Below are 72,089 nucleotides of genomic sequence, written 5' to 3'. Positions count from 1 at the left end.
GGGGGGGTGGGCAGATGTCATTGTGTGGTGTGTGTGTGTGTGGGTGGGCAGATGTCATTGTGTGATGTCTATGTGTGTGTGTGTGTGTGTGGGCAGATGTCATTGTGTGATGTCTGTTTGTGTGTGTATGTGTGTGTGTGTGTGTGGGCAGATGTCATTGTGTGATGTCTGTGTGTGTGTGTGTGGGGCAGATGTCACTGTGTGATGTCTGTGTGTGTGTGTGTGGGGGGGCAGATGTCATTGTGTGATGTCTGTGTGTGTAGGCAGATGTCATTGTGCGTGCGTGTGTGTTTGGGCAGATGTCATTGTGTGATGTCTGTGTGTGTGTGTGTATGGGTGGGCAGATGTCATTGTGTGATGTCTGTTTGTGTGTGTGTGTGCGTGTGTGTGTGGGGGGGCAGATGTCATTGTGTGATGTCTGTGTGTGTGTGTGGGCAGATGTCATTGTGTGTGTGTGTGGGGGGGGGGCAGATGTCATTGTGTGATGTCTGTGTGTGTGTGGGCAGATGTCATTGTGTGATGTCTGTGTGTGTGTGTGTGTTCAGATGTCATTGTGTGATGTCTGTGTGTGTGTGATGTATTTGTGTGTGTGTGTGTATATGTTTGTGTGTGTGGGTGGGTGGGCAGATGTCATTGTGTGATGTCTGTTTGTGTGTGTGTGTGTGTGTGTGGGCAGATGTCATTGTGTGTGCGTGTGGGCAGATGTCATTGTGTGATGTCTGTGTGTGTGTGGGCAGGTGTCTGTGTGTGTGTGTGTGTGTAGATGTCATTGTGTGATGTGTGTGTGTGTGTGTGTGTGGGTGGGCAGATGTCATTGTGTGATGTCTGTTTGTGTGTGTGTGGGGGGGCAGATGTCATTGTGTGATGTCTGTGTGTGATGTCTGTGTGTGTGTGTGTGTGTGGGCAGATGTCATTGTGTGATGTCTGTTTGTTTGTGTATGTGTGTGTGGGCAAATGTCATTGTGTGTGTGTGTGGGGGGGGGTGGCAGATGTCACTGTGTGATGTCTGTGTGTGTGGGGGGGGTGGGCAGATGTCATTGTGTGGTGTGTTTGTGTGTGTGTGTGTGGGTGGGTGGGTGGGCAGATGTCATTGTGTGATGTCTGTGTGTGTGTGTGTGTGGGCAGATGTCATTGTGTGATGTCTGTTTGTGTGTGTATGTGTGTGTGTGTGTGTGGGCAGATGTCATTGTGTGATGTCTGTGTGTGTGTGTGGGGGGGCAGATGTCACAGTGTGATGTCTGCGTGTGTGTGGGGGGGGCAGATGTCATTGTGTGTGTGTGTGTGTGTGGGCAGATGTCATTGTGTGATGTCTGTGTGTGTGGGGGCAGATGTCATTGTGTGATGTCTGTGTGTGTGTGTGCAGATGTCATTGTGTGATGTCTGTGTGTGTGTGTGGGGGGGGGTGGGCAGATGTCATTGTGTGGTGTGTGTGTGTGTGTGTGGGTGGGCAGATGTCATTGTGTGATGTCTGTGTGTGTGTGGGCAGATGTCATTGTGTGATGTCTGTTTGTGTGTGTATGTGTGTGTGTGTGTGGGCAGATGTCATTGTGTGATGTCTGTGTGTATGTGTGTGGGGGCAGATGTCACTGTGTGATTTCTGTGTGTGTGTGTGGGGGGGAAGATGTCATTGTGTGATGTCTGTGTGTGTAGGCAGATGTCATTGTGCGTGCGTGTGTGGGCAGATGTCATTGTGTGATGTCTGTGTGTGTGTGGGCAGATGTCTGTGTGTGTGTGTGTGTAGATGTCATTGTGTGATGTCTGTGTGTGTGTGTGTGTATGGGTGGGCAGATGTCATTGTGTGATGTCTGTGTGTGTGTGTGTGCGTGTGTGTGTGTGGGGGCAGATGTCATTGTGTGATGTCTGTGTGTGTGTGTGGGCAGATGTCATTGTGTGTGTGTGTGTGTGGGGGCAGATGGCACTGTGTGATATCTGTGTGTGTGCAGATGTCATTGTGTGTGTGTGGGCAGATGTCATTGTGTGATGTCTGTGTGTGTGTGGGCAGATGTCATTGTGTGATGTCTGTGTGTGTGTGTGCAGATGTCATTGTGTGATCTCTGTGTGTGTGTGATGTCTTTGTGTGTGTGTGTATATGTGTGTGTGTGTGGGGGTGGGTGGGCAGATGTCATTGTGTGATGTCTGTTTGTGTGTGTGTATGTGGGCAGATGTCATTGTGTGTGCGTGTGTGTGTGTGGGCAGATGTCATTGTGTGATGTCTGTGTGTGTGTGGGCAGGTGTCTGTGTGTGTGTGTAGATGTCATTGTGTGGTGTCTGTTTGTGTGTGTGTGGGGGGGGCAGATGTCATTGTGTGATGTCTGTGTGTGTGTGGGCAGATGTCATTGTGTGTGTGGGTGTGTGGGTGTGTGTGTGAGGGGGGTGTGTGGGCAGATGTCACTGTGTGATGTCTGTGTGTGTGTGGGCAGATGTCACTGTGTGTGTGTGTGTGTGGGCAGATGTCATTGTGTGTGTGTGGGGGGGGGCAGATGTCATTGTGTGATGTCTGTGTGTGTGTGGGCAGATGTCATTGTGTGATGTCTGTGTGTGTGTGTGCAGATGTCATTGTGTGATGTCTGTGTGTGTGTGTGTGTGTGTGTGGGCAGATGTCATTGTGTGATGTCTGTTTGTGTGTTTGTGTGTGTTTGTGTGTGGGCAGATGTCATTGTGTGATGTCTGTGTGTGTGTGTGTGGGCAGATGTCATTGTGTGATGTCTGTTTGTGTGTGTGTGTGTGTGGGCAGATGTCATTGTGTGATGCCTGTGTGTGTGGGCAGATGTCATTGTGTGTGTGTGTGTGTGTGTGTGGGCAGATGTCACATTGTGATGTCTGTGTGTGTGAGCAGATGTGTGTGTGTGTGTGTGGGCAGATGTCATTGTGTGATGTCTGTGTGTGTGTGTGTGGGCAGATGTCCTTGTGTGGGTGTGTGGGTGTGTGGGCAGATGTCACTGTGTGATGTCTGTGTGTGTGTGGGCAGATGTCACTGTGTGTGTGTGTGGGGGGGCAGATGTCATTGTGTGTGTGTGTGTGTGTGTGTGGGCAGATGTCATTGTGTGATGTCTTTGTGTGTGTGGTCAGATGTCATTGTGTGATGTCTGTTTGTGTGTGTGTGTGTGTGTGAAGATGTCTGTGTGTGTGTGTGTGGGGGGGGCAGATGTCATTGTGTGATGTCTGTGTGTGTGGGCAGATGTCATTGTGTGTGTGTGTGCGCGTGTGTGTATGTGTGTGTGGGCAGATGTCACTGTGTGATGTCTGTGTGTGTGTGGGCAGATGTGTGTGTGTGGGGGGGCAGATGTCATTGTGTGTGTGTGTGGGCAGATGTCATTGTGTGATGTCTGGTTGTGTGTGTATGTGTGTGTGTGTGTGTGTGGGCAGGTGTCATTGTGTGATGTCTGTGTGTGTGTGGGGGGGGCAGATGTCACTGTATGATGTCTGTGTGTGTGTGGGCAGATGTGTGAGTGTGTGTGGGGGGGGCAGATGTCATTGTGTGATGTCTGTGTGTGGGGGCAGATGTCATTGTGTGTGTGTGCGTGTGTGTGTGTGTGGGCAGATGTCATTGCGTGATGTCTGTGTGTGTGTGGGCAGATGTCTGTGTGTGTGTGTGTGGGGGCAGATGTCACTGTGTGATGTCTATGTGTGTGTGTGGGGTGGGCAGATGTCATTGTGTGATGTCTGTGTGTGTGGGCAGATGTCACTGTGTGTGCGTGTGTGTGTGGGCAGATGTCATTGTGTGTTGTCTGTGTGTGTGTGGGCAGATGTCTGTGTGTGTGTGTAGATGTCATTGTGTGATGTCTGTTTGTGTGTGTGTGTGGGGGGGCAGATGTCATTGTGTGATGTCTGTGTGTGTGTGTGTGGGCAGATGTCATTGTGTGTGTGGGGGGGGTGGGCAGATGTCACTGTGTGATGTCTGTGTGTGTGGGCAGATGTGTGTGTGTGTGTGTGGGCAGATGTCATTGTGTGTGTGTGTGTGTGTGTGTGGGCAGATGTCACTGTGTGATGTCTGTGTGTGTGTGGGCAGATGTCACTGTGTGTGTGTGTGTGTGGGCAGATGTCATTGTGTGTGTGTGTGTGTGGGCAGATGTCATTGTGTGATGTCTGTGTGTGTGTGGGCAGATGTCATTGTGTGATGTCTGTGTGTGTGTGTGCAGATGTCATTGTGTGATGTCTGTGTGTGTGTGATGTCTTTGTGTGTGTGTGTGTGTGTGTGGGTGGATGGGTGGGTGGGTGGGCAGATGTCATTGTGTGATGTCTGTTTGTGTGTGTGTGTGTGTGAGCAGATGTCATTGTGTGTGCGTGTGTGTGTGTGGGCAGATGTCATTGTGTGATGTCTGTGTGTGTGTGGGCAGATGTCTGTGTGTGTGTGTGTGTAGATGTCATTGTGTGATGTCTGTGTGTGTGTGTGTGTGTGTGGGTGGGCAGATGTCATTGTGTGATGTCTGTTTGTGTGTGTGTGGGGGGGGGCAGATGTCATTGTGTGATGTCTGTGTGTGTGTGTGGGTAGATGTCATTGTGTGTGTGTGTGTGTGTGGGTGTGTGGGTGTGTGTGTGGGCAGATGTCACTGTGTGATGTCTGTGTGTGTGTGGGCAGATGTCACTGTGTGTGTGTGTGTGGGCAGATGTCATTGTGTGATGTCTGTGTGTGTGTGGGCAGATGTCATTGTGTGATGTCTGTGTGTGTGTGTGTGCAGATGTCATTGTGTGATGTCTGTGTGTGTGTGATGTCTTTGTGTGTGTGTGTGTGTGGGCAGATGTCATTGTGTGATGTCTGTTTGTGTGTGTGTGTGTGTGTGTGTGGGCAGATGTCATTGTTTGATGTCTGTGTGTGTGTGTGTGTGTGTGTGGGCAGATGTCATTGTGTGATGTCTGTGTGTGTGGGCAGATGTCATTGTGTGTGTGTGTGTGTGGGCAGATGTCACTATGTGATGTCTGTGTGTGTGTGGGCAGATGTGTGTGTGTGGGGGGGGGCAGATGTCATTGTGTGTGTGTGTGTGTGTGGGCAGATGTCATTGTGTGATGTCTGTGTGTGTGTGTGTGGGCAGATGTCATTGTGTGTGTGTGGGCAGATGTCACTGTGTGATGTCTGTGTGTGTGTGGGCAGATGTCACTGTGTGTGGGGGGGCAGATGTCATTTTGTGTGTGTGTGTGGGCAGATGTCATTGTGTGATGTCTGTGTGTGGGCAGATGTCATTGTGTGATGTCTGTGTGTGTGTGTAGATGTCATTGTGTGATGTCTGTTTGTGTGTGTGTGTGTGTGTGTGTGCAGATGTCATTGTGTGATGTCTGTGTGTGTGGGCAGATGTCATTGTGTGATGTCTGTGTGTGTGTGTGGGCAGATGTCATTGTGTGTGTGTGGGCAGATGTCATTGTGTGATGTGTGTGTGTGTGTGCAGATGTCATTGTGTGATGTCTCTGTGTGTGGGGGGGGCAGATGTCATTGTATGTGTGTGTGTGTGTGTGGGTGGGTAGATGTCATTGTGTGGTGTGTGTGTGTGTGTGTGTGTGTGGGCATATGTCATTGTGTGATGTCAGTGTGTGTGTGGGCAGATGTCATTGTGTGATCTGTGTGTCTGTGTGCAGATGTCATTGTGTGGTGTGTGTGGGGGGGGTGGGCAGATGTCATTGTGTGTGGGTGTGGGTGGGCAGATGTCATTGTGTGTGTGTGGGCAGATGTCATTGTGTGATGTGTGTGTGTGTGTGGGCAGATGTAATTGTGTGATGTCTGTTTGTGTGTGTATGTGTGTGTGTGTGTGTGTGTGTGGGCAGATCTCATTGTGTGATGTCTGTGTGTGTGTGGGGGGGCAGATGTCACTGTGTGATGTCTGTGTGTGTGTGTGGGGGGGCAGATGTCATTCTGTGTGTGTGTGTGTGTGGGCAGATGTCATTGTGTGATGTCTGTGTGTGTGTGGGCAGATGTCATTGTCTGATGTCTGTGTGTGTGTGTGGGGGGGGCAGATGTGTGTGGGCGTGTGTGTGTGTGTGTGCAGATGTCATTGTGTGATGTGTGTGTGTGTGTGGGGGCAGATGTCATTGTGTGTCTGTGTGTGTGGGCAGATGTGTGTGTGTGGGCAGATGTCATTGTGTGATGTGTGTGTGTGTGTGTGCAGATGCCATTGTGTGATGTCTGTGTGTGTGTGGGGGGGGGGGGTGGGCAGATGTCATTGTGTGTGTGTGTGTGTTTGTGTGTGGGCAGATGTCATTGTGTGGTGTGTGTGTATGTGTGTGTGTGGGTGGGCAGATGTCATTGTGTGTGTGTGTCTGTGGGCAGATGTCATTGTGTGATGTCTGTTTGTGTGTGTATGTGTGTGTGTGTTGGCAGATGTCATTGTGTGATGTGTGTGTGTGTGCAGATGTCATTGTGTGATGTCTGTGTGTGTGTGGGGGGTCAGATGTCATTGAGTGTGTGTGTGTGTGTGGGCAGATGTCATTGTGTGATGTCTGTGTGTGTGTGTGTGTGTGTGCAGATGTCATTGTGTGATGTGTGTTTGTGTGCAGATGTCATTTTGTGATGTCTGTGTGTGTGTGGGGGGGGTGGGCAGATGTCATTGTGTGTGTGTGTATGTGTGTGGGTGGGCAGATGTCATTGTGTGTGTGTGTGTGTGTGGGTGGGCAGATGTCATTGTGTGATGTGTGTGTGTGTGTGTGTGTGTGTGGGTGGGTGGGCAGATGTAATTGTGTGATGTCTGTTTGTGTGTGTATGTGTGTGTGTGTGTGTGGGCAGATGTCATTGTGTGATGTCTGTTTGTGTGTGTGGGGGCAGATGTCACTGTGTGATGTCTGTGTGTGTGTGGGGGGCAGATGTCATTGTGTGTGTGTGTGTGTGTGTGGGCAGATGTCATTGTGTGATGTCTGTGTGTGTGTGGGCAGATGTCATTGTGTGATGTCTGTGTGTGTGTGGGGGGGCAGATGTCATTGTGTGATGTCTGTGTGTGTGTGTGTGTGTGTGTGGGCAGATGTTATTGTGTGATGTCTGTGTGTGAGTGTGGGCAGATGTCATTGTGTGTGTTTGTGTGTGGGCAGATGTCATTGTGTGATGTCTGTGTGTGTGTGGACAGATGTCATTGTGTGATGTGTGTGTGTGTGCGCAGATGTCATTGTGTGATGTCTGTGTGTGTGTGTGTGGGGGGGTGGGCAGATGTCATTGTGTGTGTGTGTGTGTGTGTGTGTGTGGGCAGATGTCATTGTGTGATGTCTGTGTGTGTGTGTGTGGGGGGGTGGGCAGATGTCATTGTGTGTGCGTGTGTGTGTGTGTGGGCAGATGTCATTGTGTGATGTCTGTGTGTGTGTGGGCAGATGTCTGTGTGTGTGTGTGGGGGGGCAGATGTCACTGTGTGATGTCTATGTGTGTGTGGGGGGGGTAGATGTCATTGTGTGATGTCTGTGTGTGTGGGCAGATGTCATTGTGTGTGCGTGTGTGTGTGGGCAGATGTCATTGTGTGATGTCTGTGTGTGTGTGGGCAGATGTCTGTGTGTGTTTGTGTAGATGTCATTGTGTGATGTCTGTGTGTGTGTGTGTGTGTGGGCATATGTCATTGTGTGATGTCTGTTTGTGTGTGGGGGGGGCAGATGTCATTGTGTGATGTCTGTGTGTGTGTGTGTGGGCAGATGTCATTGTGTGTATGTGGGGGGGTGGGCAGATGTCACTGTGTGATGTCTGTGTGTGTGTGGGCAGATGTGTGTGTGTGTGTGGGCAGATGTCATTGTGTGTGGGTGTGTGTGTGTGTGTGTGGGCAGATGTCATTGTGTGATGTCTGTGTGTGTGTGGGCAGATGTCATTGTGTGATGTCTGTGTGTGTGTGTGTGCAGATGTCATTGTGTGATGTCTGTGTGTGTGTGATGTCTTTGTGTGTGTGTGTGTGTGTGTGGGTGGGTGGGCAGATGTCATTGTGTGATGTCTGTTTGTGTGTGTGTGTGGGAAGATGTCATTGTGTGATGTCTGTGTGTGTGTGGGCAGATGTCTGTGTGTGTGTGTGTAGATGTCATTGTGTGATGTCTGTGTGTGTGTGTGTGTGTGTGTGTGGGTGGGTGGGCAGATGTCATTGTGTGATGTCTGTTTGTGTGTGTGTGGGGGGCAGATGTCATTGTGTGATGTCTGTGTGTGTGTGGGCAGATATCATTGTGTGTGTGTGGGTGTGTGTGTGTGTGGGTGTGTGGGTGTGTGGGCAGATGTCACTGTGTGATGTCTGTGTGTGTGTGGGCAGATGTCACTGTGTGTGTGTGGGCAGATGTCATTGTGTGAGTGTGTGGGGGGGCAGATGTCATTGTGTGATCTCTGTGTGTGTGTGGGCAGATGTCATTGTGTGATGTCTGTGTGTGTGTGTGTGTGTGTGCAGATGTCATTGTGTGATGTCTGTGTGTTTGTGATGTCTTTGTGTGTGTGTGTGTGGGCAGATGTCATTGTGTGATGTCTGTTTGTGTGTGTGTGTGTGTGTGTGTGGGCAGATGTCATTGTGTGATGTCTGTGTGTGTGTGTGGGCAGATGTCATTGTGTGATGTCTGTTTGTGTGTGTATGTGTGTGTGTGTGTGTGGGCAGATGTCATTGTGTGATGTCTGTGTGTGTGGGCAGATGTCATTGTGTGTGTGTGTGTGGGCAGATGTCACTCTGTGATGTCTGTGTGTGTGTGGGCAGATGTGTGTGTGTGTGGGGGGCAGATGTCATTGTGTGTGTGTGTGTGTGTGTGTGTCGGCAGATGTCATTGTGTGATGTCTGTGTGTGTGTTTGTGGGCAGATGTCATTGTGTGTGTGTGTGTGTGGGTGTGTGGGCAGATGTCACTGTGTGATGTCTGTGTGTGTGTGGGCAGATGTCACTGTGTGTGTGGGGGGGGGGGCAGATGTCATTTTGTGTGTGTGTGGGTGGGCAGATGTCATTGTGTGATGTCTGTGTGTGTGGGGGCAGATGTCATTGTGTGATGTCTGTGTGTGCATGTGTAGATGTGATTGTGTGATGTCTGTTTGTGTGTGTGTGTGGGCAGATGTCATTGTGTGATGTCTGTGTGTGTGTGGGCAGATGTCATTGTGTGTGTGTGTGCGTGTGTGTGTGGGGGGGCAGATGTCACTGTGTGATGTCTGTGTGTGTGTGGGCAGATGTGTGTGTGTGTGTGAGGTGGGTAGATGTCATTGTGTGTGTGTGTGTGTGGGCAGATGTCATTGTGTGATGTCTGGTTGTGTGTGTATATGTGTGTGTGTGTGTGTGGGCAGATGTCGTTGTGTGATGTCTGTGTGTGTGTGTGGGGGGCAGATGTCACTGTGTGATGTCTGTGTGTGTGTGGGCAGATGTGTGTGTGGGTGGGGGGGCAGATGTCATTGTGTGATGTCTGTGTGTGTGGGCAGATGTCATTGTGTGTGTGTGGGTGCGTGTGTGTGGGTGCGTGTGGGCAGATGTCATTGTGTGATGTCTGTGTGTGTGTGGGCAGATGTCACTGTGTGTGTGTGTGGGCAGATGTCATTGTGTGAGTGTGTGGGGGGGGCAGATGTCATTGTGTGATCTCTGTGTGTGTGTGGGCAGATGTCATTGTGTGATGTCTGTGTGTGTGTGTGTGTGCAGATGTCATTGTGTGATGTCTGTGTGTTTGTGATGTCTTTGTGTGTGTGTGTGTGGGCAGATGTCATTGTGTGATGTCTGTTTGTGTGTGTGTGTGTGTGTGTGTGGGCAGATGTCATTGTGTGATGTCTGTGTGTGTGTGTGGGCAGATGTCATTGTGTGATGTCTGTTTGTGTGTGTATGTGTGTGTGTGTGTGTGGGCAGATGTCATTGTGTGATGTCTGTGTGTGTGGGCAGATGTCATTGTGTGTGTGTGTGTGGGCAGATGTCACTCTGTGATGTCTGTGTGTGTGTGGGCAGATGTGTGTGTGTGTGGGGGACAGATGTCATTGTGTGTGTGTGTGTCTGTGTGTCGGCAGATGTCATTGTGTGATGTCTGTGTGTGTGTTTGTGGGCAGATGTCATTGTGTGTGTGTGTGTGTGGGTGTGTGGGCAGATGTCACTGTGTGATGTCTGTGTGTGTGTGGGCAGATGTCACTGTGTGTGTGTGTGGGGGAGGCAGATGTCATTTTGTGTGTGTGTGGGTGGGCAGATGTCATTGTGTGATGTCTGTGTGTGTGGGGGCAGATGTCATTGTGTGATGTCTGTGTGTGCATGTGTAGATGTCATTGTGTGATGTCTGTTTGTGTGTGTGTGTGGGCAGATGTCATTGTGTGATGTCTGTGTGTGTGTGGGCAGATGTCATTGTGTGTGTGTGTGTGCGTGTGTGTGTGGGGGGGCAGATGTCACTGTGTGATGTCTGTGTGTGTGTGGGCAGATGTGTGTGTGTGTGGGAGGTGGGTAGATGTCATTGTGTGTGTGTGTGTGTGTGTGGGCAGATGTCATTGTGTGATGTCTGGTTGTGTGTGTATGTGTGTGTGTGGGCAGATGTCGTTGTGTGATGTCTGTGTGTGTGTGGGGGGGGGCAGATGTCACTGTGTGATGTCTGTGTGTGTGTGGGCAGATGTGTGTGTGGGTGGGGGGGGGGCAGATGTCATTGTGTGATGTCTGTGTGTGTGGGCAGATGTCATTGTGTGTGTGTGGGTGCGTGTGTGTGGGTGCGTGTGGGCAGATGTCATTGTGTGATGTCTGTGTGTGTGTGGGCAGATGTCTGTGTGTGTGTGTGTAGATGTCATTGTGTGATGTCTGTGTGTGTGTGTGTGTGGGCAGATGTCATTGTGTGATGTCTGATTGTGTGTGTGGGGGGGGGGCAGATGTCATTGTGTGATGTCTGTTTGTGTGTGTGTGTGTGTGGGCAGATGTCATTGTGTGTGTGTGTGTGTGGGCAGATGTCACTGTTTGATGTCTGTGTGTGTGTGGGCAGATGGCACTGTGTGTGTTTGGGGGGGGGCAGATGTCATTGTGTGTGTGTGTGTGGGCAGATGTCATTGTGTGATGTCTGTGTGTGTGTGGGCAGATGTCATTGTGTGATGTCTGTGTGTGTGTGTGTGTGCAGATGTCATTGTGTGATGTCTGTGTGTGTGATGTCTTTGTGTGTGTGTGTGTGTGGGTGGGCAGATGTCATTGTGTGATGTCTGTTTGTGTGTGTGTGTGTGGGCAGATGTCATTGTGTGATGTCTGTGTGTGTGTGTGTGTGGGCAGATGTCATTGTCTGATGTCTGTGTGTGTGGGCAGATGTCATTGTGTGTGTGTGTGTGTGGGGAGATGTCACTGTGTGATGTCTGTGTGTGTGTGGGCAGATGTGTGTGTGTGGGGGGGCAGATTTCATTGTGTGTGTGTGTGTGTGTGAGCAATGTCATTGTGTGATGTCTGTGTGTGTGTGTGGGGGGGCAGATGTCATTGTGTGTGTGGGCAGATGTCACTGTGTGATGTCTGTGTGTGTGTGGGCAGATGTCACTGTGTGTGTGTGGGGGGGGCAGATGTCATTGTGTGTGTGTGTGTGTGTGTGGGCAGATGTCATTGTGTGATGTCTGTGTGTGTGTGGGCAGATGTCATTGTGTGATGTCTGTGTGTGTGTGCGTGTAGATGTCATTGTGTGATGTCTGTGTGTGTGTGATGTCTGTGTGTGTGTGTGGGCAGATGTCATTGTGTGATGTCCGTTTGTGTGTGTGTGTGTGTGTGGGCAGATGTCATTGTGTGATGTCTGTTTGTGTGTGTGTGTGTGTGTGTGTGTGTGGGCAGATGTCTGTGTGTGTGGGGGGGGCAGATGTCATTGTGTGATGTCTGTGTGTGTGGGCAGATATTGTGTGTGTGTGTGTGTGGGCAGATGTCCTGTGTGATGTCTGTGTGTGTGTGGGCAGATGTGTGTGTGGGGGGGGCAGATGTCATTGTGTGTGTGTGTGTGGGCAGATGTCTTTGTGTGTGCGTGTGTGAGGGGGGGCAGATGTCATTGTGTGATGTCTGTGTGTGTGGGCAGATGTAATTGTGTGTGTGTGTGTGTGTCTGTGTGTGGGCAGATGTCACTGTGTGATGTCTGTGTGTGTGTGGGCAGATGTGTGTGTGTGGGGGGGCAGATGTCATTGTGTGTGTGTGTGTGTGGGCAGATGTCATTGTGTGATGTCTGTGTGTGTGTGTGGGCAGATGTCATTGTGTGTGTGTGTGTGGGCAGATGTCACTGTGTGATGTCTGTGTGTGTGGGGGCAGATGTCACTGTGTGTGTGTGGGGGGGAAGATGTCATTGTGTGTGTGTGTGTGGGCAGATGTCATTGTGTGATGTCTGTGTGTGTGTGGGCAGATGTCATTGTGTGATGTCTGTGTGTGTGTGTGTGCAGATGTCATTCTGTGATGTCTGTGTGTGTGTGTGATGTCTGTGTGTGTGTGTGTGGGCAGATGTCATTGTGTGATGTCTGTGTGTGTGTGTGTGGGCACATATCATTGTGTGATGTCTGTGTGTGTGTGTGGGCAGATGTCACTGTGTGATGTCTGTGTGTGTGGGCAGATGTGTGTGTGTGGGGGGGCAGATGTCATTGTGTGTGTGTGTGGGGGCAGATGTCATTGTGTGATGTCTGTGTGTGTGTGGGCAGATGTCATTGTGTGATGTCTGTGTGTGTGTGTGTGTGCAGATGTCATTGTGTGATGTCTGTGTGTGTGATGTCTTTGTGTGTGTGTGTGTGTGTGGGTGGGTGGGCAGATGTGATTTTGTGATGTCTGTTTGTGTGTGTGTGTGGGCAGATGTCATTGTGTGATGTCTGTGTGTGTGTGTGGGCAGATATCATTGTGTGATGTCTGTGTGTGTGGGCAGATGTCATTGTGTGTGTGTGTGTGGGGAGATGTCACTGTGTGATGTCTTTGTGTGTGTGGGCAGATGTGTGTGTGTGGGGGGGGGCAGATTTCATTGTGTGTGTGTGTGTGTGAGCAGATGTCATTGTGTGATGTCTGTGTGTGTGTGTGTGTGGGCAGATGTCATTGTGTGTGTGTGTGTGTGTGTGGGTGTGTGGGCAGATGTCACTGTGTGATGTCTGTGTGTGTTTGGGCAGATGTCACTGTGTGTGTGTGGGGGGGGGCAGATGTCATTGTGTGTGTGTGTGGGCAGATGTCATTGTGTGATGTCTGTGTGTGTGTGGGCAGATGTCATTGTGTGATGTCTGTGTGTGTGTGCGTGTAGATGTCATTGTGTGATGTCTGTGTGTGTGTGATGTCTGTGTGTGTGTGTGGGCAGATGTCATTGTGTGATGTCCGTTTGTGTGTGTGTGTGGGCAGATGTCATTGTGTGATGTCTGTTTGTGTGTGTGTGTGTGTGTGTGGGCAGATGTCTGTGTGTGGGGGGGGGGAGATGCCATTGTGTGATGTCTGTGTGTGTGGGCAGATATTTTGTGTGTGTGTACGTGTGTGTGTGTGTGTATGTGGGCAGATGTCACTGTGTGATGTCTGTGTGTGTGTGGGCAGATGTGTGTGTGTGTGGGGGGGAAGATGTCATTGTGTGTGTGTGTGTGTGTGTGTGTGGGCAGATGTCTGTGTGTGTGCGTGTGTGGGGGGGGCAGATATCATTGTGTGATGTCTGTGTGTGTGGGCAGATGTCATTGTGTGTGTGTGTGCGTGTGTGTGTGTGTGGGCAGATGTCACTGTGTGATGTCTGTGTGTGTGTGGGCAGATGTGTGTGTGTGTGGGGGGGCAGATGTCATTGTGTGTGTGTGTGTGTGTGTGTGTGTGGGCAGATGTCATTGTGTGATGTCTGTGTGTGTGTGTGGGCAGATGTCATTGTGTGTGTGTGTGTGTGTGTGGGTAGATGTCACTGTGTGATGTCTGTGTGTGTGTGGGCAGATGTCACTGTGTGTGTGTGGGGGGGAAGATGTCATTGTGTGTGTGTGCGTGTGTGGGCAGATGTCATTGTGTGATGTCTGTGTGTGTGTGGGCAGATGTCATTGTGTGATGTCTGTGTGTGTGTGCAGATGTCATTGTTTGATGTCTGTGTGTGTGTGTGATGTCTGTGTGTGTGTGTGTGGGCAGATGTCATTGTGTGATGTCTGTGTGTGTGTGGGCAGATGTCATTGTGTGATGTCTGTTTGTGTGTGTGTGTGTGTGTGGGCAGATTTCTGTGTGTGTGTGGGGGGCAGATGTCATTGTGTGATGTCTGTGTGTGTGGGCAGATATTGTGTGTGTGTGTGTGTGGGCAGATGTCACTGTGTGATGTCTGTGTGTGTGTGGGCAGATGTGTGTGTGTGGGGGGGGCAGATGTCATTGTGTGTGTGTGTGTGTGTGGGCAGATGTCTTTGTGTGTGCGTGTGTGAGGGGGGGCAGATGTCATTGTGTGATGTCTGTGTGTGTGGGCAGATGTCATTGTGTGTGTGTGTGTCTGTGTGTGGGCAGATGTCACTGTGTGATGTCTGTGTGTGTGTGGGCAGATGTGTGTGTGTGGGGGGGCAGATGTCATTGTGTGTGTGTGTGTGTGTGTGGGCAGATGTCATTGTGTGATGTCTGTGTGTGTGTGTGGGCAGATGTCATTGTGTGTGTGTGTGGGCAGATGTCACTGTGTGATGTCTGTGTGTGTGTGGGCAGATGTCACTGTGTGTGTGTGGGGGGGGAAGATGTCATTGTGTGTGTGGGCAGATGTCATTGTGTGATGTCTGTGTGTGTGTGGGCAGATGTCATTGTGTGATGTCTGTGTGTGTGTGTGTGCAGATGTCATTGTGTGATGTCTGTGTGTGTGTGTGATGTCTGTGTGTGTGTGTGTGTGTGTGTGGGCAGATGTCATTGTGTGATGTCTGTGTGTGTGTGTGGGCACATATCATTGTGTGATGTCTGTGTGTGTGGGCAGATGTCATTGTGTGATGTCTGTTTGTGTGTGTGTATGTGTGTGTGGGCAGATCTCATTGTGTGATGTCTGTGTGTGTGGGCAGATGTCATTGTGTGTGTGGGCAGATGTCACTGTGTGATGTCTGTGTGTGTGGGCAGATGTGTGTGTGTGGGGGGGCAGATGTCATTGTGTGTGTGTGTGTGGGCAGATGTCATTGTGTGATGTCTGTGTGTGTGTGGGCAGATGTCATTGTGTGATGTCTGTGTGTGTGTGTGCAGATGTCATTGTGTGATGTCTGTGTGTGTGATGTCTTTGTGTGTGTGTGTGTGTGTGTGGGTGGGTGGGCAGATGTCATTGTGTGATGTCTGTTTGTGTGTGTGTGTGTGGGCAGATGTCATTGTGTGATGTCTGTGTGTGTGTGTGGGCAGATATCATTGTGTGATGTCTGTGTGTGTGGGCAGATGTCATTGTGTGTGTGTGTGTGGGGGGAGATGTCACTGTGTGATGTCTGTGTGTGTGTGGGCAGATGTGTGTGTGGGGGGGGGCAGATTTCATTGTGTGTGTGTGTGAGCAGATGTCATTGTGTGATGTCTGTGTGTGTGTGTGTGTGGGCAGATGTCATTGTGTGTGTGTGTGTGTGTGGGTGTGTGGGCAGATGTCACTGTGTGATGTCTGTGTGTGTGTGGGCAGATGTCACTGTGTGTGTGTGGGGGGGGCAGATGTCATTGTGTGTGTGTGTGTGTGTGGGCAGATGTCATTGTGTGATGTCTGTGTGTGTGTGGGCAGATGTCATTGTGTGATGTCTGTGTGTGTGTGCGTGTAGATGTCATTGTGTGATGTCTGTGTGTGTGTGATGTCTGTGTGTGTGTGTGGGCAGATGTCATTGTGTGATGTCCGTTTGTGTGTGTGTGTGTGGGCAGATGTCATTGTGTGATGTCTGTTTGTGTGTGTGTGTGTGTGTGTGTGGGCAGATGTCTGTGTGTGGGGGGGCAGATGTCATTGTGTGATGTCTGTGTGTGTGGCCAGATATTTTGTGTGTGTGTGTACGTGTGTGTATGTGTGTGTGTATGTGGGCAGATGTCACTGTGTGATGTCTGTGTGTGTGTGGGCAGATGTGTGTGTGTGTGTGGGGGGAGATGTCATTGTGTGTGTGTGTGTGTGTGTGTGGGCAGATGTCTGTGTGTGTGCGTGTGTGGGGGGGGGCAGATATCATTGTGTGATGTCTGTGTGTGTGGGCAGATGTCATTGTGTGTGTGTGTGCGTGTGTGTGTGTGTGGGCAGATGTCACTGTGTGATGTCTGTGTGTGTGTGGGCAGATGTGTGTGTGTGGGGGGGGCAGATGTCATTGTGTGTGTGTGTGTGTGGGCAGATGTCATTGTGTGATGTCTGTGTGTGTGTGTGGGCAGATGTCATTGTGTGTGTGTGTGTGTGGGTAGATGTCACTGTGTGATGTCTGTGTGTGTGTGGGCAGATGTCACTGTGTGTGTGGGGGGGGAAGATGTCATTGTGTGTGTGTGCGTGTGTGGGCAGATGTCATTGTGTGATGTCTGTGTGTGTGTGGGCAGATGTCATTGTGTGATGTCTGTGTGTGTGTGCAGATGTCATTGTGTGATGTCTGTGTGTGTGTGTGTGATGTCTGTGTGTGTGTGTGTGTGTGGGCAGATGTCATTGTGTGATGTCTGTGTGTGTGTGTGTGTGGGCAGATGTCATTGTGTGATGTCTGTGTGTGTGTGTGGGCAGATGTCATTGTGTGATGTCTGTTTGTGTGTGTATGTGTGTGTGTGTGTGTGGGCAGATCTCATTGTGTGATGTCTGTGTGTGTGGGCAGATGTCATTGTGTGTGTGTGTGTGTGGGCAGATGTCACTGTGTGATGTCTGTGTGTGTGTGGGCAGATGTGTGTGGGGGGGCAGATGTCATTGTGTGTGTGTGAGTGTGGGCAGATGTCATTGTGTGATGTCTGTGTGTGTGTGGGCAGATGTCATTGTGTGTGTGTGTGTGTGTGTGGGTAGATGTCACTGTGTGATGTCTGTGTGTGTGTGGGCAGATGTCACTGTGTGTGTGTGTGGGGGGGGCAGATGTCATTGTGTGTGTGTGTGTGTGTGGGCAGATGTTATTGTGTGATGTCTGTGTGTGTGTGGGCAGATGTCATTGTGTGATGTCTGTGTGTGTGTGATGTCTGTGTGTGTGTGTGTGTGTGGGCAGTTGTCATTGTGTGATGTCTGTGTGTGTGTGTGGGCAGATGTCATTGTGTGATGTCTGTTTGTGTGTGTATGTGTGTGTGTGTGGGCAGATGTCACTGTGTGATGTCTCTGTGTGTGTGTGGGGGCAGATGTCATTGTGTGATGTCTGTGTGTGTGTGGGCAGATGTCATTGTGTGATGTCTGTGTAGGTGTGGGCAGATGTCATTGTGTGATGTCTCTGTGTGTGTGTGTGTGTGGGCAGATGTCACTGTGTGATGTCTCTGTGTGTGTGTGGGGGGGCAGATGTCATTGTGTGATGTCTGTGTGTGTGTGTGTGTGTGTGGGCAGATGTCATTGTGTGATGTCTGTGTGTGTGTGTGTGTGGGCAAATGTCACTGTGTGATGTCTGTGTGTGTGTGGGCAGATGTGTGTGTGTGTGGGGGGGGCAGATGTCATTGTGTGATGCCTGTGTGTGTGGGCAGATGTCATTGTGTGTGTGGGTGTGGGTGTGTGGGCCGATGTCACTGTGTGATGTCTGTGTGTGTGTGGGCAGATGTCACTGTGTGTGTGTGTGGGGGGGGCAGATGTCATTGTGTGTGTGTGGGGGGGGGCAGATGTCATTGTGTGATGTCTGTGTGTGTGTGGGCAGATGTCATTGTGTGATGTCTGTGTGTGTGTGTGAGCAGATGTCATTGTGTGATGTCTGTGTGTGTGTGATGTATGTGTGTGTGTGGGCAGATGTCATTGTGTGATGTCTGTTTGTGTGTGTGTGTGTGTGTGTGGGCAGATGTCATTGTGTGATGTCTGTGTGTGTGTGGGCAGATGTCATTGTGTGATGTCTGTTTGTGTGTGTGTATGTGTGTGTGTGTGTGGGCAGATGTCATTGTGTGATGTCTCTTTGTGTGTGTGTGTGTGTTTGTGTGGGCAGATGTCACTGTGTGATGTCTGTGTGTGTGTGGGGGGGGCAGATGTCATTGTGTGATGTCTGTGTGTGTGTGTGGGCAGATGCCATTGTGTGATGTCTGAGTGTGTGTGTGGGCAGATGTCTGTGTGATGTCTGTTTATGTGTGTGTATGTGTGTGTGTGTGTGTGGGCAGATGTCATTGTGTGATGTCTATTTGTGTGTGTGTGTGGGCAGATGTCATTGTGTGTGTGTGTGTGTGGTCAGATGTCACTGTGTGATGTCTGTGTGTGTGTGTGGGGGCAGATGTCATTGTGTGATGTCTGTTTCTGTGTGTGTATGTGTGTGTGTGGGCAGATGTCATTGTGTGATGTCTGTGTGTGTGTGTGTGTGTGTGTGTGTGGGCAGATGTCATTGTGTGATGTCTGTTTGTGTGTGTGTGGGCAGATGTCATTGTGTGATGTCTGTGTGTGTGTGTGGGCAGATGTCATTGTGTGATGTCTGTTTGTGTTTGTGTATGTGTGTGTGTGTGTGGGCAGATGTCATTGTGTGATGTCTGTTTGTGTGTGTGTGTGTGGGCAGATGTCATTGTGTGATGTCTGTTTGTGTGTGTGTGTGTGTGGGCAGATGTCATTGTGTGATGTCTGTGTGTGTGTGTGGGCAGATATCATTGTGTGATGTCTGTTTGTGTGTGTATGTGTGTGTGTGTGTGGGCAGATGTCATTGTGTGATGTCTGTTTGTGTCTGTGTGTGTGTGGGCATATGTCATTGTGTGATGTCTGTGTGTGTGTGTGGGCAGATGTCACTGTGTGATGTCTGTGTGTGTGTGGGCAGATGTCATTGCGTGATGTCTGTTTGTGTGTGTGTGTGGGCAGATGTCATTGTGTGATGTCTGTGTGTGTGTGTGGGGGCAGATGTCATTGTGTGATGTGTGTGTGTGTGTGTGTGTGGGCAGATGTCACTGTGTGTGTGGGCAGATGTCATTGTGTGATGTCTGTTTGTGTGTGTGTGTGTGTGGGCAGATGTCATTGTGTGATGTCTGTGTGTGTGTGTGTGTGGGCAGATGTCATTGTGTGATGTCTGTTTGTGTGTGTGTGTGTGTGTGGGCAGATGTCATTGTGTGATGTCTGTGTGTGTGTGGGCAGATGTCATTGTGTGATGTCTGTTTGTGTGTGTGTGTGTGTGTGTGCAGATGTCATTGTGTGATGTCTGTTTGTGTGTGTGTGTGTGTGGGCAGATGTCATTGTGTGTGTGTGTGTGTGTGGGCAGATGTCACTGTGTGATGTCTGTTTGTGTGTGGGCAGATGTCATTGTGTGATGTCTGTTTGTGTGTGTGTGTGTGTGTGCAGATGTCATTGTGTGATGTCTGTGTGTGTGGGCAGATGTCATTGTGTGATGTCTGTGTGTGTGTGTGTGGGCAGATGTCATTGTGTGATGTCTGTGCGTGTGTGTGGGCAGATGTCATTCTGTGATGTCTGTTTGTGTGTGTATGTGTGTGTGTGTGTGTGTGTGTGTGGGCAGATGTCATTGTGTGATGTCTGTTTGTGTGTGTGTGTGTGGGCAGATGTCATTGTGTGATGTCTGTTTGTGTGTGTGTGTGTGGGCAGATGTCATTGTGTGATGTTTGTGTGTGTGTGTGGGCAGATGTCATTGTGTGATGCCTGTTTGTGTGTGTGTATGTGTGTGTGTGGGCAGATGTCACTGTGTGATGTCTGTGTGTGTGTGTGTGTGGGCAGATGTCATTGTGTGATGTCTGTTTGTGTGTGTGTGTGTGGGCAGATGTCATTGTGTGATGTCTGTGTGTGTGTGTGTGTGTGGGCAGATGTCATTGTGTGATGTCTGTTTGTGTGTGTGTGTGTGTGTGTGTGGGCAGATGTCATTGTGTGATGTCTGCGTGTGTGTGTGTGGGCAGATGTCATTGTGTGATGTCTGTTTGTGTGTGTGTGTGTGTGTGGGCAGATGTCATTGTGCGATGTCTGTTTGTGTGTGTGTGTGTGTGGGCAGATGTCATTGTGTGATGTGTGTGTGTGTGTGTGGGCAGATGTCACTGTGTGATGTCTGTGTGTGTGTGTGTGGGCAGATGTCATTGTGTGATGTCTGTGTGTGTGTGTGTGTGGGCAGATGTCATTGTGTGATGTCTGTTTGTGTGTGTGAGGTGTGTGTGTGGGCAGATGTCATTGTGTGATTTCTGTTTGTGTGTCTGTAAGTGTGTGTGGGCAGATGTCATTGTGTGATGTCTGTGTGTGTGTGTGGGCAGATGTCATTGTGTGATGTCTGTTTGTGTGTGTGTATGTGTGTGTGTGTGGGGGCAGATATTATTGTGTGATGTCTGTTTGTGTGTGTGTGTGTGGGCAGATGTCATTGTGTGATGTCTGTGTGTGTGTGTGGGCAGATGTCACTGTGTGATGTCTGTGTGTGTGTGTGTGGGCAGATGTCATTGTGTGATGTCTGTTTGTGTGTGTGTGGGCAGATGTCATTGTGTGATGTCTGTGTGTGTGTGTGGGCAGATGTCATTGTGTGATGTCTGTTTGTGTGTGTGCGTGTGTGTGTGGGCAGATGTTATTGCGTGATGTCTGTGTGTGTGTGGGCAGATGTCCTTGTGTGATGTCTGTTTGTGTGTGTGTGTGTGGGCAGATTTCATTGTGTGATGTCTGTGTGTGTGTGTGTGTGTGTGTGTGTGGGCAGATGTCACTGTGTGATGTCTGTGTGTGTGTGTGTGGGCAGATGTCATTGTTTGATGTCTGTTTGTGTGTGTGTGTGGGCAGATGTCATTGTGTGATGTCTGTGTGTGTGTGCAGATGTCATTGTGTGATGTCTGTTTGTGTGTGTGTGTGTGTGGGCAGATGTCATTGTGTGATGTCTGTTTGTGTATGTGTATGTGTGTGTGTGTGGGCATATGTCATTGTGTGATGTCTGTTTGTGTGTGTGTGTGGGCAGATGTCATTGTGTGATGTCTGTGTGTGTGTGGGCAGATGTCACTGTGTGATGTCTGTGTGTGTGTGTGGGCAGATGTCATTGTGTGATATCTGTGTGTGTGTGTGTGTGGGCAGATGTCATTGTGTGATGTCTGTTTGTGTGTGTGTGTGTGGGTAGATGTCATTGTGTGATGTCTGTTTGTGTGTGTGTATGTGTGTGTGTGTGTGGGTAGATGTCATTGTGTGATGTCTGTTTGTGTGTGTGTGGGCAGATGTCATTGTGTGATGTCTGTGTGTGTGTGTGGGCAGATGTCACTGTGTGATGTCTGTGTGTGTGTGTGTGTGTGTGTGTGTGTGTGTGGGCAGATGTCATTGTGTGATGTCGGTGTGTGTGTGTGTGTGTGGGCAGATGTCATTGTGTGATGTCTGTTTGTGTGTGTGTGTGTGGGCAGATGTCATTGTGTGATGTCTGTTTGTGCGTGTGTGTGTGGGCAGATGTCATTGTGTGATGTCTGTTTGTATATGTGTGTGTGTGTGTGTGTGGGCAGATGTCATTGTGTGATTTCTGTTTGTGTGTGTGTGCAGATGTCATTGTGCGATGTCTGCGTGTGTGTGTGTGTGGGCAGATGTCATTGTGTGATGTCTGTTTGTGTGTGTGTGTAGGCAGATGTCATTGTGTGATGTCTGTTTGTGTGTATGTGTGTGTGTATGTGTGTGTGTGTGTAGGCAGATGTCATTGTGTGATGTCTGTTTGTGTGTGTGTGGGCAGATGTCATTGTGTGATGTCTGTTTGTATGTGTGTGTGTGGGCAGATATGATTGTGTGATGCCTGTTTATATGTATTTTTGTGTTTCAAATGTGTTTATGCGTGTATGTATATGTCTGTATATGTTTGTGTGTGTGCGTGACTGCGTGCGGCCACCTGCTGAGTATAGTTGGCGCCGTGCGGCCTCCTGCTGTATCTGGGGGGGCGCCGTGCGGCCCCCCGCTGTGTATAGATGGCTACGTGCGGCCCCCCGCTGTGTATAGATGGCTACGTGCGGCCCCACTCTGTGTATAGATGGCGCCGTGCGGCCCCCCGCCGTGTATTGATGGCGCCGTGCGGCCCCCTGCTGTGTAGAGATGGCGCCGTGCGGCTCCCCGCTGTGTATAGATGGCTACGTGCGGCCTCCCGCTGAGTATAGATGGCGCTGTGCGGCCTCCTGCTGCCTCTGGGGAAGCGGCGTGCGGCCTGCCGCTGTGTATAGATGGCTACGTTCGGCCTCCCGCTGAGTATAGATGGCGCTCTGCGGCCTCCTGCTGTCTCTGGGGGGGCGCCGTGCGGCCTCCCGCTGTGTATAGATGGCTACGTGCGGCCTCCCGCTGAGTATAGATGGCGCTGTGCGGCCTCCTGCTGTCTCTGGGGGGGGCGCCATGCGGCCTCCCGCTGTGTATAGATGGCTACTTGCGGCCTCCCGCTGAGTATAGATGGCGCTGTGCTGCCTCCTGCTGTCTCTGGGGGGGGCGCCGTGCGGCCTCCCGATGTGTATAGATGGCTACGTGCAGCCTCCCGCTGAGTATAGATGGCGCTGTGCGGCCTCCTGCTGTCTCTGGGGGGGGCGCCATGCGGCCTCCCGCTGTGTATAGATGGCTACGTGCGGCCTCCCGCTGAGTATAGATGGCGCTGTGCGGCCTCCTGCTGTCTCTGGGGGGGGCTGTGCGGCATCTATACTCAGCAGAAGGCCGCACGTAGCCATCTATACACGTATACTCAGCAGGAGGCCGCACATAGCCATCTATACTGTGCCATCTATACACAGCGGGAGGCCGCACGTAGCCATCTTTACACAGCGGGAGGCCGCACGTAGCTATCTATACACAGCGGGAGGCCGCACGGCGCCCTCTATACACAGCGGGAGGCCGCACGGCGCCATCTATACACAGCGGGAGGCCGCGCGGCGCCATCTATACATAGCGGGAGGCCACGCGGCGCCATCTATACACAGCGGGAGGCCGCACGGCGCCATCTATACACCGCGGGAGTCTCAGTGCTTTGCAAGAGCAGTCAATAAATTCTGCTTGACTAATTCTGAGCACCATAAAGTCTGGTTCGCTTCTAACCTGCTGTCTTCATTTTCAGCTTGCTGAATTCTAACTCATTTACTGTCATTCGAGACGATGCCTTTGCTGGTCTCTTTCACCTTGAATACCTGTAAGTGCTCCACTTAATGTCATATTTTTGATTCTGTTCTTCTTCATCTTTTGGCATGTGCAATTGTATGAGCAAGTATTCATATGAATTTATGACCTACTTAAACCTTCGAGGACCTTAAATTTTATTCAATCAAATTTTTTCCAGTTTAAAACTATGGGACATATATGTGCCTTGGTCCTCAAAGGGTTTTTAAAGGGGCTGCAAACATAAATACGAAAAAAATAATTCAATTAGTGCTTTTTGTGTTCATTTAATTTTTATTTGAAGTCCATTTTTTTATATACCTTGAAATTAAGCCCTACCCCATGGAATGAAGCCCTACCTACATGACATCTGAGATCTACATGGATCCCGCTTGTGAGGTGCCTGTCCGTCACTACTATTCAGTTTTAGGGTCCACTCACTAAGCCATATATTCTCTCATGCAAGAGAATAGGGCCAATTATGCTAATGACACTCGGCTTAAACTCTGTTAGAGCTTCAACTGAGTGTGATCCGATTCTCTCGCAGCACAGATATGGAGAAGATGGAGAACTTAATTTCTCCATCTTCTCCATAGTCTCTGTGAGTGTTCATCGGACTGCACTTGGATGACATCCGAGTGCAGTCTGTTTTACGTGCACCCATAGACTTGTATGGGTGCACATGGTCCGAATATCGAATGAGATTATTTTCTCATGCCGATAATCGCAGATCTGCACTGTCCCATAGTATAACATAGGACCGAGTCCTATCCGATAAAACATCACATAGCATTCGGCCTTGTTATACGACAGTGTGAGCGAGCCCTTAGAGTCAAGGAATATTTACATGCAGATGATGATATTACTCTCCAAGTGTATATTTTTTTAGGCGAGTTCATAGTAAATGCTTTGCGTTTTTGACATGTGATCAACTAAAGAACAAGAAAGATTTAGGACCTCCCCTATAGAGAAACGGAAAATAGTTTGGAGGACTTGTGACGCGCCCCCTGGGCCAGTGCTGTAGGGGATACCCGGAGCCGGATCTCGATGGGGGTAGTAGTCCTTGTGGCGGTGACCCGGTCCGTGCCCAGGGTGTCAAACTAAGTGGCAGTCTATGGCAGTAGATGTTAACTTGATTGTCGACTACGCCACCCGTTGAGTGCGGCTTTGAAGCCGCCGCTGCAGAGCAGTCCACTGAGGCCGGTGGTATATGTGCAGCAGTGATGGTATAACCCCCAACGGGAGGGGTATGGCCTCAGGGCAGCAGGTGTAGATGATGGGGGTTGTGATGATGCACAAAGAAGATTCAGAGTCAGGAGATGCAGTTCAGGGTTTTTACTTACTGGTGTTCTCTTGGTCACTCTGGCCTTGAGTGACCACCCGAGCCGTGCTGCGTCCACCAGGTCCTGGACTCGGCTAACCCCCAGGCAGTTCTGAAGCGTGGTCCTGAGCTCCCTTCTCTCTCTCTGTCTCTGGCCGTTCCCACCAGGGATCCACCTTTGGCCGGCTCCCTCGGGTCTCTTGGTGGTCAAGCCTCCTCTGGGCTCCCTGACCCTATGCTCGGTGTGCCTTTCTAGTGGATTTGGTGAGGGTCGTGGCAGATCCTGACCACGACCTCCGGTTCCTGGCTAAGGTTGGTTTTGGCCTCTGCCAGCTTGGGATCCGGTACCCTTGTCCGCCAACCCTTCACCCCTTTTGTCTTTATTCTGGGATCTTGGGGTTCCCTTCTTGTCTCCTCTCTGGGTCCTTCTTTTCTCCTCTCTCCCTCTGCAGGCTCTGCTCTGGAGCTGGGCCCAGCCGGAGCCACAGCTCCCTGTCAGCCCTCCTGGCTGAGCTCCTCTGCTCTGCTCCTCAGGCTAAACTCTGACCCTGTTCTAAGATGGTGCCCACCTTATATACTCCCTCTATGTGTGAGCTCAGGTGACCAGCACCCAATGAGCTCCTATCTTTACCCAGACTACTCCCCCTATCTGCCCCTACACTACTGGGATGTTCCACCCCCCTCCCACTCCAGCCAGGGACAGACGCTGTCGTACCTGCACATAAACTGGTGGGAGTACCGTCGTTCTGTCCCCCGGAAATGGGATGTATGTAGTGCATGCAGCCTACTAGCTCAGTTCCACACTCCATCCTTACCCGGGAGTGGAATACCACACCTCTGGCGTGAGGTGCAATACCCCTGTAGCAGCCGAATCCTCAGGGTGCTACACTTGCATGTCCTTTTTTATTTATTATGAGAAAATCATAAAAGATCCCATTTTTTAACCATGCTGTGACTTTCTGCTGAGGGAGAGAGAGAGAGCTGCCCTATTCAGAGTCTGTAATAAGACCTGCTGACAAAAGTGTTGAAGATACAGTCTAATGTGAATTAACAATGAAAGAAAGTTAATTTCACAAATGGCTTGTATTTTTTTTAATACAAACTTTTTTGTGTTTACAGCTCCTTTAAAGGTTATCTGTCATCAGGTTTTTGCCACCTAATCTGAGAGCAGCATAATGTAGGGTTAGAGGCACTGATTCCAGTAATGTGTCACTTACTGGGCTGCTTAGTGTTGTTTTGATAAAATCATTGATTTGTCAGAAGGTAATTATCACTAGATGACTAGTAAGTTCTGTAGGACCCCACCCCCATCACTGATCAGTAGATTTCTGTGTACACTGAGCATGGGCAGAAAGCTGCCAATCAGTGGTGTGGGTGGGGCTATACAGAGCGCAGCATTCAGAGAGCTGCTAGATCTGCAGCAGATAAAACGGTGATTTTCTCAAAATGACAACAAGCAGCTGAAAAAGTGACACATCGCTGGAATCAGGGTATCTGCCCCAATATTGTGCTGCTCTCAGATGAGGCAGCACAATTAATATTGTGCCAAATTAATTTCCCGTGAACTATCACATGATCTATCACAGGGGATCATGTGACATGTCACGTGATAAATCAGGTGTGTGGGGGGGGGGGGTCCACGCCTTCTAAACTGCCCGGGGCCCTTGCTACTCTTAATCCACCCCTGATTATACCTGTTGATCGCCCATGGGACCTGGCAGGTATCCATAGACTTGATGTCACTAGATCCTCTCACCTCCTGATGTGGAAGTGAGCAAAGCTGGATAACCCTTCTATGGCACAGGTGACGCTGTTGGATCTAATAGACAATAAAGGACCCATAATCCTTTAGAGTCAGAGACAGCTATTTAAGTTCCCAATGGACTTCCTGAGAAAGTCTGAGCGTGATACTGTTTGATTTAATGTATGGCTGAAGGTAACAAGACCTGCTGTTGTGTTGTTACTGGCCAGATGGACAAGTTAAACTTTGTCCCCAAGTTATCATTTTGTGTGTGTGTATATACACTGCTCAAAAAATTAAAGGGAACACTTAGGCTATGTGCCCACGATGCAGAAATGAAGCAGAAAATTTCTGCAGCATTTCTGCATCTCCCTGGCAGAAAAAAAGCATGCAGATTGTGCATGCGTTTTTCCTGCAGAATACATGCGGATTCACATGCGTTTCCGCATGCAGATTGACAAGCGCTTTCCAGGCGATAGTGTGGCACCCCAGGGGTCTGGTTTCCACAGTAACAGCAATGTTATGTCTGAGAGCAGGTGGGAGGTCTCTTGGTCAGGAATCCTATGCATGCCACACCTCCTGCCCAGTCCTGGGAGGGGAAGAACTTCCCCTGTATAAACCTGGGGCTGAGGCAGGGTTAGAGAGTCGAGAGGGAGAGTTCAGCCAGGAGGGCTGACAGGGAGCTGTGGCTCCGGCTGGGCCCAGCTCCTGGGCCATGCCAGAAGTAGAGACAGAGAAGAGAAGCAGCTATGGGAAGAAACAACAGGAGCTCTGTGGGAGCAGTGTTACAAAGAGTCAGGGGCTGGCAGCTGCAGAGCTCGCCCTGACTGAGAAGATTTCTTACCGGACCCGGAGTCCGAGGCTGTGGGGACTAACTCCTACCCAGCAGCAGAATCCGTCAGGCAGGGGATTTCAGGTCCTCTGGCCAAGAAACCCGAAGGCACGGTCACACGCATGGGACCAGCACCGCCGTCGTGGAGCGGAAGCTACTAGAAGGCCCCGAGTCACCGGCCATATGGGTGAGCACCACACGGTACACTCAGGGACGTGGGCTACTTATACTCGCTTCTAGCAAGGTAGCCAGAAGAGTATCGTTAGTTTGGGAGGCCTACAACTCCGCCTGGCCAGGGGAGATCCCATCTGCTCAAGGACTGACCAGGCCCCAACCGCTAGCCAGTACTCCGGGAGGGTCTATCTTTGTCACCAGTAAAGACCCTGAACTACACCGCATCGTCTCTGAGTGGTTCCTGCTACCCCCATCATCCACGTCGGCTGCCCTGAGGCCATACCCCTCCCGTTGGGGGTTATACCATCCACGCTGCACCATCCTTCCACCGGCCTCAGCGGTCTGCCCTGCAGCGGCAGCTCCATAGCTGCATTCAACGGGTGGCGTAGTCGTCCATCATCTACTGCTGATACAGCGCCACTTAGTCTGACTCCCTGGGCACGGACCGGATCACCGCCACGAGACTACAACCCTCAAGAGATCCGGCTCCGGGTAAGCTCCCGCGTGCGCAACGCAGCGCGACACAGGCCCAGGGGCGCGTCAACTTTTGGCGTAGTCGGCAGGATTCCGTGCCCGCAACCACCGGGTACTGCGTGCCTGAAAAAGACTGTTCAAACTTACCTGTGGTGAAGATTCCCGCCATCCGGCGCCATCTTCCGCTTCCTTCCTGCCATCGGTGGAGTTTTCCCGCCATCCGGCGCCATCTTCAGCCTTCTTCCCGCCATACGTGGAGTTTTCCCGCCATTGGACGCCATCTTGAGGACGCCGCGCGGGAAGAAGAGGGGCGTGGACTCCGAAAGCGCGCGAGAACTGAAGCCCCGCCTCACGTCCGGACGTTGCGTAAGGTCCTGGAAGGAGCCCAGCAGACGCCGACGTCACAGGAGCGCGACGGAAGGTCCTCAACCCTGACGATCCACTGCGGAGCCGCGGCCTACGGAAGAGGATCATCGCAAGGTAGGCCACGGTCCACTAGGGGGGAGAAGGATGCCGGATACGGAGGAGAGCTTCACCGCTTCAACCCCCGCCAGCGCCACCGCTGTTGCGGTCATGCCTTTCACCATGCCCTATACCCCGGGGGCAGCCTGGCTACCCCAGTACTCAGGGGAGTCACATACCCTGCATGACTTTAGAGAAAAGCTGGATAGCCTCTTCCAGGTGTACCCCCTCACAGAGGAGCAAAAAGTGAGCATCCTGGTGGCCCAATTAACCGGGGCAGCCCAAAGGGAGGTAAAGTCCTGGCCACCTGGGAGGAGGACTGTCGCAGAGATACTAACCCAGCTAACCGAGGAGGAGCTGCAGTACTACCAATACGAGGAAAGCCAAGAGGACCCGGACGGGTCTGAGGACTACCCTCAGGAGGGAGCACAAAGAGGACATAGCTACTGAAGGGAAGTAGCGTGAATAAAGAGCTGTAAATAGTTACCCGTAAGGGTACAAGGACTGCTGCTAATTAAAATATGGTCCCCGTTGGGATTAGTGAATTGTTCCCCATGTGCCCCTATCTTAAACCAGGCTGAGGACTGTGAGCAGCCATTCCTTATCCCCACTGGCCGAGGACTGAGAGCGGCCATATCCTGTAAATAATTATGTGTTTCTAGTAATTTATGGGAGTCTTTGGTGGATTTGCCGGGAATCCTTTGTACATAGTTGGAGCGTAACCCAGGACGGACTAAAGACTGTTAAGGACTCGGGGCAGGACAGACCCCTACCTGGTTACGTCTCCCTGTTTTGGTGAAATGGACACCTTGCTTTTCTTCAAAAACTGCACCCGGTTGCGGACACGCCGTGACCATCTTTATATGTTTTTCTTATTGTACTATTATTGTTTATACCTTGTTATGTTTAAAAATATGTTTAGTCCCGGAGTACTAAATTTCACTAGGGGGGAATGTGGCACCCCAGGGGTCTGGTTTCCACAGTAACAGCAATGTTATGTCTGAGAGCAGGTGGGAGGTCTCTTGGTCAGGAATCCTATGCATGCCACACCTCCTGCCCAGTCCTGGGAGGGGAAGAACTTCCCCTGTATAAACCTGGGGCTGAGGCAGGGTTAGAGAGTCGAGAGGGAGAGTTCAGCCAGGAGGGCTGACAGGGAGCTGTGGCTCCGGCTGGGCCCAGCTCCTGGGCCATGCCAGAAGTAGAGACAGAGAAGAGAAGCAGCTATGGGAAGAAACAACAGGAGCTCTGTGGGAGCAGTGTTACAAAGAGTCAGGGGCTGGCAGCTGCAGAGCTCGCCCTGACTGAGAAGATTTCTTACCGGACCCGGAGTCCGAGGCTGTGGGGACTAACTCCTACCCAGCAGCAGAATCCGTCAGGCAGGGGATTTCAGGTCCTCTGGCCAAGAAACCCGAAGGCACGGTCACACGCATTGGACCAGCACCGCCGTCGTGGAGCGGAAGCTACTAGAAGGCCCCGAGTCACCGGCCATACGGGTGAGCACCACACGGTACACTCAGGGACGTGGGCTACTTATACTCGCTTCTAGCAAGGTAGCCAGAAGAGTATCGTTAGTTTGGGAGGCCTACAACTCCGCCTGGCCAGGGGAGATCCCATCTGCTCAAGGACTGACCAGGCCCCAACCGCTAGCCAGTACTCCGGGAGGGTCTATCTTTGTCACCAGTAAAGACCCTGAACTACACCGCATCGTCTCTGAGTGGTTCCTGCTACCCCCATCATCCACGTCGGCTGCCCTGAGGCCATACCCCTCCCGTTGGGGGTTATACCATCCACGCTGCACCATCCTTCCACCGGCCTCAGCGGTCTGCCCTGCAGCGGCAGCTCCATAGCTGCATTCAACGGGTGGCGTAGTCGTCCATCATCTACCGCTGATACAGCGCCACTTAGTCTGACTCCCTGGGCACGGACCGGGTCACCGCCACGAGACTACAATCCTCAACAGATCCGGCTCCGGGTAAGCTCCCGCGTGCGCAACGCTGCGCGACACAGGCCCAGGGGTGCGTCAATAGCATCACTTGGAAAGTGCTTGACAACTAGGTCACACTGTATAAATCCATGCAAACAGCATGGATTTATACAGTGTGAACCGTAAAAATTAAAACAAATAAAGCTATACTCACCCCCGATGCCCGGCGTGGCTGCAGCGCTCGTTCCTGTCTGGTTCCCGGCTGCCGGCATATCGCGAAACAGAGCGGTGAAGGGCCTGCGGTCACATGACTGTGACGTCACCGAAGGTCCTTCAGCGCTGCTGGCATTCAGAGAGAAGCCTTCGGAAAGGTGAGTATAAACTTTATTTGTTATTTTATTCTTTTTTTACAGGTACAATGGTACCCAAGTCTGGATGAGAGTCTCCTCTCCTCCAGAACTGGGTACCATCCGCACATAGAGACGCATAGAAGCCGCTTGTAAAAATGTACAGTCGCGGTTTCTGTGCGTCTCAATGCAAGTGAATGGCGGGAGTTCCGCTGCGCTTCCGCAAAATTAAATGACATGCTGCGGATTTTTGTATGCGGCATAAACGCTGCGGAAAAATCCGCAGCATGTGCATAGAACATGCGGAATCCCCTTGGGGACCATGGGGTGCGGATTACCTAGCGTTTCACAAGCGTTTCCGCTGCGGAAATTCCGCAGCATAAATGCTTGAAAAACGCTACGTGGGTACACAGCCTTAAACAACAGAATATAACTCCAAGTAAATAAAACTTCTGTGAAATCAAACTGTCCACTTAGGAAGCAACACTGATTGACAATCAATTTCACATGCTGTTGTGCAAATGGAATAGACAATAGATAGAAATTATTGGCAATTATCAAGACACCCTCAATAAAGGAGTGGTTCTGCAGGAGGGGACCACAGACCACATCTCAGTACCATTACTTTCTGGCTGATGTTTTGGTCACTTTTGAATGTTGGTTGTGCTTTCACACTCATGGTAGCATGAGACGGACTCTACAACCCACAGAAGTTGCTCAGGTAGTGCAGCTCATCCAGGATGGGTGGCATGAGGGCCCGACGTCCACAGATGGGGATTGTGCTCACAGCCCAACACCGTGCAGGACACTTGGCATTTGCCACAGAACACCAGGATTGGCAAAGTCGCCACTGGCGCCCTGTGCTCTTCACAGATGAAAGCAGGTTCACACTGAGCACATGTGACAGACGTGACAGAGTCTGGAGACGCCGTGGAGAGCGATCTGCTGCCTGAAACATCTTTCAGCATGACCGGTTTGGCAGTAGGTCAGTAATGGTGTGCGGTGGCATTTCTTTGGAGGGCCGCACAGCCCTCCGTGTGCTCGCCAGAGGTAGCCTGACTGCCATTAGGTACCGAGATGAGATCCTCAGACCCCTTGTGAGACCATATGCTGGTGTGGTTGGCCCTGGGTTCCTCCTAATGCAGGACAATGCCAGACCTCATGTGGCTGGAGTGTGTCAGCAGTTCCTGCAAGATGAAGGCATTGAAGCTATGGACTGGCCCGCTCATTGCCCAGACCTGAATCAGATTTTGCCCTTCTGGGACATCATGTCTCGCTCCATCCATCAACGTCACGTTGCACCACAGACTGTCCAGGAGTTGGCGGATGTTTTAGTCCAGGTCTGGGAGGAGATCCCACAGGCGACCATCCGCAACCTCATCAGGAACATGCCCAGGCGTTGTAGGGAGGTCATAGAGGCACGTGGAGGCCACACACAATACTGAGCCTCATTTTGACTTGTTTTAAGGACATTACATATAAGTTAGTTCAGCCTGTAGTGTGTTTTTCCACTTTAATTTTTGGGGGTGACTCCAAATCCAAGCCTCCATTAGTTAATAAATTTGATTTCCATTGATGATTTTTGTGTGATTTTGTTGTCAGCACATTCAACTTTGTACAGAGCAAAGTATTCAATGAGAATATTTCATTCATTCAGATCTAGGATGTGTTATTTGAGTGTTCCCTTTATTTTTTTGAGCAGTGTAAATATATATATATATATATATATATATACAGTACAGACCAAAAGTTTGGACACACCTTCTCATTTAAAGATTTTTCTGTATTTTCATAACTATGAAAATTGTACATTCACACTGAAGGCATCAAAACTATGAATTAACACATGTGGAATTATATACTTAACAAAAAAGTGTGAAACAACTGAAAATATGTCTTATATTCTAGGTTCTTCAAAGTAGCCACCTTTTGCTTTGATGACTGCTTTGCACACTCTTGGCAATCTCTTGATGAGCTTCAAGAGGTAGTCACCGGAAATAGTTTTCACTTCAAAGGTGTGCCCTGTCAGGTTTAATAAGTGGGATTTCTTGCCTTATAAATGGGGTTGGGACCATCAGTTGCGTTGTGCAGAAGTCTGTTGGATACACAGCTGATAGTCCTACTGAATAGACTGTTAGAATTTGTATTATGGCAAGAAAAAAGCAGCTAAGTAAAGAAAAACGAGTGGCCATCATTTCTTTAAAAAATGAAGGTCAGTCAGTCCGAAAAATTGGGAAAACTTTGAAAGTGTCCCCAAGTGCTGTTGCAAAAAACATCAAGCGCTACAAAGAAACTGGCTCACATGAGGACCGCCCCAGGAAAGGAAGACCAAGAGTCACCTCTGCTTCTGAGGATAAGTTTATCCGAGTCACCAGCCTCAGAAATCGCAGGTTAACAGCAGCTCAGATTAGAGACCAGGTCAATGCCACACACAGTTCTACCAGCAGACACATCTCTTCAACAACTGTTAAGAGGAGACTTTGTGCAGCAGGCCTTCATGGTAAAATAGCTGCTAGGAAACCACTGCTAAGGACAGGCAACGAGCAGAAGAGACTTGTTTGGGCTAAAGAACACAAGGAATGGACATTAGACCAGTGGAAATCTGTACTTTGGTCTGATGAGTCCAAATTTGAGATCTTTGGTTCCAACCACCGTGCCTTTGTGCGACGCAGAAAAGGTGAACAGATGGACTCTACATGCCTGGTTCCCATCGTGAAGCATGGAGGAGGAGGTGTGATGGTGTGGGTGTGCTTTGCTGGTGACACTGTTAGGGATTTATTCAAAATTGAAGTCATACTGAACCAGCATGGCTACCACAGCATCTTGCATCGGCATGCTATTCCATCCGGTTTAAGTTTAATTGGACCTTCATTTATTTTTCAACAGGACAATGACCCCAAACACACCTCCAGGCTGTGTAAGGGCTATTTGACCAAGAAGGAGAGTGATGGGGTGCTACGCCAGATGACCTGGCCTCCACAGTCACCAGACCTGAACCCAATCGAGATGGTTTGGGGTGAGCTGGACCGCAGAGTGAAGACAAAAGGGCCAACAAGTGCTAAGCATCTCTGGGATCTCCTTCAAGATTGTTGGAAGACCATTTCCGGTGATTACCTCTTGAAGCTCATCAAGAGAATGCCAAGAGTGTGCAAAGCAGTCATCAAAGCAAAAGGTGGCTACTTTGAAGAACCTAGAATATAAGACATATTTTCAGTTGTTTCACACTTTTTTGTTAAGTATATAATTCCACATGTGTTAATTCATAGTTTTGATGCCTTCAGTGTGAATGTACAATTTTCATAGTCATGAAAATACAGAAAAATCTTTAAATGAGAAGGTGTGTCCAAACTTTTGGTCTGTACCGTATGTATATATGTTACTGTAAAAGTCAGAAGGCCGGTAAAACCTAGGATTTACCGGTCAATCTGGACATTTACCGAGGCCGTCGGTAAAAGCTCAAAATGAAAAGTAAAATTGGACTTTTACCTGTGAAGTCTTGGTAAATGTTAACATTTACCGTCGAGCTTGGTAAAAGTCAGAAATATCAGGTGTGAAGATGGAACATCTGACTTTAACCAAGCGCAGTTGGTAAATGTGCACCAACACATGCTGGTAAATGTAAAGATTTACCAATTCGCCCAGGTAAAAGTCCAAAATCGTTCGTTTATATGGAATACATCTGACTTTTACCAACGCTGTTGAGAAATGTTAAGATTTTCCAAGACTTCACCGGTAAAAGTCCAATTTTACTTTTCATTTTGAGCTTTTACCGACGGCCTCGGTAAATGTCCAGATTAACCGGTAAATCCTAGGTTTTACCGGCCTTCAGATTTTTACAGTAACATATACACTGTGTGCAGAATTATTAGGCAAATGAGTATTTTGATCACATGATACTTTTTATACATGTTGTCCTACTCCAAGCTGCATAGGCTTGAGAGCCAACTACCAATTAAGTAAATCTGGTGATGTGCATCTCTGTCATGAGGAGGGGTGTTGACTAATGACATCAACACCCTATATAAAGTGTGCTTAATTATTAGGCAACTTCCTTTCCTTTGGCAAAATGGGTCAGAAGAGAGATTTGACGGGCTCTGAAAAGTCCAAAATTGTGAGATGTCTTGCAGAGGGATGCAGCAGTCTTGAAATTTCCAAACTTTTGAAGCGTGATCACCAAACAATCAAGCGTTTCATGGCAAATAGCCAACAGGGTCGCAAGAAGCGTGTTGGTCAAAAAAGGCGCAAAATAACTGCCCATGAATTGAGGAAAATCAAGCGTGAAGCTGCCGAGATGACATTCGCCACCAGTTTTGCCATATTTCAGAGCTGCAACGTTACTGGGGTATCAAAGAGCACAAGGTGTGCGATACTCAGGGACATGGCCAAGGTAAGGAAGGCTGGAAAACGACCACCTTTGAACAAGAAACATAAGATAAAATGTCAAGAATGGGCCAAGAAATATCTTAAGACTGATTTTTCAAAGGTTTTATGGACTGATGAAATGAGAGTGACTCTTGATGGGCCAGAGAGCTCCACTCCAACTCAGACGCCAGCAAGGTGGAGGTGGGGTACTGGTATGGGCTGGTATCATCAAAGATGAACTTGTGGGACCTTTTCGGGTTGAGGATGGAGTGAAGCTCAACTCCCAGACCTACTGCCAGTTTTCTATCGTTCAAGAAAAACATGATTTTCATGCAGGACAATGCTCCATCACATGCATCCAACTACTCCACAGCGTGGCTGGCCAGTAAAGGGCTAAAAGAAGAAAAAATAATGACATGGCCCCCTTGTTCACCTGATCTCATCCCCATAGAGAACCTGTGGTCCATCATAAAATGTGAGATCTACAGGGAGGGAAAACAGTACACCTCTCGGAACAGTGTCTGGGAGGCTGTGGTGGCTGCTGCACGCAATGTTGATCGAAAACAGATCAAGCAACTGACAGAATCTAAGGATGGAAGGCTGCTGAGTGTCATCATAAAGAAAGGTGGCTAAATTGATCACTAATTTTTTTGGTTTTTGTTTTTGCATGTCAGAAATGTTTATTTCTAAATTTTGGGCACTGATATTGGTTTACCTGGTGAAAATAAACAAGTGAGATGGGATTATATTTGGTTTTTATTAAGTTGCCTAATAATTCTGCACACTAATAGTTACCTGCACAAATACACTACCGTTCAAAAGTTTGGGGTCACCCAGACAATTTTGTGTTTTTCATGAAAACTCATAATTTTATTTATCAAATGAGTTGCAAAATGAATAGAAAATGTAGTCCAGTCATTGACAAGGTTAGAAATAATGATTTTTATTTGAAAGAATAATTTTCTCCTTCAAACTTTGCTTTCGTCAAAGAATGCTCCCTTTGCAGCAATTACAGCATTGCAGACCTTTGGCATTCTAGCTGTTAATTTGCTGAGGTAATCTTGAGAAATTTCACCCCATGGTTCCTGAAGCCCCTCCCACAAGTTGGATTGGCTTGATGGGCTCTTTTTGCGTACCATACGGTCAAGCTGCTCCCACAACAGCTCAATGGGGTTGAGATCTGGTGACTGCGCTGGCCACTCCATTACAGATAGAATACCAGCCGCCTGCTTCTTCCCTAAATAGTTCATGCATAATTTGGAGGTGTGCTTTGGGTCATTGTCCTGTTGTAGGATGAAATTGGCTCCAATCAAGCACTGTCCACAGGGTATGGCTTGGCATTGCAAAATGGAGTGATAGTCTTCCTTATTCAAAATCCAATTTACCTTGTACAAATCTCCCACTTTACCAGCACCAAAGCAACCCCAGACCATCACATTACCTCCACCTTGCTTGACAGATGGCGTCAGGCACTCTTCCAGCATCTTTTCAGTTGTTCTGCGTCTCACAAATGTTCTTCTGTGTGATCCAAACACCTCAAACTTTGATTCGTCTGTCCATAAAACTTTTTTCCAATCTTCCTCTGTCCAATGTCTGTGTTCTTTTGCCCATATTAATCTTTTCCTTTTATTAGCCAGTCTCAGATAAGGCTTTTTCTTTGCTACTTTGCCCTGAAGGCCAGCATCCCGGAGTCACCTCTTCACTGTAGACGTTGACACTGGCGTTTTGCGTGTACTATTTAATGAAGCTGCCAGTTGAGCTGTGAGGCATAGATTTCTCAAACTAGAGACTCTAATGTACTTGACTTGTTGCTCAGTTGTACAGCGGGGCCTCCCACTTCTCTTTCTACTCTGGTTAGAGCCCGTTTGTGCTCTCCTCTGAAGGGAGTAGTTCACACCGTTGTAGGAAATCTTCAGTTTCTTGGCAACTTCTCGCAAGGAATAGCCTTCATTGCTAAGAACAAGAATAGACTGTTGAGTTTCACATGAAAGTTCTTTTTTTCCTGGCCATTTTGAGAGTTTCATAGAATAAACAAATGTAATGCTACAGATTCTCAACTAGCTCAAAGGAAGGTCAATTTTATAGCTTCTCAAATCAGCCAAACCGTTTTCAGCTGGGCTAACATACTTGTGCAAGGTTTTTCTAGGGTTTTGTAAACATCCATGAGCCTTCTTCCACAGTTAGCAAACACAATGTACCATTAAAACACTGGAGTGGTGGTTGTTGGAAATGGGCCTCTATACACCTATGTAGATATTGCAATAAAAACAAGACGTTTGCAGCTAGAATAGTCATTTACCACAATCATAGGCGGATTATAATGAGGGCAATCCGGGCGACCGCCCGGGGCCCCGAGCCTCCAGAGGGCCCACGGCTCCGGGCGGGGTGTCTGTGGCCGGATTGCCCTCATTATATGTGCGGGCCGCCGCGGCACATACCGGCAGCAGTGGCGGGAGGGGGGGCCCGGGCCGGACCGCTCCCCCAGCAGCGGCGCACGGCCGCTACTTCTTCATCGGCCGGGCCAGCACTGCAGCAGTTAACTTCCCTGTGCTGGCCCGGCCGCGTCACTGCTAGGAGACACGGCCCTGTGCGCGGCCGTGTCTCCTAGCTGTGACGTCACGCGGTGCGCGCCCGGACTGCACTGCTGCACCGGAAAAGAGCCTGAGGACTGGAGCAGAGCCGGGGGATGGTGAGTCTGTGTGTGTGTGTATATGTCTGTGTGTGTGTGTGTGTATGTGCAGGCAGATATCATTGTGTGATGTTTGTTTATATGTATTTTTGTGTTTCTGTAGCTCTGAAAAAATATTGGGCTTCTAGCTGTGTGTGGGACTTGTTGTATTAGTCCATCTATACTGACCTCCATCAGGTTGCAAATTAAAAATAATTTTTATCTGCATCTACAGTACCTCTGAAAAAATATTTGGGCTTCTAGCTGTGTGTGGGACTTGTTCTATTAGTCCATCTATACTGACCTCCATCAGGTTGCAAACTGAATATAATTTTTATCTGCATCTAGCTCTGAAAAAATATTTGGCCTTCTAGCAGTGTGTGGGACTTTCTCTATTAGTCCATCTATACTGACCTCCATCAGGTTGCAAATTAAAAATAATTTTTATCTGCATCTACCTCTGAAAAAATATTTGGGCTTCTAGCAGTGTGTGGGACTCATTGTATTAGGCCATCTATACCAAGCTCCACCAGCTTTGAAATTAATAATAATTTTTAGCTGCATCTAGCCCTGAAAATAATGTTTCCCAATAGTGGTAGCAATAGAAATATGGGGCGCGCGCCTGGCTAACAAAAATATACGCTTCATAACACAAAACACCAGCCTAGCGCACTGCATTAATAAGATGGCATCATCGTCTCTCCCAGTGCTAGGCCTACTACGCAGGCTAGTATTCCTGTGCCTAAAACACAATGTATGGGTCCGCGCTAGCCACTATGCTGAGGGGTATAAAGCTGCTGCTAACGCTTTATAACAATTCAATTGGCAGATTTTCACAGAGCTCTTCCACAACGCCCACCCATCGGGCAACAGTTGCCCACCCTCCCTATGGGATCTAGTGGCGAATAGTTGATGCCATTAATCAGAGCGTCAGTTGCCCCATCAACGTGGCAAGCATACGGTAAGGCATGGGAAGAGTGGACACGACTAGTAGCAGGCAGACGGGTTGACCAATGCGAACAAGCCAGATCACAAGTCACCATAGAATTTCTCCACCAGCTAATGATGAGGGGCATATCAGGGGCGTCAGCGCAGCGGTGTCTGACCGGAGTAGCATTTCACTTCCAACTACTGAATTGGGGAGATGTGACAAAGATTCATCATCAGACAATCCATAAAAGGGTGGAAAAGGGGTCAGCCAAGTCAGGAATGTAGACGTCCCGTCCCGTGTCACTAAAACTGATTTCTCACATCTTATCCCTAACACCATTAACATGACACTCACAATTTGAAGCAACACTAATGTCTACTGCATTTGTGATCGCCTTCTTCGGGACGCTATGTATAAGCGAATTAGTCCCTCAATCCAAAATTACCACCAGTGGACGCTTATTACACCAGGAAGTAGTCATAGCCAAAAATGCAATACGTGTACGCATACACCAATTGAAAACGGTTCCAGCGGGCAGGGGTACTTGGGTACTTCTACAACCCACAAACGGTACACTGAGTCGGGTAACAATAGTAAAAACATATCTAACCATCAGATCACAAAGTAATTTCTTCGTATCACACATTGATGGAACGCCATTATCAAGATACCTGTTCCAAGCTATATTTAATAAATGCATAACATCGGCAGGGAACCACCCCAAAGATTACGGGACACACTCATTCCGCATAGGTGCGGCCACGGAAGCAGCAAGAGCAGGACTGTCAGAAACGGAAGTTCAGAGGATAGGGAGATGGCGATCCACGTGTTTGGCGAGATACATAAGACCGGACTTGTTATCCTAACGTGGTTTGTTTCTTTTACAGGTGACGCTAAGCCAACAGTGTGAGTGATAGGCCACTCGTATATATATTGGGCACAAAAAAGGGCGAAAGTCCGCCCAGGTGGGAGGAAATTAGAGTTTCATAACACATATTTCAACTGGAGAGGTATTAGAGGCCTGCTATGGCCACAGGTACTAATGGAGGTAATCAAGGTAGGGAGAGAGGCAAGAGGTCCGGTCATCTTAGTTATACAGGCCGGGGGAAACAACCTAGGTCATCACAAGAGCGCATAACTAATGGCAATAATGAAACTAGACACTGAGCGCTTCAGAGAATTTTTCACAAAATTAGCTATAGTATGGTCAGAGATTGTGCCGATAGCGGTATGGCAAGGTGCGCGAGACATCACGGCCATCGAATGGACAAGGCGGGTAATAAATATTCGGATGGCAAAATTTAGAAGAGACAGAGGCGGTGTAGTGATACGACACCGACAACTGGAAGGAGATAAAGCAGGCCTCATACGGCCCGACGGTGTTCACTTAATAGATATTGGACTGGACATATTCCTGTCAGGACTCCAGGACGGAGTGGAACAAGTGTTAAGAGTGATGGGTGGGGGTCAGAGTCCTGCATACGAGTACGCTGGATCCTCCGTGGCCTGGAAATAGAAAGGACATGTTGGAGAGTTACACTTGTTGGCCAACTTGCCGGAGTGGGGACCCAGGGCATGCTGCAACAAGCTGAATTATTTTAGAAATAAAATGCCTTTCTAATGGAATGAGTATAAAGAGTTAATAAAGCTGTGACCGATCCTCACCCATCCAGTTGTAAGAGTTACATTATTGGGTTGTCCATGAAAGGGGGGCGGTAGGGGGGCTGAGCATCTGGGTTTGGTTGGGGGTCCCCACAGTCTGCCTAGGCTAGATTAATTTAAAAATTCTTATTAGATACACAGGCGGTGCAGCTTGCTTCGCAGCTGGGCTACTACACCCAAAGTATTGCCTAGGCTAGATGCAGTTAAAAATTCTACGCTGACTAGCAGACACTGAAGATTTGGAGCAGACCTCTGAGTAAACAGCTCTTCAGACTCAACCATCTGTGTTACCCCAAGCCATAGTGTATGTAGTTTCTTACAGTTAAAAGGGGGGTGCGACCCAACCCACCTGGAATTGACGATGCCAACGTCATGTAAGACACAGCAAGGGGACTCCCAAAATTGTGGCACAGACACCACTTAACCCTAGAACGCATACCTGTGGCCTTGCAGGCCCGCCCAGTTAATTGTTTTCTATTTTCTGCAAGATTGCTTTAGTTAGAATTTTGAAACTCTAGGTATTCTTCATGTATATAGTTGTTTGTCATTTGAGTTTGAGTTATTCCATGTTATTTGCACACGGGCCTAAAGGGCCCCAGGTATGTGAAAGTGTAGATTTTTATGGTCATGCGTTCTAGGGTTAAGTGGCATCAATTGCCCCACTGTTGCTTAAAACGGTTGGTGAGGTGATTTTACCAAATCCCCAAGCTTTTAGTCTCCCAAGGATGACACAGGGGTAGAAATGTCCTTGCGAATCCATGATTTGATCAACTTTATGAACGTGAGTCTGTCTACATTCTCAGTGGACAGCCGCGTGCGCTTATCTGTCAGCACACCACCAGCAGCGCTGAACACACGTTCAGAGAGAACGCTGGCTGCATGGTATGACAAGATCTCCAAGGCGTGAGTGGCGAGCTCCGGCGATTTTTCAAGATTGGAATGCCAAAATGAGCAAGGGTCCAGTGACACAGTCATGGCTTCGATGTTCACTTGGAGATTCTCCTGTACCATCCTCTCTAGGCATTGACTATGTGTCAGACTTCTTGTCTCCTGTGGCCTTGCAAAGGATGGTCTAAAAAAGTGGTGAAACGATTCCACAAAATTGCTGTTACCAGCAGATACTGTGTTACTGTTACTGTTTGAGTGATGAAGACTCGACAGTCCCACCGTTGGCAAGTTAGAACTGTAAGATTCACTACGTGCACCACTGGTGTTTTGTGGAAAAGCACATGTAAGATTCTGCAACAGATACTCCTGCATTCGTCAATACCTTTTTATGGCAGGAATTATTTCGGCAAATATACTTTTGTACCGGGGATCTAAGAGTGTGGCAACCCAGTAGTCGGGATTACTTCGAATTCTGACAATCCGGGGGTCATGTTGCAGGTAGTGCAGCAAGAAGGCACTCATGTGTCTTGCGCATCCAGAAGGACCAAGTCCTTGTTGTGTTGGTAGCGAGGTAAGAATCATGCTTCCTTCCTCTGCCCTCTCCCTCCAACCTCGCACAACAGAAATGTGATCAAGGTCTCCCTCATCTGATGAGTCTTCCATGCCCATTGCCAGTTCGTCCTCCACTTCTTCCTCGGCTCCTGCACCTTCCTCAACAGTTTGGCTGCTACCATGCGCCCTGGTTAATCCCTCTCCCCCACCCTCCCATGCCTGCCGCCTTGGTGCTGCCAACCGTCTGGACCTTGGAGATGTTATCCCTTCCGCATACGACTCCTCCTCTACTTCCTCCACCTCCTCTTGTCCCACCACCTGACTCCGAATTCTGTTTAACATGTGCTCCAGCATGTAAATCACCGTAAGGCTATGTGCCCACGTTGCATTTATGAAGCAGAAAATTTCTGCTGCATAAATGCAAGTCCTCTCCCGGAAAAACGCATGCGGAATTCCGCACGCGTTTATCGCGCTTTTTTCGCGCGTTTATCACGCGTTTTCCACATGCGGAATTGCCTTGCGTTTTTTATGCATTGGACAAAGGCAATTCCGCTTGCGGAAACGCAAAATTAAATGACATGCTGCGGATTTTTGAACGCGGCATAAACGCTGCGGAAAAATCCGCAGCATGTGCATAGAAGTTGCGGAAACCCATTGGGGATCATGGGGTGCGGGTTACCAAGCATTTTACAAGCGTTTCCGCTGCGGAAATTCCGCATCAAAAACGCTTGTAAAACGCTACGTGGGCACACAGCCTAATAGTCATGCTGATAATGGCATCGTCAGCACTAAACATCTTCGTCGCCATTTCAAGACTGTGCAGAAGGGTGCATAGGTCCCTGATCTGAGACCACTCCTCCAGCGTGATTTGCCCCACCTCTGGATCTCGTTGGCTCAGGCTATACGTCAGAACGTATTGCACCAGGGCTTGTCGGTGCTGCCACAGTCGCTGCAACATGTGCAGAGTTGAATTCCACCGTGTCGGCACATCGCATTTCAGCCGGTGAACTGGCAGGCCTAACGACTTCTGTAGAGATGTAAGTCGTTGAACTGCGGGATGCGAACGGCGGAAGTGAGCACACAGAGACCGTGCACTCTGCAGAAGGCCATCTAGTCCGGGATAGTGGGCTAAAAATTGCTGGACAACCAGGTTCAACACGTGAGCCATACAAGGCACGTGTGTGACATTGCCCCGGCGAAGTGCCGCACCCAGGTTTGCAGCATTGTCGCACATGGCCTTCCCTGGTTGCAGGTCCAGTGGAGACAACCTTTCATGAAACTGGGTCTCCAGAGCTGACCAAAACTCCTCAGCTGTGTGACTCACATTTCCCAGACATTTCAAAGTAAACACTGATGCGTTGAGCCCTGCTGCCAGCATAGTAAGGAGGTGTGCAGGATTCCTTCTGTGCAGTTAGAAAGCAGGTGGCATTACCAGACAGGCTTTGGGTGCAGGTGGAGGACCGAGAGGAGGTTGAGGAGTCAGAAGCAGTGGAGGAAGTTCGAGATAAAGAGGATTAACACACAACTCGTGGGGACGGTAAGACTTGGACAGCAGCCCCTTGTCCTGCTGTCACCATAGTTACCCAGTGCCCAGTCAGCGACATGTAAAGCCCCTGTCCATGCCTTCTCGTCCAAGTGTCTGTGGTGAAGTGCACCCTGTCACACACAGAGTTTCTCAAAGAAGCGGTGATGTTGTGTGCGACATGCTAGTGGAGCGCAGGCACACCTTTCTTTGAGAAGTAGTGCCGACTGAGCATCTGGTACTGGGGCACTGTGACGGATATAAGGTCTTGAAAATCCTCTGTGTCCTCCAGGTGGAAAGGCAGCATTTCTGTAGCCAACAGCTTGCAGATGGTGAAATTCAACCTCTTAGCTTTCTCATGGCTAGGAGGAAATGGTCTTTTACTTTTCCACATCTGAGGGACCGAGGGCTGGCTGTTGTGCTTAGACAGTGTTGAGTAGGGTGTCCCCGGCAACTGCCGGTCTGTGAGGAAGATGCAGGCGGACATGTTAGGTTGCCTTGATCCAAAGGTGGTGCTCTCGATGTCGGAGAGCGCTCAACACTAGCAGGTGTTTCCACTTCCCAATGAACGGATGACCTGCCAATCACACTGGCTGTTGCGGGTAAAGAGGTGGCAGGTCTGCGTCCAAAAACATGTGTGACTGCTGTCCCCCCAGTCACAGAGGATGAAGAGGCTGCGGATGCACAAGATGGGGCAGACGGTGGTTGGCCCAGCCGGCTAGGCCGCATTGTAGCACAGTGAGCTTCCCACTGCAACTTATGCTTCATATCCATGTGACGGTACATGCATGAAGTACTTAAACTATGTATTTTTTGGCCTCTACTTAGCTTTTGCTGACAAATATTACAGATAACACGAGTTGGGTCATCCTTATCGATCTGAATAAATGCCCAGGCTATGCAAGGCTTAGAGCCCATGTGACCTGAAGAGCCACTACGACTTGTGGTCAGAGGCAGAGTTGTGGTTGAGGATGCAGTTGTTGACGTGCTTCCAGTACTCCGTCTCTGTTCAGGAAGGCGCAACCTAACCTCGTCGTCAATAGCATCTGTGATGCCCTGCTGCGCTTGGTATCACATATCCTACAAGAGTGCATTGATGGAATCCTCCACAAGAGGCCCCCATAAACATTCACACATCTCCACCTTCCACCTCAGACCAGCAGAGGGAGCCCGTTAGGGATATAAATAGGGAAGGTGGAGCTAGGCAGTTCAGTTCCTCTGAAGAGTTCCTGCAGTAGAGAAGCCTAAGAGAGGTCAGTCTGCAGTGGAGCTCAGTCTAGTCTAGAGAACGCAGTTAATAGTTCAGCAGTGGAGCACGAGGCTCCTGCTTGCTAGATTCAGGGAGCCCAGATAGAGCTTAAGGTGTGCCGGTGCCGTAAGATCAGTGAAGCGCGGCAAGCTGCCGTTAGTGTGTGTAGCCTAGTGAGGGCCCGAGTAGGCCGAAGGCGAGTGGCGAGTTAGTACATAAGGGGCAGAGGAGCTTAACCAGCTCACCCCGAAGCATTTACCGGACACAGGATCCGAGCTTACCGGTATCTCTATGACCCAGTAAGGCATAACCGGAATCCCTGGAGAACTACAAGTCCCAGGATCGCTAAGGTGCTGATATGTAACAGAGCCAGGAGACGCTTAGGCCCCGCATACTGGGAGCGTGAACTCCAAAAGAAGGCCCTACCACAAGGTCAGCCAGCGCAGGACAGAGACAAAGTTAGGCCTAGCTCCAGGCAGGTCAGAAACTTACTACGCAGAGGCAAGAAACAGGAGGCCCTACACCCGCTCATTGGGGAGGATCCTGATATGCACCCTTCACCCTACAGTGCTCCGGGATGTGCCTGAATTTCCACCAGTAAAAGGTACTGAAGTGACTACCGTGTCCGTTCCCGTTCTTGCTCTGACCCAGCTGGGTCTCGCCTGTCCTGCATTCCCCCTGCATACGCTGCCCTGAGACCTAGCTCCACCTGTGGGGAGCTATACCATCGAGCTGCCTTATCACCGGCCTCAGTGGACTGCTGCAGCGCTGGTGCTTGTCACCAGATACCACAGGTGGCGTCATGAACTCTTATAAAATTAACAATTATCCACCCTTTTAAAGAGAGACCCCAGGGTACGGGCCAGGGAGCCGACCACCGCGACATCCCCAAGGCCAGGCAAATGCCCGGGTACCGAGTCATCCCCATCCCCAGGGCTAGTCACATCCTCCTCCACCTCCTCTGCTGACCTCATCGACTGTCTGACTGTGGGTTGACAGTAAGTGGGATCTCCAACCTCGTCATCATCACCCTGTGTGTTATCACACCCGTCGCCCTCAGAGCCAACCTCTTCCTGCCCTGACCGAAAAGTCAAGTTGTCGCTCCAATCAGGTATTTGAGTCTCATCATCGTCTTCATCATTGTCTCCACCAACAGGAGTTACAGTTTGGGAACAAGGGTCTACATTATGCTCAGAACCTTCTTCATCTGGTCCTGGATCCAACTTATAAAGATTCTGGGCATCGGATCAGATCATTTCCTCATCTGGATTAACAGAAGCTCTGGAGCAGACCTCCGTTTCCCAGGCTATAGTATGAGTAAACAGCTGGGCAGACTCAGCCATCTGTGTTACCCCATACTCAGACGGGCAGCTGGAGACTTGGGAGCTGTGAGCAAGCAAGTGCGATTGGGGTGACACCTCTGAGGACTGGAGTATTTGTGATGTTGAAATTGAGGTGATGGAGAGCCCACTTGAAGGAGCACTTGATATCCGTTGAAGCACCTTCTGTTTTTGTGCCTCATCTAGAATTTGTAGCGATGGGCGTGTCCGTAAGAATGGGATCGTATCACATTGTTCACGAAAAGAAGTCGACATCTTAGTTTGGCTGGAAGATGGTCTTTCTTCTGCAGATGTTACTCCCCCCCCACCGTGGGGGGCCTCGACCCACCGGCGGACAGGCACCAGTATTGGGATAGGGGGGCTGGCCGTCAGGGTCCACCGCGGCTCTGGCACAAACCCGGCGACACAGATGTGGCACAGGCAGGAACGGACTGGCATTGTCGGCTTCTCACTTTTTGGATTTTAGAAGGGCATGACATGCCTATATCTGTGTCTCCCCCTCCTTTTACTCCTCCACCTCTTTTCTTTTCGCATGACTATATGTACTTGTCACTTTTCCATGTGTTAGTTGTGTCTTCTGAGCAGTTTGTCAGCTTTTGGACACCTTTGAAGGTGTTTTCTATGTGTTTTTGTTTGCCTGCCATTGGTTTTAACGGTGTTCGAAGGTGTTCGACGAACAGTTCGACGAACAGTTCGGCGAACACACGGGTGTTCGACGAACCGAACTGAACTCGAACACTACGGGGGTGGCTCAACACTAGTGCTGAGCTAGCGTGGTTGGATAAGGTGTGATCCCAGCATGCTCGGGTGTTATCTGAGTATCTTGTAGTGCTCTGCTACTATTCTCGAATCCCCAGGGTAGCATGTTTTGGGGCGGTAGACAGACGCAACACATGCAGGAATTGCCTGTTTGTTAGGTAATCCCTGCATGTGTTGCTTCTGTCTACCGCCGCAAAACATGTTACTGCAGGGACTAGAGCATATTAGCAGAGCACTACAAGATACTCGGATAACACCCGAGCATGCTGGGATCACACCTTATCCGACCACGCTCGCTCAGCACTAGTTGCCAGGTGCTGCTGCCATGTTAGTCATTCAATGAAGCTCAGCCTGAGGTTGGCCTCCATGGAAGTGTCACAATCAAGGTGCCGGACGTTATTGCAGCACGCTCACTTTGTAGTTCGCGGTGACTGTACTGTCTCTTATCCGACCACGCTCACTCAGCACTACTGGCAACCCATCAGCAACCTGCAACTGCGTCACAGGGGGCTGAAGGGAGCAGGTGACTGCATGCACCGGCCATTGTGCTATCTAAATGCCGCTGTCAGTGATTGACAAGGGCACTTAAATACTCAAAACAGCAGCAATCAAGGCGAGCTCTGATCACTGCTGTTACAGGCAGACGCCGGCTATGTAACACAGCCGACAACTGCTCAGTATAGAGCAGGCTCAGCTCCTGAACCCGCTCCATACAAGCACATCCCTATGGTGACAGTTATGACAAGGTTAGCAAATTTCACTTGTCTGTTCCTAAATGTGGAAAGACAAATGGAATTCCTTAACACATGTGAAAGAGACCTAATAGATTTAGTAAAGGTGCCCCAAGCATATGAATGTTATTACACACCCAATGCACAGTTACATACACGCATCTTACAAAAATACATATTATTCCAGATACGCAGACACGCACAAACACGCAGACGCGCACAAACACATCAGTACATGAATGCATCATCTGAACCACCATCATTTGTAATGTCAGGTCAGCCCCATATATATTTGTATCGCATAAACCTACAACTCCCAGTATGTAATTAACAATAGAGATACTGGGAGTTGTTATCAGTCATCATCAGACTGCGGACCATACAGGAACCAAAGTACTGATGAGACACAGGCAGGATCACAAATGAACATTTACATCCAGGTATCTTACCTGAGACGTCTTCTCTGATTAGAGTTGTTCTCTTTCTTTTCTCCATCTTGTCCAGACCCCTTGAGGACTTTTCTCATCCACAGCTCATCTCTGCAGACTTCCATCTTCTCCGGTCTTCTGCAGCACATCCTCACACGATGCCCTTAAAGATAGCAGAGTCATTATAATGCTCCTGAATAAAAATATCTACACTGAGCCCCTGAATAAACCTAACTCTTACAATGCTCCCTGCACAAAACATGACATACACTCTACCCCTCTTATGGTACCTGCTCTCCACACTGTCCTCTCCTTACCATACTGGTCCCCCTCTCCTCACTGTCCTCTCCTTACCATACTGGGCCCCCTCTCCACACTGTCCTCTCCTTTCCATACTGGGCCCCCTCTCCACACTGTCCTCTCCTTACCATACTGGGCCCCCTGTTCACATTGTCCTCTCACACTGTGTCCCCCCTATACTGTCCAGTCTCTATACTGTGCCCCTTCATCACACTCCCCCTCCTCAGCATACTGTTCCCCCCTTTCTGTGCCCTCACACTGTTTCCCCCATACTGCCGCATCTCTATACCTTCCCCCACACTACCTAGTCTCTGTGCTGTCACCTCACACTTTTCTCCCTCCATACAGTCTCCTCACACTATTCCCCCACTCTCCATACTGTTTCCTCATACATCCCCTTTCCCCATTCTGTTCCTGCACTCATTCCCACCCCTCCTCTGGTTCATCATACTGTTTCTTCACACATCTCCCCATTCTGTCTCCTAAAATTTCTCTCCCATCTCTCCCCAAATATAATAAATCTTCGGAAGACCACACAGACATGCAGAAACGCGCTTACACACACGAAAACAAGCGCACACAGACACATACTAAGGGCTCTTTCACACATCAGTACATGCGGTGACAGTTTCCAAATATACCAGAGACCTTGGTACACGTAGACCCATTCAAATGAATGTTTTTACCTGCTGCACCTCCCACAAAACATCCCGCACACTGATGACAACGCTCTTCCTAAGCACCAGGTGCTGAACGCTGCTCTCATCATAGATCCCTGCCGGCGCTGCGATCAGCAGCAGCAGAGTCAATGATGAGAGTAGTAGTCTACTCCCGCCGTGTAGAACTGTAAAAATAGGAATAAAATAAAAAAATCCTTATACTCACCTCTCCTAAGCGTCACCCGCTGTAATCCGTGCAAGCGCTCATGCCAAGGAGAACGACTCCTGCAGCGAGTGGGCCCCGGAGCTGCGCTCAACAAGGGGTGCCCTGTCAATCACTGAGCGCAGCTCCGGGGCCCGCTCGCTGCAGGAGTCATTCTCCTCGGCGTGAGCGCTCACACGGATCACAGCGGGTGACGCTTAGGAGAGGTGAGTATAAGGATTCTTTTATTTTATTCCTATTTTTACAGTTGGACACGGAGGGAGTAGACTACTACTCTCATCATTGACCCTGCTGCTGATCGCAGCACCGGCAGGGATATATGATGAGGGCAGCGCTCAGCACCCGGCTCTTGGGAACAGCGCTACTGTACACTGATTCCCAAGCGCCGGTACGTGTCACACGGATGACACACAGGTGGACACGGATATCTCCAGTCCCGTAAATATCAGGACATGTGAAAGAGCCCTAATATGCACACACAGATACACATACTCACAGAAATGGGGACACGTACACACGCAGGCAAGCACACACAGAAATGCACACGCAGTCATGCTCAGACACACTCAGACAATCACACACAAAAATGCAGACACACAGGGAAGTACGCACACGTGTGAAGACATATATACACACGTAGACATGCAGGCACTCAAATACATACACACAAACACATGCAGGCATATACAGTACACACACGCAAGCAGGCATATACACACACACTGTATACACACACACTGTACACACACTGTATACACACACACTGTACACACACAGGCATATACACACACACAGGCAGGCATATATACACACACACACATGCAGGCATATACACACACACACATGCAGGCATATACACACACACACACACACACACACACATGCATGCATATACATACACACACACAGCCATATACACACACACACACATGCAGGCATATACACACACACACACACATGCAGGCATATACACACACACAGACATGCAGGCATATACACACACACATGCAGGCATATACACACACACACAGGCATATACATACACACACATGCAGGCATATACACACACACATGCAGGCATGCAGGCATATACACACACACACATGCAGGCATATACACACACACATGCAGGCATATACACACACACACACACATGCAGGCATATATACACACACACATGCAGGCATATACACACACACACATGCAGGCATATACACACACACACACACATGCAGGCATATACACACACACACACACAGGCATATACACACACACACATGCAGGCATATACACACACACACATGCAGGCATATACACACACACAGCCATATACACACACACACACATGCAGGTATATACACACACACACACACATGCAGGCATATACACACACACAGGCATATATACACAGCCATATACACACACACACATGCAGGCATATACACACACAGCCATATACACACACACACATGCAGGCATATACACACACACAGCCATATACACACACACACACACATGCAGGCATATACACACACACACAGCCATATACACACACACACATGCAGGCATATACACACACACACAGCCATATACACACACACACATGCAGCCATATACACACACAGCCATATACACACACACACATGCAGGCATATACACACACACAGCCATATACACACACAGCCATATACACACACACACACACATGCAGGCATATACACACACAGCCATATACACACACACACACACACACATATATATACACACACATATATATACACACACACACACACATATATATACACACACACATATATACACACACACACACATGCAGGCATATACACACACACACAGCCATATAACTCAACCATAAAAACGTTATTGACTATTTGGCACGGTGCTCTTGACATGAAATTGAAGCAGTGAGAGCTGTAGGACTGCAGTCTTGTTTCCAATTCCAGGCCAGGCCACATTCCACATATCGAGCCCCGGAGCCGGTATAAAAAAGCCCAGTCAGAGCAGGAGAGAAGGGGGCGGTGCCACCACCTGGTCGGGAGCCGGTATTACTACAGGGGAGCAGGCCAGAGCAGATATGGAGCCGGGATGGGACCGTATCAGAAGCCCGGGAGCAGGGAGAGCAGAGTGAGACATCAGCTTCGGTGGCGCCGGCGTTTCATAGGACGGCCCCGGAGCAGAGAGAGCACTGCAGAGCGTGGGCGCGCGTATCAGAGGCCAGGAGAGAGCGGCGTCAGCGTCACCACAGTCTGCCAGCCAGCGGGAAAGCAGAGCGCAGTGCGTGTCACCGCCCAGAAAGAATCCATCCTCTTAGTGTCAGAGACTCACATGGTAAGTATGCTGCATGCACGTCACTGCAGGCCCGCTGTCACCAATGAATGTGCCGTGCGCGCGACGCTACATTTGATTCAGCCGCGCTTTTAAAGGGCTCACACTTTTAAAGGGCCCCCGCCACCAATTTTCTCACTCTCATATCGGGGCCCACCGGGAAATTTCCCGATTTCCCGCCAGGCCAGACCGACCCTGTCTATACTATTTTACTCAGCGTAAAGAAACAGTAATAGTATCTTTTGAAAATCATTTAAATAGGTTTTGGGTGCCTTCTTTATGCAGTCTTTTGATTTTACAATATATTTTCACAATTTCCTCTGTTACTTTGGGTTACAATCAGCTGTTTATTATCAAAACTATTTGTAAGCTGTGTGTGTAGCTGTGTACTTTATATGTATATATGGTGTTCACATTCATATCGTTTTTTAGGACCACCTACCACCGACCAGAATAAAAACACACACAACTTCCTGGCAATTTAAAACGTACATTGACAAAAAAAAAACTGTGGTTTTGCCCTTTTTTTAACCCAATAATCAATATTAGATCACAAGTGAAGCCTGACTAAATCGGTATCACAGGCAGAAGTGCCAAATTGCTGGCCAGGAGGACTAACTGGCAAGGGGAAATCAAGAAAGCCACGTCTAATCCAGGAAATTCAAAAAACATAGGCAGAATCAAAAGGCAAAGGAGTAGTCCGAGATCAGACCATGGTCAATAACCAAAGATTCACTAATACTATGTTACAGATCCGGGTGGTGGAACCTCTGAGCTGTGATACAAGGAGCGACCAGAAGGGTGTAACGAAGTGCCTACCCGGACCGACCCTGGCCACACGACGGCTTAATCGACTCCGTGAACCAAGGAGGGACCGGGAAGGTGAACCAGGTGCCACTCTGGGATCGACCTTGTGTGAGAGCAGGCGACTCCCACGGGACTGATGGCTGAAGCCGACAGGCACAGCAGATGAGCACGGCTGGTAGACAGGCAGGTTATGCGGGTAGGCAAGCAGGCAGGCACGGCTGATAGGCAGGCGGGCACGGCTGATAGACAGGCAGGTAGGCACGGCTAATAGACAGGCAGGTGGGCACGGCTAATAGACAGGCAGGTGGGCACGGCTGATAGACAGGCAGGCAAGCATGGCTGATAGACAGGCTGGCGGGCACGGCTGATAGACAGGCTGGCAGGCACTGGAACCTGAGGGCTGAGGAGAGTGCTAGCACACAAACAACAACCTTGCACAGGCACCTCCATTTTGGAGGAGGTGCCTTATACAGGTGCCATTGGCCAGGGAATCTTGAGGACGCGCTCTAAGTACAGTGCCCGGGGAACTGCGTGCACCCCAGGCAGATGCAGCAGGGGAGCCGGAGGACGCCGGACCGGGACCGCGGCGGTCAGGGGATCGGCGTCTCTGCCCCACAGGAGGCAGAGACGCCAACGCTACATACTACTTGAAGACACCACAGAAGCGGAAGCAAAGCTATTACTGGCAATCATGGACTGACTGCTGAGGGTTTAAAGGAAGGAACCCCGCCCCTGGCTCCAGCAGAAAACTAATTGAAGTTATCTACCGAAGTTCCAGAACAAAACAGAAAGTATAAAGAACACAAGTCTCAGCAGACCTACTTTTCAGCTGAGCAAGGCTTGCGTTGCTCGATGGAAACCACAGTCTTAAAGTTGCGCTACCTAGTAAACGTGACTGACGTTGCAGGAGCGTGTCCATAAATGGATGTTACATTCAGGACATGGCACTGTTTGAGCTGGGGCCTGACTTACCTCTGCTCCTACATAACACTCAAAGACCAACTGTGCCTTTTAGCACAACTGGCCCACAAGCAGTCACCAGCCCTCCACCACACCTTTGTGACTGCTTAGACCCAACATCTTCTGGTGACTTGCCTTAAGCTATGTACTCCGAATGCTAGTTCACTGTTAAAGAGGTTGACCCACAAATAAAGTACATTTCAATTAATAGATCTTGAAATAATAATAAGTTCCAAAATTGGTTGTGTTAAAATAAAATGTTCCTTTGCTGAGATATGTACTGTGTAATGGCTGTGTCTGCTATGCCAAGCTGCTTCAGTTCATGGTCGGCACATTCCACTGCTCCACACCCTTGATGAAGCCACGGCACATGGCGTAACATGTGGGGCATCTTGCTCTCCCATTTATTTCTCTATTTTTTGCTCAGTTGCATTTATGATCACACGTCAGCATTCTTGTCTTATTCCATACTGGATTGTGGTATTATCTTTACACCTTATAGAATCCTTTGCACATGCTCTCCTTCCAGGGACATGTTTTGAGGTTTATATTTATTTACGTTACATATATTCCATTGCATGTGATTGTGGCACCCCTGAGGGTTCAGTCGCCACAGGGGTACTGCACCTCAGACCGAGGTGTGGTATCTCCTCTCCGAGGTAAGGGTGGAGCATCTCTCAGGACTCAGCCATCCATTCAACACTACACCACTCCTGTCCTGAGGGGGGCTTTAAGACACCATAGTGCTGCCCCAGCTGGGATAGAGGAGATGGGGGGAACCAAAAGATAGGGTGAACCATGTAGTGGGTGAGGGTGGAGGACACACTTTAGGTTACACTTACTAAATTCATATTTAATCAACGGACATCTTGGGTTCATGGTCCTTTGATTGTGGTCTTCATCACTGAACGTGGCTTTCCGGTGGAACCTGCAGCTGATTGAAGATACACGGTCCTCGTTCTCTGGCCTTGAGGCGTGGAGCGGGCTAGAGTTAATGGCTGTCTCTACCCGGTCAAGGTCCCTACCTAAGAAGGCCTGGAGGGGAGCAAAGGAGACAAGCTCCACAGGCAAAAGGATCCCAGGGGGATGCAGACGGAGCAGCATATGCCACCTGTCCTCACTATTCTGACCTAGTCAGAGAGACTCCTGCTGCAAAAGGGGTACCGGCCCCCGATATCTGGCTTTGCTACTTAATGTCCTAGTCAGAAAAGCCCCGAGGCTTGGAGGATCCCACCGGGTAACGGACGGAGCAGAGTCGCCACCCGTACCCTTGTTCTGTGTATAGCCAGAGGGAGACCCAGCCTTGTAACACGCACCACATACGGACAGGAGAGGGCCTAGTGGGAAAGTCTAGGAACACTCTGGTGCAGGGGGTCCTGATTGATGCACCTGAACTACCCGGAGTGTGCTGAACCCCTTCCTGGTGGCCGCAGCGTGCCGTGAGGAGCAAGGAGAAGCCTTGCAGCTGACACCTAACAACGTGAGTAAAGCTTGGAAGACTGCATCCATTGCCTCCGGTCCCTTATTTCAGCGCGACACCACACCGCACCACCCACTACGACCCCCTTGATCCGTCTTCTCTGCCCTGAGGCCCTGCTCCGCCTGTGGGGAGTAGTACCATCTTCTGCTGCCACGACATCCCGCCTCAGAGGACTGCCGCAGCGCTGGTGGCGAATCACCAGGCACCACAGGTGGCGTAGTCATTACATCCACTCGATTACCACCGTCCCTTCTGGCCCTTATTTTTACTGTGACGACCCTGGGCATGGGCCGGGCCTAGGCCACGACTGCATCCACCGTACACCAGGAGGCCCGGTTCCGAGTACCCCCCCATCTCTCAGGGTAGGGCCAGCGAGCGGGAGCGAGGCGTCACATGATATCATCTATTGCAGTTATTTTTACTGCCGTTTGTTGCATAATTTTTTCTCTGTATCATTGGTAGCAACTAGCTCTTATATTGTGTTATACTCCGCCCACATTTTCAGGCTATTTGGGAGATTGTTTGTATGTCCACATTTATTATAGTATGGTCCTTTCTAAAGCGGATAAATAAATCCCCCTTTGGTTTCTGCGGTTTTCAGTGTTTTTAATTGTCTTCTTTTTATATAATAAAAGTATTTTTCACTTTATCAGTCTTGTATACACATAATATACAGTACCCGCCTGTATGCATAAGTGCCGTGCCTGCCAGTGCCCACCTGTCTGCATACCAGCCGTGCCTGCCAGTACCCACCTGTCTGCATACCAGCCTAACCTGCCCGTTCCTGCATTCCCCGGTGTGGGTCAACAGCTGTGACCGGGGTCTGAACTGGAGTAGCACCTGGGCCACCTCCCACGTCCCTCCTCGAACCACGGAGTCGATTAAGCCGCCGTGTGTTCGTGGTCGGATCTGGCGAGGCCCCTAGTCACGCCCTCCAGGCACTCCTCGGTTCGTGGCCCAGTGGGACCACTAACCACACTCACGCCAGTCAGTCCGGGCGTGAGTGTAACAGTTTGCTCAGGCCATGGTCCCCTTTGAGCCCCACGGCCCTTCGCTCTCGGAGACATTTGAATCCTTGTCTGGCGAATATGTGCACCAAGGAAAAAAATTTTCTCAAGCTGACGTCCAGGCGATTTACGCACCAGCCCAAATGGAGCTATCAGCACACGTTCCTGCGGATCCACCACGGTACTATGGGGATCTAAAACAAAGCTGTGCGTTTGTGGAGCAATGCATGCTGCATTTAAAATTCTATGCTCACTATTTTCCCACCGATCGGGTTAAAGTAGCATTTCTGATGTCCTACCTAGTGGGTGATGCCTTAAATTGGATCACCCCCCTATGGGAAGCATGGGTTCCTATCGTCTCTGACCTGCAGGCCTTCCTGATGGCCTTTCTAATGGTCTTCGATGACCCTAACCCTGAAGTTCTGCTAAAGCTTCCCTTCCCAATATCCTGGAGCAGTCCCGATGGGTGATTCCTCTCCACAGATGACCATGACTGTCTCCGTGGCAAATGAAGGCCTCTTATTAACCGGAAGTTTCGGGCTTAAAGCCTTGAAGAGTGGGTGTCTGATTCCCGTCCGACAACTCCAGAATCCGGTTTGGGCATTGTCAGCGGTAGGACAATCCCTACTCAGAAACAGTCAAAATATGTCTGTACAAATTAAGCTCCAGATTGGAGCATTACACATGAAGAAGTTCACATTCCAGGTGATGTCTGGTTTACCCACAGGTCATCCAGAGCCAAGAGATCTAGTGCCCGCTCAGGTCTGGAGATCCTGCATGGTGTTTCCTGGGGGACTACTGTCCAGTCCCCATACCTTCAGGACAGTCAGCAATGTCTTCTCCTTCTTCACCAGATCTGCTAGTCGCTGACTCGCTGTGCACTGAAGTCTCCGAAGGAAGGGAAGCGGAGGCAATGTCCCCACACAGTCTCGTCGATTGTACCAATGATCTGGCTTCAGGTACCGCCCTGCCTCGCAGACGTGTCATCTCAGAAACCAAACTGAAGATGGTACCAAAGCAAGGATCCTACATCTCTAATAAATCTGGCAATAAATCCATCAAGGCGGTGGCTACCTCCAAGTCTCTGCACCCCTCCAACCTGGCGGAGGACCTCCAGTTGTCTCTTGATTCCTCCGGGGTGCTACCTGATAACAAATGGAGAGAGACTTTCCTACACCCTGTACCTGGTACTTCGCCCACTTCATCCAGTAAGCTTGGCAAAGTGTACGTCAAGGCGGTTGTTATCCCCGAGTCTCTGCACCCCTCCAACCCGGTGCGGAAATGCAGGTGCGGAGGACAAGCGGAGCAGAGCAGAAAGGAACCGCAGGTGTGGAGGACAAGCAGAGCAGAGCGGAACCGCAGGTGCGGAGGACAAGCGGAGCAGAGCAGAGCGGAACTGCAGGTGTGGAGGACAAGTGGAGCAGAGCAGAACCGCAGGTGCGGAGGACAAGCGGAGCAGAGCAGAGCGGAACCGCAGGTGAGGAGGACAAGAGGAGCAGAGCGGAACCGCAGGTGCAGGCAGACAGGACAGGGCTATGTTCACATGGAACAGACTGGGAAACACAGGAAGATAGCTAGAACACAGGAGGTAGATACGGAGGCAGGGAAACGGGACAAGCAGAACCAGATACACACAAGGTACTTGCAATGAAGTAGCGAGTGGACACAAAACTCCCAAACAGAAGTACAGAGACAACGAGTTGGAGTTAGGTGCAGGTTCAGACACTGCAGGAAAAGGAAAGGATCGGACATAGAGACAAACAGGTAACGGGCTAGGACACAGTTCAGACAGGAACTGAACCTGGAACAAGATACAGGAACGAGCCTGGGTACTCAGCACCCAGGGTGGCGAAAACAGACTAGAAGTCACAGATACAAGTAACGGGCCTGTGTACTCAGCCCCCAGGGTGCACTGAACACACTGAAAGAAAGCGTTGCTCAGGCACCTCCTACTGGGTGGAGGGGGTTTAAGTATCCAGTGAGTCACAGCAATAGGCTAGGGACGCATTAGGACTGCGCACACTGTAACTTTAAGAATCAGGAAGTAACAGGGCCTCCGCCCTAAGCAATCGGACAAGAGACATGCACACAGCAAGTAATGGAGCAAAGTGTGCAGCCTGGACTGATAGGTAAGTTGGCGGTCTTGCATGGTGGGAGATAGTAAGCCATGCCAGCACGCCGCTAGGGATGTTACACATTATAATCACTGTCCCCAATGGGGCTCACAATCTAAATTCCAAATCTGTATGCTAGTGTGTGCTCTTTGACTTATAAGAAGTTGTGACACACGCTTTAATTTCAAAGAACAGAACAGCACAAGACTCAGCATAAGTAACAAAATATGAAATTCAAGTGGTAACAGATTTTTTTCAGATTTTGTGTTAACATTAGTGTTGAGTGAGCACTAAAATGCTCGGGCGCTCGAAGCTCAGGCCGAGCTCGCCGTGATACTCGGGTGCTCGACCCGAGCAACGAGCCCAATGTAAGTCTATGGGAGACTCGAGCATTTTTGCGGTGGCACCCCCGGCAGTCTTTTAAAAGCCTAACAAGTGCCCAAAACGATAGTGACAGTGCTCAAATGACATGGGGATAGCATGGGGATCGCCCCAGGAAGCATTTCTGACCCCCAGGTCACTGCTGTCAACAACGTGGTCAGAAGTATTAAGCCACTTTTACGGGCTCACAATAAAACGTTCAAAAACGAAAGTGAAACTTTTTTCCTGTGAAATATGTTAAGGAACATACTTTCCAGGGAAAAGACTTGTGTATAAGTTAAAATAAATGACCAAAAACAAAAATACTCCTCCACACCTTCGGCTATGTTCACAAGTAGCATTTTTTATGCGTTTTTGCACTTTTGTATTGCTTTCAACTATGACAAATGCATTCACCGGGAAATGTAATTTTAACATTTTACAACCTTATCTGGCCATGTGCTGTCTCACACATGCATAAAGTGCTGAAAAGACATGGGAACTGCATGGGGAAGACCCCTGGAAGCATCTGTGACTCCCAGGTCACGGTCTAAAAGTGTGCCCATCATAAGTGATCCTTGCCGCATCAGAAGATGCAGACTTGCAACTATCCCCATGCAAGTTCTAGTCCCAGGGCAGTGTTCAATTGTACCTCTCCCATTCCTTGCAATGCAAGCGCAAGTATGCAGCCTGCCACCCACCCACCCCCAGGCTGCAATACCATACTGCTTGCTTGCTTGCACTTTAAATTGGGCCTTTTAGGCATGTGGAGGCGGAATCTGGCCACCACGCCATGGCTGTGTCGGCGGCCTGGTATCCATACTCAGTCCCCAGCCGCCTGGTGGCCGGGTGTCGCCGCTTGCTCCCCAGCCTCCAGGGGGTGGCCGGGTGTCCATACTCAGTCCCCAGCCACTCCTATTTGTCCCGGTAACCTTTCCCACACTTTTCTTAGCCTGGCCTGCTTTAGGGCAGCATTGACCGAGCCCACCGGACTATCAGACTCCTCCGGTGGACCCTGGCTTCTCCATCAGGGGAGTTGAGAGTGCCAAGGTGAGGAGCATGATGAGGATGATAGAAGTTAGCATCTGCTTTGTTTTGTTGTAATGCAAGCGCATGTATGTAGTAGCGGCAAGGCCTGAGGTGGTCAGCGTTTTGGCGCATATCCTACCTCCTCCGAGGATTGCTGGATGTTTTCCTGCTACTATCCAAGTTCTATGACTCCCGTTAAAACAAAGCTTCAGGTGATAAATGATGGATGAGGTAGTGGCAAAGGAGAAAGAGCAGGAGGAACAGGGACCATTCACATCAATATCAGGCCAGTCAACCAGATATGTCTTGTAGGATATGTTTCTGTAACAAAAGGAGCGGTTCGGCTACACAGTTATAGGGCATACAGTGAGTACCAAAAATGCCCCTTGGAAATGACATGGAGGTCAGAGGGCGTTAACTAAACCTTTTTTTCCATTTATAGCAACTGGGTCTCCTGTGCACTGTTGGGCTAAGCAGTGAATGGAAGGCTTTCCAAAAATTATGAGGAACTGCAATGCCCCTTACAAGAGCCATGTGTGGCACCCCAGGGGTCTGGTCACCACAGTAATAGAGATATTACGTCGGAGAGCAAGTGGGAGGTTTCCTGGTCAGGATCCCTTAAACATGCAACATCCTCCTGCCCCAGTCCTGGGAGGGGAGAATTCTGCCCTTATAAACTGGATCTGGGGCGGGGTTGAATGAGTCAGAAAACAGAGAACAGACAGAGTCAGAGTGAGAGCAAGGGAAAGTAACAGCAAGGAGCTCTGTAGGAGCTAGGAGCTAAAGACCAGGGGCTGGAAGCTGAGCAGAGCTCGCCCTGGCAGAAGACAATAGGAACCGGACACAGGAGTCCGAGGCTGTGAGGACTTAAATATCCAGCAGCAGAAACCAGCCGGCAGGGGATTTCAGGTCCTCTGGCCATAGAAGCCCGGAGGCTCAGTCACAAGCAAGGGACCAGCACCGCCGTCGTGGAGCGGAGGCTAACAGAAGGCCCCAAGTCACCAGCCATACGGGTGAGCACTACACGGTACACTCAGGGACGTGGGCTACTTCTACCCGCTTACAGCAAGGTAGCCAGGAAGAGTGCAGACAGACGGGGAGGCCTACAACTCCACCTGGCCAGGGGAACTCCTGCTTGGTCACAGACTGACCAGGCCTCTTATGCTAGCCAGTACTCCTGGGAGGGTCTACCTTATAATCATCAGTAAAGACCCTGAACTGCACTGCAAAGACTCTGAGTCGTTCCTGCTGCGCTCGTGCACCATCACCCCCATCATCCACACTCACTGCCCTGAGGCTATACTCCTCCCGTGGGGAGTTATCCCATTCTCTGCTGCGCAGACAACACCATCCTCAGCGGTCTGCTTCGCAGCTGTGGTACTCCCTGACCGCAATCCACGGGTGGCGCAGTCGGACAATTAACCTCAAAACCTAAGAAAGACTGCCACTGGTTTGACCAGCCTGAGCCACGGGACCGGGTCACCGCCACGGAGACTACAGACCCCAGAGACCCGGCACCGGGTATCCCACACACGTGTACACACGGCCCAGGGGGCTCGTCACATGCAGTACAGCATATTACAAACATAAGTCCCATTATTGGGGAGTGGGTCTCCCATAGTATTTGCTTATGCCTTGCAAGCAAAAGCTGCCAAAAATTAGGACGGAGCAACTTGCAATGCCCCTTACAAGAGTCATGCAGTACAGCATATTACAAACATAAGTCCCATTATTGGGGAGTGGGTCTCCCATAGTATTTGCTTATGCCTTGCAAGCAAAAGCTGCCAAAAATTAGGATGGAGCAACTTGCAATGCCCCTTACAAGAGCAATGCAGTACAGCATATTACAAACATAAGTCCCATTATTGGGGAGTGGGTCTCCCATAGTATTTGCTTATGCCTTGCAAGCAAAAGCTGCCAAAAATTAGGACGGAGCAACTTGCAATGCCCCTTACAAGAGCCATGCAGTACAGCATATTAAAAACATAAGTCCCATTATTGGGGAGTGGGTGTCCCATAGTATTTGCTTATGCCTTGCAAGCAAAAGCTGCCAAAAATTAGGACGGAGCAACTTGCAATGCCCCTTACAAGAGCCATGCAGTACAGCATATTACAAACATAAGTCCCATTATTGGGGAGTGGGTCTCCCATAGTATTTGCTTATGCTTTCCAAGCAAAAGCTCCCAAAAATTAGGACGGAACAACTTGCAATGCCCCTTACAAGAGCCATGCAGTACAGCATATTACAAACATAAGTCCCATTATTGGGGAGTGGGTGTCCAATAGTATTTGCTTATGCTTTCCAAGCAAAAGCTGCCAAAAATTAGGACGGAACAACTTGCAATGCCCCTTACAAGAGCCATGCAGTACAGCATATTACAAACATAAGTCCCATTATTGGGCAGTGGGTGTCCCATAGTATTTGCTTATGCCTTGCAAGCAAAAGCTGCCAAAAATTAGGACGGAGCAACTTGCAATGCCCCTTACAAGAGCCATGCAGTACAGCATATTACAAACATAAGTCCCATTATTGGGGAGTGGGTGTCCCATAGTATTTGCTTATGCTTTCCAAGCAAAAGCTGCCAAAAATTAGGATGGAGCAACTTGCAATGCCCCTTACAAGAGCAATGTAGTACAGCATATTACAAACATAAGTCCCATTATTGGGGAGTGGGTGTCCCATAGTATTTGCTTATGCCTTGCAAGCAAAAGCTGCCAAAAATTAGGACGGAGCAACTTGCAATGCCCCTTACAAGAGCCATGCAGTACAGCATATTACAAACATAAGTCCCATTATTGGGGAGTGAGTGTCCCATAGTATTTGCTTATGCTTTCCAAGCAAAAGCTGCCAAAAATAAGGACGGAGGAACTTGCAATGCTGGCACCCTGGTGGTATAGTGGTGGTGGAGGCTGAGGATAAGGAGAAGAAGATAAAACAGCCGAAACGAGGAAGCGTATACCCATGTGTGGGTGTGAAGCGGTGCATGTGAATTCACCTCCCGAAATAACACAGTGCATTTGACTTTATGTTACTCTGCTGTCATTTGGTGGTGATGAGAAGTCTGGCCCAATCCAGCCCTTGTTCATTTTGATAAGGGTCAGCTTGTCAGCATTGTCAGTTGACAGGCGAGTGCGCTTTTCAGTTATAATTCCCCCAGCAGCACTAAAAACACGCTCTGATAACACGCTAGCGGCAGGGCAGGCCAGGACCTCCAAGGTGTACAGAGCGAGTTCATTCCAAGTGTCCAGCTTGGATACCCAATAATTAAAAGGCACAGAGGAATCACAGAGGACGCTGGTACGGTCGGCAAGGTACTCCCTCACCATCTTTTGAAACTTTCCACTCCTTGTGAAAGTACCCCGCCCCTCAGGGCCTGTAAGCTGGGCGGGTGTCAGAAAACTGTCCCAGAATGTTGACAGTGTTCCCCTGCCTCTGCTGGATTGGAGTTGCATCTCTCTCGCCTGTACGCCTTGGTTGGGCAACGAACTGTGACCTCTGCCGCTAGCGTGTTCAGATGGGAATTTTTTTAAGAGTTCTGCAGCAACGGCCTTCGGGTACTGCCCCATTTTTGTAGACCTCTCCACCTCAGGAATAAGAGAGTGAAAGTTCTCCTTGTAGCGGGGGTCTACAAGTGTCACCAACCAGTAATGATTGTCACCCAACATTTTGACAACGCGAGGGTCACGGTTAAGGCAGCGTAACATAAAGTCAACCATGCGTGCCAGACTGGTAACGGGCAAGATTTCCGTGTCCTCACCAAGATGACGACTGACCATGCTCTCCTCCTCCTCCTCTTCCTCCTCCCCCCTGTCCTCAGGCCACCCACGCTGAACCGATGGTATGACACTTGTACAGGTACTACCGTCTACAACGCATGATAGCAGCTCCTGTTCCTCCTCCTCCTCCTCCTCCTCTCCCTCATTGTCCCCCAATGCACGTTGGGATGAGATGAGGCTGGGCTGTGTGTAATCGCCCGCTATGGCTTCTTGATCCATCTCATCATACTCTGGCTGCAATGCCTCCTCTTTAATTCTCTGCAGAGAGCGTTGCAAAAGACAGACAAGTGGGATGCTGACACAAATGATGGCGTCATCGCCACTCACCATCTTGGTGGCCTCCTCAAAGTTTGTCAGGGTGGTACATATGTCAGACATCCAGGTCCACTCCTGAGGTCTTATGTGTGGAGTCTGACCTGAATATCGACGGCCTTGTTGCAGCTGGTACTCCACAACTGCTCTCTTCTGCTCACAAATCCTTTGCAACATGTGGAGGGTAGAGTTCCAAAGTGTGGGGACATCACACACCAGTCGGTGTGCCGGAAGCTGCAAACGCTGCTGCAACACAGCAAGGGCGGCGGAAGCTGTAGCCGACTTGCGAAAATGAGCTGACAGGCGGCGTACTTTCACGAGCAGATCTGGCAACTCGGGGTACGATTTAAGAAACCGCTGAACCACGTGGTTAAGCACATGAGCCAGACATTGTACGTGTGTGATCTCACCTCGCCTCAGAGCCGCCACCAGGTTACGGCCATTGTCACACACGACCATGCCGGGATGTAGGTTCAGCGGTCTCAGCCACAGATCTGCCTGCTCTTTCACAGCTGTCCACAACTCACAAGCAGTGTGAGGTTTATCACCTAAGCTTATGAGTTTCAGCACAGCCTGTTGCCGCTTGGCGGAGGCAGTACTGCAATGCTTCCAGCTTGTAACTGATGTGGTGATATCTGATATGGAGGCTGAACATGAGGAGGAGGAGGAAGATGCGCAGGAGCTGTACACTGTGGGGGCAACTCTGACTGACATAGGGCCCGCAATCCTCGGTGTGTTGAGGATGTGTTCCGTCCCAAGGTCCGACTGGGTCCCGGCTTCCACTATGTTTACCCAGTGTGCCGTCAGAGAGATGTACCGTCCCTGGCCACAAGCACTTGTCCACGTGTCCGTTGTCAGGTGGACTCTCCCAGTAACTGCGTTGTTGAGGGCACGGCAGATGCTTTGGGACACGTGCTTGTGTAGTGCGGGGATGGCACACCGGGCAAAATAGTGTCGGCTGGGGACCGAGTACCGAGGGATGGCCACCGCCATAAGATTGCAGAAAGATTCCGTCTCCACCAGCCTAAAAGGCAGCATTTCCAACGCAAGCAGTCGTGAAATGTGCGAATTTAGGACTGTGGCCTGTGGGGCGTTAGCTGCGAATTTCCGCTTTCGTTCAAAGGTCTGGGATATGGACAATTGAACGCTGCGGTGGGACGTGGACGTGGACGTTGATGCTGTTTCTTGAGAAACTGCCATAACAAGTGAAGACTGAGAGGAGGGGGCATCTTTACATGCAGTATGGACAGGGGATTGCCTTGCACACACAACAGGGGGTTCTATTGCACGCACAACAGTGGAAGAAGCAGTGGTGACACCCGCTGACACTGGTCGTGGACCCTGGGTTTCGCCTCACAAAGTCGGGTGCTTTGCTGCCATGTGCCTGATCATGCTGGTGGTGGTCAGGCTGGTAGTTTTGTCACCCCTGCTGATGCTGGCATGGCAGGTGGAACATATGGCCTTTTTGGGGTTATCAGCAGAGTCTTTAAAAAAATTTCAGACTCTGGAAGACCTACCGCTTGTACTGGCAACGTCCCTCGTGTTGGTGTTACGGGGAACGGTTGCCTGCCTTCTGTCAGCGGCCACCACACTGCTTCTTCCTGCCTGTTGGGGTACTCTGCCTCCCTCCCCCTGTATGCTGCTGGCCTCACTCTGCATGTCCTCCTTCCACGTTGGGTCAGTTACTAGATCATCCACCACCTCCTCCTCTTCCACTTGCGCACCATGATCCTCCTCCTCACTTCCTGGCAATTGTGTCTCGTCATCGTCCACCTCTTGTGACAGATTGCCAACGTCGACTTCCTGTGGCCGTGGCTGTTCAAATATTTGGGCATCGCAACATGGGATCTCCTCTTCCACCACTTCAAGCGTATCAGGCGAAGGGCCCAAATATGGAAATGGACCAGTGAACAGCTCTTCAGAGTGTCCAAGTGTGGGATCACTTGCTGTCTGACGACACTCGGCATGGTGGGAGGAAGGAGCATCAGGGTGAGGAGGAGTATGCGGTCGAGACTCACGGCTACTAAGAGGTGACCGTGTGGAGGACAGACCGGAGGTGGTGGTGCCCAGGTAACTGGAAGTATTATCTGCTATCCAATTAATAACCTGTTCACACTGATCAGTTCTCAATACTGGTGTTGTTCTGTGCTTCCCTAGTAATTCGGTCAAGAAGTGGGAGCGAGAAGATGTGGCTGTTGGTTGTGGCACATTTTCACCTTGGCCACGGCCCCGTCTTCTGCACGAACCATCACCAGAACGTCCACTTCCACGTCCCTTGCCATGCGCCTTGCCCATTGTAAATGAAGTAAAATAGCTTATACTTGCACTATCAATGGAAAAAGGGTTATAAAGAGTAGATTAGAACCGTGGAAGAGGAAAACCACAGTTATTGTTTACTGGGGTATACCACACTTTTTTAAATATAGATATTTGCGGCTGAACAGTGAGCGACACACTCAAACTGCTTTTTTTTAGATACCAAAGGCCCAAAACTGGATAGTACAGTGATTTGACCCGTGGAACTGCGAAACCACACTGGGATGTCGGGCCTCCACAAGACTATTTTCAACACATAAATTTTTGTGTCACAACAGTCAGGAGACACTACTGTTTTTCTTTACGGAAAATATACCAAAACCTGAATAATAGAGATTTTTTACCGTGGGATGGCAAAACCACAGTTATTGTTTACTGGGGTATACCACACTTTTTTAAATAGAGATATTTGCGGCTGAACAGTGAGCGACACACTCAAACTGCTTTTTTTATAGATACCAAAGGCCCAAAACTGGATAGTACAGCGATTTGACCCGTGGAACTGCGAAACCACACTGGGATGTCGGGCCTACACAAGACTATTTTTAACAGATATATTTTTGTGTCACAACAGTCAGGAGACACTACTGTTTTTCTTTACGGAAAATATACCAAAACCTGAATAATAGAGATTTTTTACCGTGGGATGGCAAAACCACAGTTATTGTTTACTGGGGTATACCAGACTTTTTTAAATATATAGATTTGCGGCTGAACAGTGAGCGACACATTCAAACTGTTTTTTTTTTTTAGATACAAATGGCCCAAAATGGATAATACAGAGGTTTGAACCGTGGAAGTGCAAAACAACACTTCTGTTTCTCTAGCCTACACCAGACTATTTTCAACAGTTATATTTGTGTCTGAAAAATCAGAGACACGCTTTTTTTTGGGGGGGGGGGGGGGGGGCGGGGATACACCAAAAGGTTAATAAGATGGGTATTTGTACAGTGTGAAGGAGGAAAAAAAAAAGGAGGATTTAGATGAAAAAAAAAAGGATTTTTCCTTGTCCCCGACACCTGGTGCTAAGTCCAGCAATTTCAGCAACAGGAGCACACAGGACTGTAATGCAGCGTTTGCTGGTATAACCACTGTGTCTCCTATGCAGCCTGGGTGCCTGGTATCTGGAATGGATATTAGTCCTGAAAAGGACTGTTTGTTTGTTCTGGCAGCCTTTACAGACCCTACACTAACTATTTTGCAGTTTATATCTCTCCCTAAATCAGCAGCGCTGTCCCTACACTGTCTAATCCGGAGCGACTGTGTCCAAGATGGCGGCGCCCGGTTTTAAATACTCGAGGTGACGCTGTGCGGCCAGCCAATCACTGTAATGCCCACAACCAACATGGCTGCAGCATTACAGTGACTGGCTGGCAATCCCTGCATGTTCATTGGCTCTGTAAAGAGCGTCAAACATGCAGGGCGGAGACCCGAGCTCCCGCCCGAGGAACCCGGAAATGCTCGGTGCTCGCCGAACATCCCGAGTAGCGTGATGCTCGGGCGAGTACCGAGCAGTGTCGAGCATGTTCGCTCAACACTAGTTAACATCCATTTTTGAATTGTCTTTCAGAAGTTTCTGTGCTCTTACAACTGACATTGTATACATTTCTATGGCCATCTAATAATCCAGAAAATCTCATAATATAGTACTAGAGTTGGCCGGATCGATTTGCGATACTCTGGTCCAACAGCCTGATTGGTAGTCTCTGGATGCTGGATGCGAGGCTCACAAATCCTTTACCTGAAGGGATCCCCGATGTGGCTTTAGCAGGCCTGGTTCAACGTCATCATTGAGGCGTGAAGCACAGATCATACTGCGCCAGCCTGGCTAATCAAAAGCCGCATCGGGAATCCCAGAAGGTAAGAAATTTACTAGCTTTCCATCCAGTTGGCAGAGACTACTTGTTATGATCTGCAACAAGTACTAAGGAAAGATAGGGGAAAGCTGTCCCTACAGTAAGACTAAGCTGAATCCCTACGATGTAGCGGGCTGCCTGTTCCTAGCGAACAGACCCGCCTTAGTCCTCGGCGAAGACCTATAGCATAAGGTGAGGGGTCCCTAAAAGAACTAAGGACTGGAACAAAAATGGGACACCTCCTAAACAGAGAAGTTGTTGCAGAACACAAAAAGACAAACTGACAAAAAGGTACTAGGGGTCCCAGAAGGATCAAGCGAACTGACAGAGAAAGGCACCGAAGCACCTGGCTAGATAAACAGTCAAACACTGAAGTCCAGCACAGCCAAAAGGGCAGAGCTGGAATATAAAGGCAGATGGTCACGTGACCGCAAAACACAAGATGGAAAAAACAAACAGGAGGGTTCTAACTCTACTGATCTGGCTGATGGGCCAGAGTCACGCAAATCGATCCGCCCAATTCTATATAGCACCCATCAGGTCCTATTGATACAAAGCAAAGAAACCACCCTTTTATTTATTAAAGGGATTCAGTCCGTCAAACTAACAGTATAAAGAAAGCACAGGGGCCCTGTCACGGGTGTGTCAGAAGTGACAGATAGCCACAGGTACAAAAAGCCAAGCACACCCAGATGCTTGTATTGCAAAAATATAATATTTTATTAAACAAGAATTTGACAAAGATCACACAAAAAAACATTAAAAACATTTAAAAAGAAGAGCGAGAACCCATGCAAGGGTATAGTGTCCCAAACATGCACCAGCAGGTACTTAGTAATTTAAGGTGTCAATAATCATTTGGAATTTTAGATTCAAAAGATATATAATGCTGACCATAAAGTAAATCATTAATAGCCCAATGTGCAAATATACATAATTGTAAAGTGCAATAGTATATGACTATAAAGTGCAATAGTATATAGGATATAGGTAAAATGCATAAGTATTATTGAGGAGTCAAAGTAAGGGATGCTTACTAATATCACCTAATCATCCAGATCATAAAACTGATCATCAATAACCCAATATACAAACATTTGTAATTATGAAATACAATAGTATATAAGAAATGAGCAAAATGCAATATAATATATATAAGCGCTATTGAGAGGTCAGAGTCAGCATACCTGCTGTGGTCACCCAACGCGTGTCGCTGCCCACTAGCAGCTTCGTCAGGGGTAATCCCATAATGTGATACCTGGTCTAGATATAGGAAGCTCAGGGAGGAGGTATCAGCTGAGGCAGATTAATTAATATTCTAAAGTTGTCATAATTTGAATCCCAGGTGGACACATGCATAGGCCGTCATAGTGTGTTGGCAGCTGATGCATGTGTTCTGAAGATACATAGCATGTGTCTCACCGCAATAATTGTGGAGCGCAAGGCGCTTCATTTCCGGCCGGGCGCTCTCATGTGACGTTACACGTTGTGTGATCTAATGGTCTTTGTCAAATTCTTGTTTAATAAAATATTATATTTTTGCAATACAAGAATCTGGGTGTGCTCGGCTTTTAGTACCTGTGGCTTTCTCTTCCTCTTTATACTATATGCATTACACAGGCTGCCAGTAGCACCCCTTTTATATTTAGCTGTGTCTCATATTGCTTTGCTTCATCCAAGTGACAGATAGTCGCCCTACAGTTGGTTGCAGGAGATTTCATTTGGCATTACAGACACCTTCTTAGAAGCTGTCGCTCTAGGACCCAGCGGCTACCTTCCTCTTGCTGATTAACACCCTGGCCTGGGTGTATAAATACCTGCTGTTTGTCAGAAGGAGGTGCCCCCTTGTGAAGGCTTGAGCAAGAGCAGTACTTATACCTCTCTGGAGCTAAGAGGACGTGTGTGCATCTCTCTGAAGTCAACTAAGGCTAAGCTATTTTCCCTTGTTTGTTCCCCCTTGTTGTCTGTAGTTGTTGCTAGTGGAGATCAATTAGCGCTCATCCCCCCCTTCCCTAGCCAGGTCCATACGCCAGGGAAAGACAGGGCTAGGTTCCTGTGCGGCGATTAGTGCGGAACCAATATAGGGATGTTTAGGGGAGTCAGGGATAAATCAGGTCAGTCTAGGAGGTCTCCACCCCCCTTTCCCTAGAGTCTGGGCCCCATTTCCCCTCCCTTCATGTAATTTAGTCTTTCCTACACCTTGCGTGACATTATCGATGGCCGTGCATATTTTGAAAAAAAACTAAAAAAAAACTGACACTTTGGTTTTGTTTTTTTTGTGTGTGTTTTTTGTGAGGACTTTTTTTCTTTTCTCCCTTGGTATGGGTTCAGTTGTAGAGCTCGCAGAGCGACTGCACAGTCAGTCTCTGGAGGTGAATGACCTCCGCTGTGAGGCTCAGCAACAGCATCAGCGGCTACAAGTCACTAAAGTGGGGGTCTCTGCAGGTAGGCCTGTCCAGCCTGAACCCAAGGTTGCCCTCCTGGACAGGTTTTCAGGAGGTAGGGACAAGTTTTTTGTATTCAAGGAAGCGTGCAAACTATATTTTAAACTTTGTCCTTACTCATCCGGAAATGAGGAATTGTGATCTCTCTACTGCAGGGAGATCCTCAGTCATGGGCGTTTTCTTTACCGCAGGATTCGGTTTGTCTCCAGTCTGTGGAGGGTTTTTTCGGGGCTTTGGCCCTCATCTATGATGACCCTGACCAAGTCGCCTTGGCTGAGTCTAGGCTACGTCGCCTTTAGCAGGGAAATCGATCAGTGGAGATGTACAGTTCTGAATTCCGTAGATGGGCAACGGATTCTAAATGGAATGCCTCAACCCTTAGAAGCCAATTTTGTGAGGGTCTTACTGAAAGGTTGAAAGATGCCTTGGCAGTATATGAAACCTCTCAGTCCTTGGAGGCTGCCTTTGAGAGGTGCCTTCTCCGGGCCTTCTTGTCGGGGTTATGTACCTCTGCCGGGGGAGCGGTCTGGCGGTGAACCAGTACTGGGGGAGGTGGAGGAACTCATGCAGTTAGGGGGGGCCTGTACATCATATATTTCCCCTGAGATTCGCAAGAAAAAAGGTGTATGTTTTTTTTCTAGGAAAAAGGGACATTTTATTGGAACCTGTCCTTCAATTCCTAAACAAAAGGAGACTCGATTAATTCTTGGTAGTCTGGAGTTGGACAAGCAAGGGGTGCATTTGTTGCCAACCTGCAGTTCCCGTTTTTCCTGGCAGCAGAGGTGGTGCTAGAGAGCAAAACTGAGAAAATTTCTGAGTTTGTTGACAGTGGAACCGGAGTCAGCATGGTTGATGCTGAGTTTGTGAAAACTCATGGTCTTGTTTGCTGTACTTTAGCTAAACCTATTTCCATCTTCGCCATCGACTCGGCGCCACTTGCACAAAAAGCATTTACTCAGATTGTACATGATGTAAAACTGAGGGTGGGGTCGGTTCATTGTGAAATAATCTTCCCACCCCAATTGTACTGGGTCTTCCGTGGCTGGTGAAACTTAATCCGTTGGTGGATTGGCAAATATTATCTGCTTTTCTTTCTGGTTTTGAGGACGTTTTTTCTGAGAGGGGGTGTCAGGAATTGCCTCCTCATCGTGCATATGACTGTCCTATTAACCTGACCCCCGGAGCTGAACTACCGAAGTCTAGAATGTATAATCTTTCTGGCCTGAGAGACAAGCCATGAAGGATTTCATTGCGGAAAGTCTGGAGAAGGGACACATTCAGCCCTCATCTTCGCCTGTGGCGGCAAGGTTCTTCTTTGTGAAGAAAAAAGATGACGGTTTACGTCCCTGTTTAGATTTCCAGGAATTAAATTGTATTACCATCCGAGATCCATACCATCTTCCTCTGATTCCTGATTTGTTCAGCCAGTTTGTAGGAGCTAAGGTATTCTCCAAGTAGGATTTAAGGGGAGCCTGAAGGCTCTACAACGTTTTATGGGCTTTGCATTATGTCACATCGGACGATATATGAGGGATCATCAATGATAAGTGTTGCTCCCTGTCTATTTATATGATATCAGACTGTCTTTGCATTTGGGACATGATATAAGGGACTATCTATGATAAGTGCTAAATCCCTGTATTTTCTGACATAGGATATTAGGAATCACTAATGATTTGTGTTATTTCTTTGATATCTATGAGATGTGACATAATGCATTACCAATGATAAATGCTATTCCTTACTAAATGATATTGAGATTGTTATAATGCAGTTAGAATTGGTCATTTGTTTTGCTTGTATGTGTTACAGTCTCTATCACATTCTGGCTCTGACAATTTAGAACGACATAGAGCAGGATGCACATGTGATACCGGTCTGTGGGCATTACTTCTGGGGATTAGTCTCATATATAACAGAACCTGCTTTATTAGCTTTGGTTATTTAGTATATGCTGGCTTGTGTATGAATGTAATAAACCAGCTATCTTGAGACAAATTTTACCTTCTAAAAAATTCCCAGGGCTATTATTATTGTCGCAATATATAGACTTGGGTCTCCTTAAATGCATATCTATGATGAATTGTCGGCTTCTTAATCTGTACGTTCACTTTTCTCTATCTTTTATTCACAATTGTGGTTTTTTAAATATAAAGATAGAGATTTACCAGGGATATTAGGGACACCGACGTTGAGCGGGGGCGCCACGGAGCAAAAATTAGGGTGCCAACCTCCGCTGTCAGGAAGGGAGAGAATTTAGGGACAAAATAGGGACAGATAGAGCCCGTAATCCTTCCTGACTGATGTGTGACTTATCCCTGTTCCCTGGCATTTTGTCTTGTTTTTGTGTTTGTTGTTATGGTGACTACTGAGTCCTTTTTAGCATATTCGAATAAAAGTTATATTTTAGGGGTCTAATCTTCTGTTGGTTGTCTAGTTTTGCAATTGGGCCCCGTTTATACATTCCTTGTTCAGGTGTTTAATAAGGTTTCGCATACCCATCCGTCTGGTACTCTCCTTCCGCTACCTATCCCTAGTAGGGCATGGACACACTTGTCTATGGATTTTATTACTGATTTCTGAAGGCAAAATGGTGGTTTTGGTGGTAGTAGATAGGTTCAGTAAAATGGTTCACTTTGTCGCATTACCTGCACTTCCTAATGACAAGGCACTTGCTCAGGTGTTCATAAATGAGATTGTGAAACTTCACAGGGTTCCCTCCATTGTGGTGTCATATCGGGGGACCCAATTTGTTTCCAAGTTCTGGAAAGCATTCTGTTCTTGACTGGGGGTGCAGCTATCCTTTTCCTCCCTCAGTCGAATGGACAGACCGAGCGTGTCAGTCGGAATCTGGAGACCTACCTTGTTTTTCGT

The sequence above is a fragment of the Phyllobates terribilis genome, unplaced genomic scaffold (genome assembly GCF_046119375.1).
Source record: "Phyllobates terribilis strain yellow unplaced genomic scaffold, ASM4611937v1 Scaffold_11__3_contigs__length_659146591, whole genome shotgun sequence".
In the NCBI taxonomy this organism is placed as follows: domain Eukaryota; kingdom Metazoa; phylum Chordata; class Amphibia; order Anura; family Dendrobatidae; genus Phyllobates; species Phyllobates terribilis.
This window is presented reverse-complemented; position numbering follows the sequence as displayed.